General features: G+C 42.2%; 3 protein-coding genes across 5 annotated transcripts in view; 1 reads left to right on the top strand and 2 right to left on the bottom strand.

The window, feature by feature from the left end:
• Positions 1 to 19,130, bottom strand: part of zbtb44 (zinc finger and BTB domain containing 44) — a 20,613-nt gene extending 1,483 nt beyond the window's left edge. Inside the window, exons 1-6 of one of the 3 annotated variants that reach the window (XM_042297291.1) lie at positions 18,301 to 19,128; positions 15,137 to 16,188; positions 14,259 to 14,343; positions 9,058 to 9,209; positions 2,567 to 2,867; positions 1 to 1,595 (exon numbers count right to left, since the gene is read on the bottom strand). The exon at positions 1 to 1,595 is cut by the window's left edge and continues 1,483 nt beyond it. In XM_042297291.1, coding sequence (XP_042153225.1) covers positions 1,301 to 1,595; positions 2,567 to 2,867; positions 9,058 to 9,209; positions 14,259 to 14,343; positions 15,137 to 16,172 — 1,869 coding nt within the window. In that variant the 5' untranslated portion in view covers positions 16,173 to 16,188; positions 18,301 to 19,128 and the 3' untranslated portion in view covers positions 1 to 1,300. Of the gene's footprint in view, positions 1,596 to 2,566; positions 2,868 to 9,057; positions 9,210 to 14,258; positions 14,344 to 15,136; positions 16,189 to 18,300 lie in introns of all 3 variants that reach the window. The other 2 variants (XM_042297292.1, XM_042297293.1) reach the window with 2 other exon arrangements.
• A 9,805-nt stretch (positions 19,131 to 28,935) lies between these two features.
• Positions 28,936 to 37,734, bottom strand: LOC112266930 (A disintegrin and metalloproteinase with thrombospondin motifs 8). Its single transcript, XM_024444873.2, has 9 exons — positions 36,648 to 37,734; positions 35,822 to 36,061; positions 34,857 to 34,989; positions 34,330 to 34,497; positions 32,717 to 33,009; positions 32,032 to 32,215; positions 31,695 to 31,867; positions 31,389 to 31,564; positions 28,936 to 31,197 (listed from the first exon to the last, which is right to left on the bottom strand). The coding sequence occupies exons 1-9, from the start codon at positions 37,401 to 37,403 to the stop codon at positions 30,465 to 30,467; spliced, it is 2,856 nt and encodes a 951-aa protein (XP_024300641.1). The 5' UTR covers positions 37,404 to 37,734; the 3' UTR covers positions 28,936 to 30,464.
• Positions 37,735 to 39,137: 1,403 nt separating this feature from the next.
• LOC112266929 (A disintegrin and metalloproteinase with thrombospondin motifs 15) lies at positions 39,138 to 58,464 on the top strand. Its single transcript, XM_024444872.2, has 8 exons — positions 39,138 to 40,387; positions 42,089 to 42,221; positions 48,082 to 48,249; positions 48,701 to 48,984; positions 49,223 to 49,400; positions 49,888 to 50,063; positions 55,103 to 55,278; positions 55,558 to 58,464. The coding sequence occupies exons 1-8, from the start codon at positions 39,437 to 39,439 to the stop codon at positions 56,333 to 56,335; spliced, it is 2,844 nt and encodes a 947-aa protein (XP_024300640.1). The 5' UTR covers positions 39,138 to 39,436; the 3' UTR covers positions 56,336 to 58,464.
• Positions 58,465 to 72,089: the final 13,625 nt, after the last annotated feature.

Here is a 72,089-nt window from a genome sequence, read left to right as displayed (position 1 = left end):
CAACTGACTAGTGATAGCTCAATGTAACAGGTGTCCAAGCAATGTACAGTAACAGGTGTCCAAGCTAGGGCAAGATTTCTGTTGAAAATTTAACCTGTACTTGAAACTGGAAAATTGCAAGGTGAACCTAGAACACCATGAAGACTAAAATACCTATCGATCACACGTCATGATACAAAGCAATGTCATGTTTGCCATGTTATTGAAGACCTCTCCTGGCTCCATATACATTGAATTACACAACTCAACTCACAGTAAAAGCAAGGCACCCAGCTACAGATTCTAATGTGCTGACCACTTGATTAGTACAACGTTAGTCCGAAGAATGTCACCCACAGTCATGACACTAGCTTCTGAAATGTCATGTCCAAAGTAAACATTCAGTGTAAATTGACCAACACATTCTCCACCAAATGCAACATGGTCTCATTATATGTCAAAATAGTGACATTAAAGTATAGTCGTTATGTCACCAAAGTTGACATATTAGTAATACGCACTTATCGTGGTGATATATTACTTCTATGTCACGGTGGTGACAATTGTTTTTGACATTTAACAAATTGTTGTTATAGTGAGACTCGTTTTTTGTCACACAGCTGACATATTACAAATACCTCAGTATAGAAACTTCCACCACACAAGAAATGTTAGGGACAAGTATTAATGAAATAGGTCTGACAAATTTACTCCACTTCAACTTCACATTTGAACTTAGCCTAGCTGTTCCAGATATCGGAAAGGGCAGCCGCTGCAGTGCGTCTCTCTTGATGGTTTAACGACTGACTTCGCGTATGAAATAAAATGCTGCCATGCCTTTGAGGGTCTAAGCCACCAGTAGACACCTACATTAACACCCAATACAAGTCAAGTGTAGTAGCTACAGTTCATTTCATAACGAAAGTGAGAGACAAAGAGCTCTACGATGCAATTTCACGGTCAAACTTTTTGTGTGTGAAAAGGTTTCAAATGTACTGTGCTCCTCCTCACAAAGGAATGCATACACACCTCTGACATAGTTCACGACAAAATCCAATGTAGCATTCGATTATCAAACAATATTTAGTAACACTAAGTTTGCCCAAAGCGACGGCACTCAAGAAGTAAGACGGCGTCTATCATTTGAACTTCATTATGCAAAAACAATAATCCAATAAGGAAGGAAAGAAACTACTTGTCACTGTTAGCAAAGTTAAGACCTCCCATTCTAGAGGTGAATGTTAAGAAGGGCAATCTCAGGCACTTTCCAAAGTCAGGGCTTTGGATTGGAAGGGGGGCGAGGGGGACAATTAGGTGACGGTCACTCAATCGAAATGGAAGCCAGCTCTTTGATATGGGCGTTCTCCTCCTCAGAGCCATCCGGGGAGCTGCTACTGCCATTTGTCTTTGGCTCCTCCGACACCTTTTCGTCCTTCAAGGATAAGGGGTCCAGGGGGAAGGTGCTGCTCTCGCAATTCTGGGTGGAGGAGACCTGGGAGATGACCGCCATCTGGACAGACGAGTTGTTGCCTTCGAAGCCGTGCTCCACCAGCTCGTACTGCCCCAGAGTCTCCTCCTCCTGCACTTGGCTCAGGTAGTCGGGCATGAGGAAATCACTGGGACCACGTGGAGACATAACAGACGAGAAAAGGCTGTTGATAAAAGTGTCTCTAAACCTCCTATATAAAGTAGACTACACAGTAAATATGGTGTAAGTTTGAAAGCAATTTGAAAAACGGATGGAAATCGGCCCATTTTCTTGAAAAATAATACGGTGACAGATCTTTTATGTGAAGGCTGTGTGAGGCCTGTGATCTGTTTTTTGAGAATTAAACTGGATCGCCAAAGAATTTTCCATACAGTGTTATGATCTCAGGCATAGACATACTATACTATAACATTTTAAAAAGTCAGTGGCCCATTTGAGCCCTAAAAAACCTGTGAGGGCTTGAGTTGATTAAGAAGTGGAAAAGTCTAGAATATGTCTGCTTTATGTAGAAGTACTTTAAGTTCTATGAGCAATACATTTGAATGAAAGCCATTAAACGGAGTGAAATTCCTATATGGAAAAGCAAAATGCATTGACAGAAATAGGTTATGTAATGTATCCAAATTGTTGCAAGCAAAACGAAAGGATTTAAAGACCCTAGCACGCATCATTTGATACTGTATGTTTCTCAAAGGCTAGCAACTAAGATAAAAGCATTGGAATGGTTCAATTAAGAAATTTGGACAACAAAATACAAAATAGTAACTCATGTAATAGTCTATTCTACATTAAATATATATATATATATATATATATATATATATATATATATCCCACTATATAGGGATGAGGAACGTGGCCAAAGACTGCTTTGAACCACATATTCAGCATGACTGAGATGTGTTGTACTGTAAATTGTACAGTATGCTTAGTGTGCAACAGTTAGTTGGGAATGTGTAAAGAACCAATTCTGAAAAGCTTGAAATAGTATTTCTCCCTGAACACGGCCACTATGGGAGATTTATTTGTATTTTTTGCTTATTTCCTGTGTTACGTTAAGCTGAGTAAATGAAGGGACGACACCCCTGGACTCCTCACCTGCTCTGGAAGTAGTTTGCTAGTTCAGATGCCTCATGGTTCAGACTCCGCAGGTGTACAATTAAATTGCCAGAGTTGGTAAACATGGCGCCGCACGTTTTGCACTCGTAAATCCGTGGCTTGCGGATTATGTGGCGGGACACCCTCATGTGGTGCTTGTATTCGCCGAAGGACGTGAATGTTGCACTACAAATCTGGCACCGGAAACAGCGTTTACCTTCGTGCTTCAGCCGGTGCATCTTCAGGGAGTAGGCCCGTGTGAACTTTTTCCCACAGCGATCACACTGGAAGGGCTTAATGCCTGTTGAGAAAGGGATGAACAAAAGAGAAAGATTACTTCTGTTGCACATTAGAATCACTACAATAGATTAAATATGAATTCTGCATTATGACATTGATTTTTATCGAACTGTTAATGAAACATGGCTTAAGCCGGATGAATTTACTGTGTTAAATGAGGCCTCATCTCCTGGTTACACTAGTGACCATATCCCCCGTGCATCCCGCAAAGGCGGAGGTGTTGCAAACATTTCGTTAGCAAATTTAAATTTAAAAACAATCTTGTCTTTTGAGCTTCTAGTCATGAAATCTATGCAGCCTACTCAATCACTTTTTATAGCTACTGTTTACAGGCCTCCTGGGAAATATACAGCGTTCCTCACGGAGTTCCTATCGGACCTTGTAGTCATAGCAGATAATATTCTAATTTTTGGTGATTTTAATATTCACATGGAAAAGTCCACAGACCCACTCCAAAAGGCTTTCGGAACCATCATCGACTCATTGGGTTTTGTCCAAAATGTCTCTGGACCTACTCACTGTCACAGTCATACTCTGGACCTAGTTTTGTCCCATGGAATAAATGTTGTGGATCTTAATGTTTTTCCTCATAATCCTGGACTATCCGACCACCATTTTATTACGTTTGCAATCCCAACAAATTATCTGCTCAGACCCCAACCAAGGAGCATCAAAAGTCATGCTATAAATTCTCAGACAACCCAAAGATTCCTTGATGCCCTTCCAGACTACCTCTGCCTACCCAAGGACATCAGAGGACAAAAATCAGTTAACCACCTAAAGGAACTCAAATTTAACCTTGCGCAATACCCTAGATGCAGTTGCACCCCTAAAAACATTTGTCATAAGAAACTAGCTCTCTGGTATACAGAAAATACCCGAGCTCTGAAGCAAGCTTCCAGCAAATTGGAACGGAAATGGCGCCACACCAAACTAAGTCTTCCGACCAGCTTGGAAAGACAGTACCGTGCAGTATCGGAGAGCCCTTACTGCTGCTCGATCGTCCTATTTTTCCAACTTAATTGAGGAAAATAAGAACAAAACGAAATTTCTTTTTGATACTGTCGCAAAGCTAACTAAAAAGCAGCATTCCCCAAGAGAGGATGGCTTTCAATTCAGCAGTAATAAATTCATGAACTTCTTTGAGGAAAAGATCATTAGAAAGCAAATGACAGACTCCTCTTTAAATCTGCGTATTCTTCCAAAGCTCAGTTGTCCTGAGTCTGCACAACTCTGCCAGGACCTAGGATCAAGAGAGACACTCAAGTGTTTTAGTACTGTATCTCTTGACACAATGATGAAAATAATCATGGCCTCTAAACCTTCAAGCTGCATACTGGACCCTATTCCAACTAAACTACTGAAAGAGCTGCTTCCTGTGCTTGGCCCTCCTATGTTGAACATAATAAACGGCTCTCTATCCACCGGATGTGTTCCAGACTCACTAAAAGTGGCAGTAATAAAGCCTCTCTTGAAAAAGCCAAACCATGACCAAGAAAAAAAAAAACTAATCAGCATATATCGTAACTTCCATTCTTCTCAAAAATGTTAGAAAAAGCTGTTGCGCAGTAACTCACTGCCTTCCTGAAGACAAACAATGTATACGAAATTATTCAGTCTGGTTTTAGACAACAACATAGCACAGACTGTACTTGTGAAGGTGGTAAATGACATTTAATGGCATCAGACCGAGGCTCTGCATCTGTCCTTGTGCTCCTAGACCTTAAGCGCTGCTTTTGATAGCATCGATCACCATATTCTTTTGGAGAGATTGGAAATGCAAATTGGTCTACACGGACAAGTTCTGGCCTGGTTTAGATCTTATCTGTAGGAAAGATATCAGTTTGTCTCTGTGAATGGTTTGTCCTCTGACAAATCAACTGTAAATTTCGGTGTTCCTCCGATTGTTTTCACTATATATTTTACCTCTTGGGGATGTCATTCGAAAACATAATGTTAACTTTCGCTGCTATGCGGATGACACACCTCTGTACATTTCAATGAAACAAGGTGAAGCCCCAAAATTGCTCTCGCTAGAAGCCTGTGTTTCAGACATAAGGAAGTGGATAGGTGCAAACTTTCAACTTTTAAACTCGGACAGAACAGAGATGCTTGTTCTAGGTCCCAAGAAACAAAGAGATCGTCTGTTAAATCTGACAATTAATCTTGATGTTTGTCGTCATCTCAAATAAATCTGTGAAGGACCTCGCCGTTACTCTGGACCCTGATCTCTCCTTTGACGAACATATCAAGACTGTTTCAAGGACAGCTTTTTTCCATCTACGTAACATTGAAAAAAATCAGAAACTTTCTGTCAAAAAATGAAGCAGAAAAATTAATCCATGCTTTTGTTACTTGTAGGTTAGACTACTGCAATGCTCTACTTTCCGGCTACCTGGATAAAGCACTAAATAAACATCAGTTAGTGCTAAATATGGCCTCTAGAATCCTGACTAGAACCAACTAATTTGATCATATTACTCCAGTGCTAGCCTCTCTACACTGGCTTCCTGATAAGGCAAGGGCTGATTTCAAGGTTTTACTGCTAACCTACAAAGCATTACATGGGCTTGCACCAACCTATCTTTCCGATTTGGTCCTGCCGTACATACCAACACGTAAGCTACTGGCTTACTGGTGCTCTTCAATGCCATCCCTAGGCAGGGTGCGTCACTTGAGTGGGTTGAGTCCAATAAACATTTATTCTGTAACATGGAGTCTTGTGAGTGCAACCATATGAAGATCAAAAGGTAAGTGATTCATTTGATCGCCATTTCTGACTTTCGTGACTAATCTACTTGGCTGGAAAATGTTTGTCTGCTTTTGTAAGCGGGGCGCTGTCCTCAGATAATCGCATGGTATGCTTTCGCCGTAAAGGCTTTTTGAAATCTGACACGGCGGCTGGATTAACAAGAAGTTCATCTTTAAGCCGATGTATAACACTTGTATGTTTTATGAATGTTTATTATGAGTATTTCTGTATTTTGAATATTGCATTCCGTCCCACCTGCCCAAAAGAAGTTAAGTTTCCAAAGAAGGGCCAGAGGTATACAGAATGGTGTCGACTGCGTAGAGGTGGATCAGAGAATCACCAGCAGCAAGAGCGACATCATTGATATATTTTCAGAGAAAAGAGTTGGGCCGAGAATTGAACCCTGTGGCACACCCATAGAAACTGCCAGGGGTCCGGACAACAGGCCCTTCGATTTGACACAATGAACTCTGAGAAGAAGTTGGTGAACCAGGCGAGGCAGTCATTTGAGAAACCAAGGCTGTTGAGTCTGCTGCTAAGAATGCGGTGATTGACAGAGTCGAAAGCCTTGGCCAGGTCGATGAAGACGGCTGCACAGTACGGTCTTTTATCAATGGCGGTTATGATATCATTTAGGACCTTGAGTGTGGCTGAGGTGCACCCATGACCAGCTCGGAAACCAGATTGCATAGTGGAGAAGGAACGGTGGGATTTGAAATGGTCGGTGATCTGTTCGTTAACTTCTTATGGGCAGGTAGCGTCCCACCTGGCCAACATCCGGTGAAATTGCAGAGCGCGAAATTCAAACTACAGAATTATAAATATTTAACTTTCATAATATCACAAGTGTAATACATCAAAATAAAGCTTAACGTCTTGTTAATCCAGCCGCTGTGTCAGATTTCAAAAAGGCTTTACGGCGAAAGCACACCATTCGATTATCTGAGGACAACGCCCCGCATACAAAAGCATGAAAAACATATTTCAACCAGGCAGGTGCGCCACGAAAATCAGAAATAGCGATATAATAAATGCCTTACCTTTGATGATCTTCTTCTGTTTGCACTCCAAAAGATCCGAGATACATCACAAATGGTTCTTTTATTCGATAATGTCCTCCTTTATATCCATAAAAACTCAGTTTAGCTGGCGCACTTCAGTCAATAATCCACCCTGTTTCCCTCCATCAAAATGCATACAAAATGAATCCCAAACGGTACTAATAAACTTTTCCAAACAAGTCAAACAACATTTATAATCAAACCTTAGGTACCCGAATACGTAAATAAATTATCAAATTTAAGACGGAAAATCGTTATGGTCTTTACCGGAGAAAAATACCAAAGAACGTGCGCTCTTCCACGCGCTTGGAAACACTACAGCCAAAATGGGAGCCACTTAGAAAAACTACAATTTCTGGCTAATTTGTCCAAAAACCAGCCTGAAACTCTTTCTAAAGACTGTTGACATCTGGTGGAAGCCCTAGGAACTGCAATCTGAGAGGATTTCGCCTTATAAACAAAGTGACAGCCATTGAAAACAGTGGTAGGCTGAATTTGTTTATTTTTTTCGGGATGGTTTGTCCTAGGGGTTTCACCTGCCATATCAGTTATGTTATACTCACATACATAATTTTAACAGTTTAAGAAACTTTACAGTGTTTTCTATCAAATCTACCAATTATATGCATATCCTAGGTTCTGGGCCTGAATAACTGCCCCCTACCCAAGAGAGGTTAACTTGGCTTTCAAAGATTTTTTGAAAGGCAGGGCAGGATGGATATAGGTCCATAACAGATTGGGACTAGAGTGTCTCCCCCTTTGAAGAGGGAGGGATGACCGCGGCAGCTTTCCAATCTTTGGGGATCTCAGACGATACGAAAGAGAGGTTGTACAGGCTAGTAATAGGGATTGCAACAATTGACAGATAATTTTAGAAAGAGGGTCCAGATTGTCTAGCCCAGCTGATTTGTAGGAATCCAGATTGTGCAGCTCTTTCAGAACATCAGCTGTCTGTGTTCTGTGACAAAGGCATCCAGACTCCAATGTCACTCATGGTTCATTGACACACATGGGTCATAACAACCAGTTCTGTGCCGAACGGACCAGGGGAACAATATGAAGGGAGATTGGCACACGAGTCATTATTTCCATAGAACTCAGTGGCCATGGAATACAACAAAAAGAGCTTCCGTTGACTCAGTTATTTATGGCCCTCGTAAACATGCCACGACTAAGATTAAGCCTGACTTTTTTCAATGACAAATATAAAAATACATCAACGGCTCTTTTTTAGGGCATACGTTTACGAGAATTTACAATGAAGCCCATTGCGCAGAGCCAGAGAAGGATAATTTAAGCAGACGTGAACTGCATTACTTTTAACTGCATACAACACTATGGATCGAGCTTAAATGACCCTGAAGAAAAATACTTGAGCCCCATGAACTATTTTCAACCAGATAGTCAACCTCTACTCTACGGTATACTTGACTGGCCAGTTTAGAATAATAATACCACATAGGAGCTACAGTAGTGAAAAACCTCTGGACACAGCTACAGGGCAGAGAGCACCCCCCCTTCTTGCTTTGATGGAATACTCCACTATATATTTTATAATTGGGTCTAGTAGATGTGTGTGTTGGGTGGGGGATAGAACCCTGATGAATACCTTGGTGGTCTTCCTGATGAATGTGAGCAGTGTGTCTGATGTTTGGAGTACCAGAGACAATTATCCCATTATTTGTTGGGACACAATACGGAGTCCTTGCCTGCAGCCTATAGTTAGTTACTTTCCACATGCTGTAACTGTGCATGGCTGCACAAATGGGACTGTTCACATGCAAGCCTGATTACTTTTGGACAAATTCAAGCTTCAAGCTTAGAGAAGACGTTAAATAGGACATTATACTCCAAAAATCTAACTTGTTGTATCAAGGGCTGGAAACGTTGAAACAACAACACTTGATCTCATTGAATGTAGCACTGCTTGTTTGTGAAGGTTAAGAGTCAAGTTGAAATTAGTGTAGATATTTGGTTGACATTTCCTGTTATAATGTTCCACTGTCGTCAAGCATGAGTTTGGGTATGTGTGCGCTTGATGAGTGTGTTTTTCCGATGTCAACCGAGGCGGGAGACACCAAGCCTCAAGTGTTTCCAAAATCAATGTTCCCTGGAATGCCCTTCATTCTTCTCCACTGTGTGCCATGAGTCAAACCATTAAATAGCCATTCATACCATTGATCTCCGGCTCCTATCATCGGGTGGATAGAGGACGCATGGAACTACTGTAGGGGGCAATGTAAATACGGTACAAGTCACATGAGCTACTTTCCAGGTGGGTACCTATGACATAACAGATAGGACATAACAGGTCGCAGAGCAGTAGTTAGTCTACACAGACTTCTCCAACTGCTTAGTGGATGTGTGGAAAAACCTACCAGAGTGGATGAGCATATGTTGCTTCAAGTTCTGTATGCGGGTGAATCGGACGCCACACGTGGGGCACTGGAAAGGTCTGTCAGGCCCGTTAGTGCCAGGGCGGATGGAAGGGCTTATGTACAAGTGGTAAGGGTACTGGAGGCTTTCTAATCTGAAAATCAAGAAAGAGGATGTGGTGCTTCAGTGAGGTACGCACAAATTTGGTAAAGCGTGTGGTGCCAGATCAAAACCTTTGTTAAGCTTCATCATAAAAACATCAAGACCCAAGGATTCCATTCCAGCTTAAAGGCAAAATGGAACATATTACATAAATGCAAGATTAGATTTAACAAAATAAAATCTCAAGGGTATGAAACCTTCCAAACGAGTGGGGTTGAAAGCCAGGGAAGGGGGATCTTGATATATATATATATATATATACACACATACAGTGGGGCAAAAAAGTCTTTATTCAGCCACAAATTGTGCAAGTTCTCCCACTTAAAAAGATGAGAGAGGCCTGTAATTTTCATCATAGGTACACTATGACGGACAAAATGAGAAGAAGAAAACAATCCAGAAAATCACATTGTAGGATTTTTGTATTAATTTATTTGCAAATTATGGTGGAAAATAAGTATTTTGTCACCTACAAACAAGCAAGATTTCTGGCTCTCATAGACCTGTAACCTCTTCTTTAAGAGGCTCCTCTGTCCTCCACTCGTTACCTGTATTAATGGCAGCTGTTTGAACTTGTTATCAGTATAAAAGACACCTGTCCACAACCTCAAACAGTCACACTCCAAACTCCACTATGGCCAAGACCAAAGAGCTGTCAAAGGACACCAGAAACAAAATTGTAGACCTGCACCAGGCTGGGAAGACTGAATCTGCAATAGGTAAGCAGCTTGGTTTGAAGAAATCAACTGTGGGAGCAATTATTAGGAAATGGAAGACATACAAGACCACTGATAATCTCCCTCGATCTGGGGCTCCACGCAAGATCTCACCCCGTGTGGTCAAAATGATCACAAGAACGGTGAGCAAAAATCCCAGAACCACACGGGGGGACTTAGTGAATGACCTGCAGAGAGCTGGGACCAAAGTAACAAAGCCTACCTTCAGTAACACACTACGCCGCCAGGGACTCAAATCCTGCAGTGCCAGACATGTCCCCTTGCTTAAGCCAGTACATGTCCAGGCCCGTCTGAAGTTTGCTAGAGAGCATATGGATGATCCAGAATAAGATTGAGAGAATGTCATATGGTCAGATGAAACCAAAATATAACGTTTTGGTAAAAACTCGTCATGTTTGGAGGACAAAGAATGCTGAGTTGCATCCAAAGAACACCATACCTATTGTGAAGCATGGGGGTGGAAACATCATGCTTTGGGGGCAGTTTTTCTGCAAAGGGACCAGGACGACTGATCCGTGTAAAGGAAAGAATGAATTGGGCCATGTATCGTGAGATTGAGTGAAAACCTCCTTCCATCAGCAAGGGCATTGAAGATGAAACGTGGCTGGGTCTTTCAGCATGACAATAATTCCAAACACACCGCCCGGGCAACGAACGAGTGGCTTCGTAAGAAGCATTTCAAGGTCCTGGAGTGGCCTAGCCAGTCTCCAGATCTCAATCCCATAGAAAATCTTTGGAGGGAGTTGAAAGTCCGTGTTGCCCAGCAACAGCCCCAAAACATCACTGCTCTAGAGGAGATCTGCATGGAGGAATGGGCCAAAATACCAGCAACAGTGTGTGAAAACATCATGAAGACCTACAGAAAACGTTTGACCTCTGTCATTGCCAACAAGGGGTACATAACAAAGTATTGAGATAAACTTTTGTTATTGACCAAATACTTATTTTCCACCATAATTTGCAAATAAATTCATCAAAAATCCTACAATGTGATTTTCTGGATTTTTTTTCTCATTTTGTCTGCCATAGTTGAAGTGTACCTATGATGAAAATTACAGGCCTCTCATCAATCTTACACAATTGGTGGCTGACTAAATACTTTTTTGCCCAACTGTATATATACACACATACACACACAGTATCAGTCAAAAGTTTGGAAGAGCATATTCATTCAAGGTTTTTCACATTTTTTGTAACTTTTCTACATTGTAGAATAATAGCGAAGACACCAAAACAATGAAATAATGTAGTAACCAAAAACGTTACTTAAGAGTTAAATAAATCAAAACATGTTTTATATTCTTCAAAGTAGCCACCCTTTACCTTGATGTCAGCTTTGCACACACTTGGTATTCTCTCAACCAGCTTCACATGGAATGCTTTTCCAACAGTCTTGAATGAGTTCCCACATATGCTGAGCACTTGTTGGCTGCTTTTCCTTCACTCTGTGGTCCAACTGATCCCAAACCATCTCAATTGGGTTGAGGTCTGGTGATTGTGGAGGCCAAGTCATCTGATGCAGCATTCCATCACTCTCCTTCTTGGTAAAATAGCCCTTACACAGCCTGGAGGTTTGTTTTGGGTCATAGTCCCACTAAGCGCAAACCAGATGGGATGGCGTATTGCTGCAGCCATGCTGGTGAAGTGTGCCTTAAATTCTAAATAAACCGACAGTGTCACCAGCAAAACACTCCCACATCTCCTCCTCCATGCTTCACGGTGGGAACCACACATATAGAGATTATCCGTTTACCTACTCTGAGTCTGGAACCAAAAATCTCAAATTTGACTCATCAGACCAAAGGACAGATTTCCACTGTTCTACCATTGCTCAAGTTTCTTGGCCCAAGAAAGTCTCCTCTGTTATTGGTGTCCTTTAGTAGTGGTTTCTTTGCAGGCAATTCGATCAGGAAGGCCTGATTCACGCAGTCTCTGAACAGTTGATGTTGAGATGTGTCTGTTACTTGAACTCTGTGAAGCATTTATTGGGCTGCAATTTCTGAGGCTGGTAACTCCAATGAACTACCTCTCTGCATCAGAGGTAAATCTGGGTCTTCCTTTCCTGTGGCGGTCCTCATGAGAGCCAGTTTCATCATAGCGCTTGATGGTTTTTGCGACTGCACTTGAAGAAACTTTGAAAGTTCTTTATATTTTCCGTATTGATGGACCTTCATGTCTTAAAGTAATGATGGACTGTCATTTCTCTTTGCTTATTTGAGCTGTTCTTGCGATATGGACTTGGTCTTTCACCAAATAGGGCTATCTTCTGTATACCACCCCTATCTTGTCAAAACACAATGGATTGGCTCAAAACATTAAGGAAAGACATTTCAGAAATGTACTTTTAACAAGGCACACCTGTTAAGAAATGCATTCCATGTGACTACCTCATGAAGCTGGTTGAGAGAATGCCAAGAGTAAGTACTATGAAGAATCTCAAATAAAATATATTTTTATTTGTTTAACACTTTTTTGGTTACTTCATGACATATGTGTTATTTAATAGTTTGTCTTCACTATTATTCTACAATGTAGAAAAAAAATCAAAACAAAGAAAAACCCTGGAATAAGTAGGTGTGTCCAAACTTACGAGTGGTATTGTGTATACAGTTGAAGTCGGAAGTTTACATACACGTTAGCCAAAAACATTTAAACTCAGTTTTTCACAATTCCTGACATTTAATCCAAGTACAAATTCCCTGTATTAGGTCAGTTAGGATCACAATTTTTATTTTAAGAATGTGAAATGTCAGAATAATAGTTGAGTGATTTATTTCAGCTTTAATTTCATTCATCACATTCCCAGTGGGTCAGAAGTATACATACACTCAATTAGTATTTGGTAGCATTGCCTTTAAAATTGTTTAACTTGGATCAAACGTTTCAGGTAGCCTTCCACAAGCTCCCCACAATAAGTTGGGTGAATATTGGCCTATTCCTCCTGACAGAGCTGGTGTAACTGGGTCAGGTTTGTAGGCCTCCTTGCTCGCACACGCTTTTTCAGTTCTGCCCACAAATGTCCTATAGGATTGAGGTCAGGGCTTTGTGATGGCCACTCCAATACCTTGGCTTTGTTGTCCTTAAGCCATTTTGCCACAACTTTGGAAGTATGCTTGGGATCATTGTCCATTTGGAAGACCCATTTGCGACCAAGCTTGAACTTCCTGACTGATGTCTTGAGATGTTGCTTCAATATATCCACAAACTTTTCCTACCTCATGATGCCATCTATTTTGTGAAGAGCACCAGCCCCTTCTGCAGCAAAGCACCCCCACATGATGCTGCCACCCCTGTGCTTCACGGTTGGGAGGGTGTTCGTCGACTTGCAAGCATCCCCGTTTTTCCTCCAAACATAACGATGGTCATTATGGCCAAACAGTTCTATTTTGTTTCATCAGACCAGAGGACATTTCCCCAAAAAGTACAATCTTTGTCTCCATGTGCAGTTGCAAACCGTAGTCTGTTTTTTTTATGGTGGTTTTGGAGCAGTGTCTTCTTCCTTGCTGAGCGGCCTTTCAGGTTATGTTGATATAGGACTCGTTTTACTGTGGATATAGATACTTTTGTACCCGTTTCCTCAAGCATCTTCACATGGTCCTTTGCTGTTGTTCTTTGATTGATTAGCACTTTTTGCACCAAAGTACATTTATTTCTAGGAGACCGAACAGAACGCGTCTCCTTCCTGAGTGGTGTGACGGTTGCGTGGTCCCATGGCGTTTATACTTGCATACTATTGTTTGTACAGATGAATGTGTTACCTTCAAGCATTTGGAAATTGCTCCCAAGGATGAACCAGACTTGTGGAAGTCTACAATGTTTTTTCTGAGGTCTTGGCTGATTTCTTTTGATTTTTCCATGTCAAGCAAAGAGGCACGAAGTTTGAAGGTAGGCCTTGAAATACATCTACAGGTACACCTCCAATTGACTAAAATGATGTCAATTAGCATATCAGAAGATTCTAAAGCCAGGACATCATTCTCTGGAATTTTCCAAACTGTTTAAAAGGCAGTCAACTTAGTGTATGTACACTTCTGACCCCCTGGAATTGTGATACAGTGAATTATAAGTGAAATAATATGTCTGTCAACAATTGCTGGAACAATTACTTGTGTCATGCAAAAAGTAGATGTCCTAACCGACTTGCCAAAACTATAGTTTGTTAACAAGAAAATTGTGGAGTGGTTGAAAAACGAGTTAATGACTCCAACCTAAGTGTATGTAAACTTCCGACTTCAACTGTATATATCCATCTACTTTTTCCGTACCATCCGTTCTACTAAGGCTTCAACCAACCATATTGTTACCTTTCATCATCCTCAGCATGACCTCCAGCATTGGATGTACTTTGCATTGAGGGCAACCCTTCTGTGACTCCCTCATCTATCGAACCTATGCCAAAACAAAGATGAAATATAATTTCCCCCAGTTACTAGCTCTTTCTCAGTCTGATTTCCATAAGACATGGGTCGGGATCGAACCCATACACAGATGTAATGCAAAAAATGAATAACTTTAAAGTGGCAATCCGCAGCTGAAGCAATAAAGTGTCCTTCCCACCACTGTTTGGGAAAACAGTTGAGGAATGGGGCTGGCGAAATGCAGCCACTCAAATTCATAGACAGAGCTATCGATCCAAGGATTGACCATCCATGATATCAAAATTATAGTTTTGAGACTATACAGTGTCTGTTTATATTTAAGCCTACTTTGTTACTTTGAGTAAAACAAGATGATATTTTGGGTTCTGATTGGGTATGACAGTTGAACAAAGTTCATGAGGACTTTATAAGTTATATTCTTCAAGAATCAATGGGTAGGCCTAAATATAATGAATTTCTAAAACAAAACAAAGTATGTAGCAACTGCAAATTGGCCCTTTAAATTGAGGGAAATTACACTCCCAAAAAGTGTAAAGAGGAAAAAAAGTTGGTGGTCTTGTATAGAGAAGTCCACATCCTAGGTCCTCCATTATGTAGACCCAGCTACATGCCGCAATTCAAAACGAATGGAAAAGATATGCACACCAGACTATGTGGTTAGGCCTAGCCCTTCCATTAATTTTGGGACGAAGCATTTAACTAAAAACACACAACCATAGGCGTGGGATGTGATCTCACCTTGACATAAGACTACTGTTGAGGTCTGAAAACATCTGAGTGTTGTCAGTTTGAGAGACCCATACCTATGGAGGAGGACTGTGGGCTGATGAGGAGGTCCTCCTGGACCTGTTCACTGCAGGGTACCGTCTGCTGGTCACTCAGGGAACTCTGGGAAGCGCTGACGGGCTGCGACGACGTCTCCTGGACCTCCTCGTCACTCAGCCTCTCCACCTTCACACGCACGTCCTCCTCAGGGCCCGCCAGCGACAGCGGTGCCTTAATGGAGCTTTCACAGGCCAGGAAGTCACTCAGCCGGCGGCTCACCTCCGAGGGCCCTGCCTGGTCCAGACGGCGTGGGCTCTCGGGAAGCTTGGGCTGCTTATCTGGGTGGAACCTCCGGTCGATACCGAACGGGAAGGTCCACGGGAAGGCCAGGGAAGAGTCCACTGGCTGGGTGGTGGTCTCCGAAAAGGAGGAGGGCGATGGGTTGGGCATCTGCGGCGAGGTGATCTGCGAGGTGCATTTCAGTGGGCTCTCTGGGGACATCATGATAAAGCTCTTACGTTTGCGGCGCGACTCGCGACACACAGGGATGTTCCTCTCCATCACGCTGCAGTCAGACGATACAGGTGACAGGCTGCTGTCCAATGGGGTCAAGTTGCAGTGGGAGGAAGCACTCTCGCCGAGAGCCGACTCCTGCGGTTTCTCCTGCCCCATGCTCCCAGCACTCCAGAGGATGCTGGACTTCATGAATTCTGAGCATGTGCTCGCCACGGCGAACATCTGCATGTAACTGGCGGCGGCTAAAACGTCGATGATGTTCTCCGTGCTGATGGAGAGGGTGGAGGTGTAGGCGTACTCCAGCAGAGGGGTGAAGCCGCTCACCGTGACGTGGTGCAAGTCCAACACAAACTTGTCCTCCTCCTCAGGCCTGCCCACTAGTTTGGAGCGGAAGAACTCGCTGCAGCAGGCCAGCACCACCTTGTGCGCCAGAAACAACTTGTCCTGCACACGGATGGTGACGTCGCAGAGGTGGCCCTCGTTGCGCAAGGCGTTTAGTTTTTCCAGCATCTCTTGACTGTGCGTGGGGGAACTGTGGATAAAGGTTTTGACCCCCATCTTTGTCTTAGTGTACCTACAGGAAGAATGGAAAATTATCCTACAATGTTGGCCTACATTGGGCCTTTGCTATAAAGTCAATGTAATGTTTGTATTTCATTCTTTTGATGGATGTTAAACAATGGCTATAGCAAACAAACAAAAACAACCTAAATATAAACCCAGTCATGGTATTAAAAAGGAAAATACCACATACTATAGTAAATCTACTCTGTCAGATGATGGGATTAGAGGAGCTCAGTTAAGCCTACGTAACCACACAGAATGACAATTTAACAAATTAAGTGTTAACAGAGAACAGTCTATTGTCTGGGGTGAATTTAATTTGGCCTCACGACATGGTCTTAACAGGGTGGCGGAAGAAATGCAGAAACAAATGGCAATGAAGGAGTGCAGAGCCAAGAGAAACATCCCTCTTGACATTTGTTTACGCACTGAAACTCAGATTGATTTAATCTCCCAAAAATCTAACGTAGAAATGTGCTACTAGCAGAAAATAAATGTGGATGTTCAAAGCCAGAGACAATGTATTTACAGCTCTTGCAATGGTTTAGAAAGAAGATAAACAAATCTCAAAACAAACTTAACCTAACACCAAACAATCTGCATTTTATTTCTGCTACAAGTTTTTGTATTGTTGATGGTTGAGGACAACTGAAGATCTGCTTACATTATCCTACAATCCAATGAAACCATACAGCCAAATTGTTCAAACAAATGATGTAATTGTGTAAAAGCCTATCAAATTAACCTAAAAGGTCCTGCTTGGTTTCTTCCAATAAGTTACTATGAAAGAGAGAGGGCAGTGAGGGTGAAAGAGAGCAGGGCAGTGAGAGGGTGGAAGAGAGCAGGGCAGTGAGAGGGTGGAAGAGAGCAGGGCAGTGAGAGGGTGAAAGAGAGCAGGGCAGTGAGAGGGTGGAAGAGAGCAGGGCAGTGAGAGGGTGGAAGAGAGCAGGGCAGTGAGAGGGTGGAAGAGAGCAGGGCAGTGAGAGGGTGAAAGAGAGCAGGGCAGTGAGAGGGTGGAAGAGAGCAGGGCAGTGAGAGGGTGGAAGTGAGAGGTAGACAGCAAGTTATGTAACAACAATCAAAGCAGATGCATCATGGTGAAATCCAAATTCATGTCAAGTCCACACTACAAGTGCAGCTGCCCCTCTCAGACATGTGGCTGCTCTGAGGCATGAGATTTTCCATCAAACAAAACTCTCCTGAAGGGGCTCTCTTTGGGAGAGCTTGTCTGTTCTCACTAAGAAAAAAAGGGAAAATACTCCCAGGCTGTTGGCCCAATAGAGGCATCGCAAATTAGGTTTATGCCACTGATTTTAGCTGCAGTGGAGGAGTGTGGGTTGTTGTCTACCTTTCAATATCATATTCTCTTAATTCAAAATTTTGGCTAACCTAATCCAAAACCCGACTCAAGCATTGCCAGGCTTGAACTTTCAAGAACTGGCATTAAGTTTTTATAGGTGAAGGGTCCATAAATAGGCCTAGATAATTCACTGTAGAAACATAACAAATCAAAGTCTCAAGCTAAAAACCTATTGGCGAGTAACTAGGCCTAATAGCCTGCATTATGAAATAAAACATTTCTAGAAGGTTATCCCTTCTTGAACAGCCTCCACTAACGTTCTTGGGATTTCATCATCATACTGACGAAAATAGCTTACTAAGTTACGTTAGCTGCTGCAATGAAGTTGTTAGTTCTTACTAATCAAATCAGGTGCGACACAAATAGCCAATGGATCTCCTCCAAAATTGGGACAGGCATTATGTTTACAGACGAAGGGGGCGTAGGCTCAACTGAACCTAGCTAGCATTTTCACTTGTAAACATTAACAGTGCTTTGCATACCGCAAGCAACAACAAGTTGCAATCTAGCTAGTTGGCTAGCTAACTACAAGGTAGTTAGCGAACAAAAGAAAGCTTGGTAAAAAGTTTTTTTTTAAATAGCTAGTTAGCTGGTTATAAACAGTTACAGAGCCTTGTACAAGCCACCAGCTAGCTAGCTAGTTATCTGATGTAACGTTTATTTGACTGGCAAGTAAACTACAAATACACACCAAGCATCCACACCTTATAGCTAGCTAGCAGTGTTCCGGGATCTAGTTACTGACTAGGCAACAAAATATACCTTCAGTCGATAGAACAGTGTGTGATTCCGTCTGTTCGACTTGATTGGCCTCGGGTTGTGGAGTCAAATGAGGCCGATGTAAACACACCACAGCTGGGCGTGCAGCAGCCTAACTTGCAAACTGTCTGGTTGTTATCCTTGCCTATTTAGCCCGTTCTTTGGAATTCCTTGGGAAGCATTCGTTGGCCAAAGACGGATACATTTGAGATTTTCATTAATACTTGGAGCTGTCGATAGCACAAATTGTTTTTAAAGGTTTACAAAATGATTTTTTTTTAGCGTTTCGTTGAGATAATTTTAGCTAGCCTCTCTGTGCAAATCCTTTTTGCACTTTATTCGTGTCCCATAATGCAACGCGCAACTCCAATTACAGTAGGCAACATCTGATTTGGTAAAGATCATGTTTGACGGCTCTCGAAAGCAATTTATGTAGCTAAATATGGTTGTTGTAATCACAGGGTGGAAAATTGGCAGGTTATTTTCGAGCTTGGTTGAGCAGGCAGTGTGAAGTACCGACAAAGCACAGGCAATTTACCAACATTTAATAAATATAAGGCATGGTTAAATTCAATTCAGAATGCACTTTTCCTCATTTCAGTAGCGCTCATGAACACGTTTGAAACCAATACAAGTAAAACATGTATCAATAGACCAAAAATGAGACACAGGACGTGATGCACCCTAGAAGGCAAGTGTCCATTTTCTTTAAACAGTTCTTCTCACAAGCCTCAGTAGCCATGTGGTTTCACCAAATGTTGTTCCATGCACTCGACGACCAGTGCTCCACCATGCCAGTCTAGACTGCTTCACTTCTTCTTCGGTGGGGTTTATCGGCGGTTGGCATCCAACGTTATGGTGCATGACCGCCACCTACTGTACTGGAGTGTGGGCCAGAGACAGAAACTAAATCCTACCTTCCAGCCCCGTTTATCTTTAAAAATATATTTGAGACTATATCTAATGACGTTCTACTCAAAATACTATTTAAACTAATTTCCTGTAGCCCCTTCTCCCTCATACTAAATCTCAACATCTCTTTCCCTCTGATACTGCCCACGCTGTAGCAATATATGCTCCGCAGTCCCTGTTTCCTGGCAATAATCACACTTTCCTGTTGGATGCTTTCCTATCACATTTAAGGACGCATTCAACTGGCTGTGTCACACCCTTAATATTGTACAAAATAGTCTTCTCTCCTCCCCGACTTTCCTCTGTACCTCTGCTCCCCAACATTTTTTTATATTTTACCTTTATTTAACTAGGCAAGTCAGTTATTCTTATTTTCAATGACGCCTAGGAACAGTGGGTTAACTGCCTGTTCAGGGGCAGAACGACAGATTGTACCTTGTCAGCTTGGGGGTTTGAACTTGCAACCTTCCGGTTTCTAGTCCAATGCTCTAACCACTAGGCTACCCTGCCACCCCACATGGCCTGAGAGCCAACTAAATCTTAACTGTATACCCATCTCTCTAATCCTGCCATGGGTTTGTAGCACCGCATAAAGCAGGTCTTGTCTGCTACGTGAACCTAAAGGACTGGAGACTCATTAACACTGCACATGAATCAGAGAAAATAACTACTCTGTCTGGCTTGACTTTCACCCACTGCAAGGCCAACAGTATGGCCATCAGCTCTTCCGTTTATACAGCCAGATGATCTGTAATATGTTTCCTGACTTCCACCCCACATTCCTGAACTACAAATGCTGACCCAGTACATCCTGTCCTTGGATCTTTTGAACCATCTGTGTAAATGGCCACAAAATCCTGTTAAACAGTGTTCAGACGTCTATTAAACAAATCAGATGGATCAACAGCCTCCCCTTCTTTCTGTAATCTCTCCAGCGCTTCTAGATGAACTACTGGAGGCGGGAGTAGCCACGGTGGATTTACAGGAATAGCTACCTTTGGACCAAACTCCCTTCCATACAGTCCCATCACCTTCGCCTGGGTATTACACACTCACCCAAAGCTTGTGTTCTGTCTTCACTCATGTTCCCAGCATGCCTGTAAAATCCCTTTTGCAGGATGAGACACCCCATGTCCCTGTAGGTTGACCCAATAATTCATTGCCAGCTGCTGTCTCCTAATCTGCAATGGCATATATTCTCCATCTCCACCTGTAATGCAGCCTCTGGGAGATATCCGAAAGGCCCCACTACATATTCTGAGTCCTTGTCCCTGTATGGCATCTAGCCTTTCCAATGATGTCCGGGCTGCCAAACCATACACTATACTGCCATAGTCTACTACAGATCGAATCAATACAACATACATGGTCCTCAATGAGGAATGCCCAGCCCCCCACTCCTTCCCACATCACATTTAGCTTCTTACACTTTCCCACCACTCTCTCTATGTGTTCTGCCCAAGTTAGTCTAGTGTCAAAGTATACCCCAAGAAACCTGAAAGGTCCCTACCCTCTCTAAGTTTCTCCCATATAACCTCAAGCATACCTCATCTCCCACCTTCCACCTGGTAAAGAACACTGTCTGAGTTCTCTACAGAGAACCTGAATCCCCACATTAATGCCCACCACTCTACCTCATCAATTGCTTCCTGTACCTTCCTGGCTATGTATGGCACATTGCTTCCTGTACCTTCCTGACTATGTATGGCACATTGCTTCCTGTACCTTCCTGGCTATGTATGGCACATTGCTTCCTGTACCTTCCTGGCTATGTATGGCACATTGCTTCCTGTACCTTCCTGGCTATGTATGGCACATTGCTTCCTGTACCTTCCTGGCTATGTATGGCACATTGCTTCCTGTACCTTCCTGGCTATGTATGGCACATTGCTTCCTGTACCTTCCTGGCTATGTATGGCACATTGCTTCCCCTCTTCCATAAGGCCCCATCATCTGCAAATAAAGACTTCCCAATAACCGGCTGTACCGGAGAGTAAACATCATTGATCAACAGAGGACGAATCACTCTCCCCTGTAATGTACTACTGCTTCACTTCCTGTGTGCTGCCTCCTGAAATACATTCTTATTCTTCAATGATGTTTAGCAGCGGTCGGCATCCGATAAATGTTGCATTACCGTCACCTGCTGGACTGGAGTACAACTCCCTTTTACTTTGCTTGAAAAAATATATATATATATTTTTAAATAAACATATACCCTACCATCTAACACTACAATCACAAAAAAAGTAACAATAAAAAATAACACCACCCTAACCCACTATTTAAATCTATTTAGTACTACCTCAGGCCAACAACCTGAAAGAGTGGGACACCACCACTTAACATGCCCTGTAACTCTTCTGATGTCAAGTCTCGCACACCCAAATACCTCTCTGCTGCCACCACAACCTCAATTTTCTGCGACTTACGTTCCATCTCTGCAGTACAGTTGATAACCATAAATGCTATAAAGTTCAATCTTACTGAAACATATATCACTTGTTTGCCTATCGCTCTGTACTAGTACATATCTACTACTCACAACACTCCTCTCAGGATCCCTCCCCCCTGACCCATCTTCCTCTACTTTCTTCACTGCCTCAGCATTTGACAACTTCTGCACTACTCTAACCCTGGAAATCTCAACCTGCCTCTCTGCACAGGACATTTCTGATCCTCAACCCCATGGGCACCCCTGCAATTAACACATACTACTACTTTCCCCAATGCTACACATTCCTTTGTCTCATGCCCTTCTGCATACTTCCCACACCTAGCAACCTCCCTCCTACACACTGCTGCCACATGCCCATAATATTGACACCTGTACTTTAAGTAGTAATGAGTGACACATTGGGACATTTCACTACTGGTGAACACTACATATTTCCCACTCAAATCACTACATAATTCTTCCTTAATGACCACTGTGTAACCCACATTCTCTATTGAATTACTACACAATGCCTACACATTACTGCTGTATGCCTACTCAATCCCGATTTAATTACTATTGCTATCTGTGTGTGCAGTCTTGTGCCACTGCTGATCACTACCGAATTGCTTCGGATCCTTTTTCATTTTCTACATACAGTGCATTTGGAAAGTATTCAGACCCCTTGACTTTTTCCACATTTTGTTACGTTAGAGCCTTATTCTAAGGACATGATTTGGAAAGGCACACACCTGTCTATATAAGGTCCCACAGTTTACAGTGCATGTCAGAGCAAAACAATTCCTCAGTCTTGAAGGTCCCCAAGAACAGTAGCCTCCATCACTCTTAAATGGATGAAGTTTGGAACTACCAAGACTCTTTCTAGAGCTGGCCGCCCGGGCCAAACTGAGCTATCGAGGGAGAAGGACCTTGGTCAGGGAGGTGACCAAGAACCCGATGGTCACTCTGACAGAGCTCCAGAGTTCCTCTGTGGAGATGGGAGAACCTTCCAGAAGGACAACCATCTCTGCAGCACTCCACCAATCAGGCCGTTATGGTACAGAGGCCAGGCGGAAGCCACTCCTCAGTAAAAGGCACAGTCCACTTGGAGTTTGTCAAAAGGCACCTAAAGGACTCTCAGACTACGAGAAACAAGATTCCCTGGTCTAATGAAACCAAGATTAAACTATTTGGCCTGAACGCTGAGCGTCACATCTGGAGGAAACCAGGCACCATCCCTACGGTGAAGCATGGTGGTGGCAGCATCATGATGTGGGAATGTTTTTCAGCGGCAGGGACTCGGAGGCTACTCAGGATCGAGACAAAGATGAACGGAGAAAAAGAGAGATCCTTGATGAAAACCTGCTCCAGAGCGCTCAGGACCTCAGACTGGGGTGAAGGTTCACCTTCCAACAGGACAAGGACCTTAAGCACACAGCCAAAACAATAAAATAGTGGCTTCAGGACAAGTCTCTGAATGTCCTTGAGTAGCCCAGCCAGAGCACTGACTTGAACCCGATCGAACATCTCTGGAGAGACCTGAAATAGCTGTCCAGCAACGCTTCCCATCTAGCCTGACAGAGCTTGAGAGGATCTACAGAGAAGAATGGGAGAAACTTCCCAAATACAGGTGTGCCAAACTTGTAGCATCATACCCAAGAAGACCGGAGGCTATAAACACTGCCAAAGATGCTTCAACAAAGTACTGAGTGAAGGGTCTGAATACTTACGTAAATGTGATATGTCAGTTTGTTTTTCTTTATTCATTTGCTCAGTTTTCTAAAAACCTGTTTTTGCTATGTCATTATGGGGTATTGTGTGTAGATTGATGGGAGGAAAAAATATTTTATCAATTTTAGAGTAAAGCTGTTAAGGAACAAAATGTGAAAAAGTTAAGGGATCTGAATACTTTCCGAATGCGCTGTAAACCCTTTTGTATTAATATTGAAAATGACACATTTATTACCTTTTGCCTAATAAAAATGTACTATTGACATCTTGTGTCACTACAAGACTAGTGCACATGTTATTTCCTCAAGTTTCTAACTGTAGTTATATAATTAAACCATAAATAATAATCTTATAAACTTAATTTAAATGTTTATATTTTATCAAATGAATTACATATTTATACATTTTTATTAATCCCTTTGTATTTGTATTCATTATGGATCTCCATTAGCTGCTGCCAAGGTAGCAGCTACTCTTCCTGTGATCCATTAAAACTAAAGCAGTTTGTACAATTACAAAAAATATTACCTTGCAAAATTATTCCCCCCCTTGGCATTTTTCCTACTTTGTTGCATTACAACCTGTAATTTAAATAGAGCAAATTGAGATGACTAAACTACTTGCAGTAACCATGGATTGTGGAGTGGCCTAGCCAGTCTCCAGGTCTCAACCCCATAGAAAATCTTTGGAGGGAGTTGAAAGTCCGTGTTGCCCAGCAACAGCCCCAAAAACATCACTGCTCTAGAGGAGATCTGCATGGAGGAATGGGCCAAAATACCAGCAACAGTGTGAAGACTTACAGTAAACGTTTGACCTCTGTCATTGCCAACAAAGGGTATTGAGATAAAGTATTGAGATAAACTTTTGTTATTGACCAAATACTTATTTTCCACCATAATTTGCAAATAAATTCATTAGAAATCCTACAATGTGATTTTCTGGATTTTTTTTCTCATTTTGTCTCTCATAGTTGAAGTGTACCTATGATGAAAATTACAGGCCTCTCTCATCTTTTTAAGTGGGAGAACTTGCACAATTGGTGGCTGACTAAATATTTTTTTGCCCCACTGTATACATCTGTTCTGAAAGGCCCCCAAGTCTGCAACCCCACTAAGCAAGGGGCACAACCAAGCAAGTGGCACCATGAAGACCAAGGAGCTCTCCAAACAGGTCAGGGACAACGTTGTGGAGAAGTACAGATCAGGGTTGGGTTATAAAAATAAAAATACATTTAAATGAACATCCCACAGAGCACCATTAAATCCATTATTTAAAAAATTGAAAGAATATGGCACCACAACAAACCTGCAAAGAGAGGGCCACCCACCAAATCTCACAGACCAGGCAAGGAGGGTATTAGTCAGAGAGGCAACAAAGAGACCAAAGATAATCCTGAAGGAGCTGCAAAGCTCCACAGCTGTAACGGTCGTCGTCTGATGAGGAAGAATCGGACCAAAGCACAGCGTGGTAAGTGTTCATGATTTTATTAAACTGAACACTAGAACAAAATAACAAAGTGAATAAACGAAACCGAAACAGTCCTGGCAGGTGCAGAACACTAAACAGAAAACAACTACCCACAAAACATAGGTGGGAAAAAGCTACCTAAGTATGGTTCCCAATCAGAGACTACGATAGACAGCTGTCCCTTATTGAGAACCATACCCGGCCAAAATAAAGAAATACAAAACATAGAAAAAAGAACATAGAATGCCCACCCCAAATCATACCCTGACCAAACCAAAATAGAGACATAAAAAGCTCTCTAAGGTCAGGGCGTGACAACAGCAGAAATTGGAGTATCTGTCCATAGGACCACTTTAAGCCGTACACTCCACAGAGCTGGGCTTTACAGAAGAGTGGCCAGAAAAAAGCCATTGCTTAAAGAAAAAAATAAGCAAACACGTATGGTGTCTGCCAAAAGGCATGTGGGAGACTCCCCAAACATATGGAAGAAGGTTCTCTGGTTAGATGAGACTAAAATTGAGCTTTTTGTCTGGCGCAAACCCAACACCTCGCATCACACCGAGAATATCATCCCGCCTCCCGGGTGGCGCAGTGGTTAAGGGCACTGTACTGCAGCACCAGCTGTGCCATCAGAGTCCCTGGGTTCGCGCCCAGGCTCTGTCGTAACTGTCCGCGACCGGGAGGTCTGTGGGGCGACGCACAATTGGCCTAGCGTTGTCCGGTTTAGGGAGGGCTTGGTCGGTAGGGATGTCCTTGTCTCATCGTGCACCAGCGACTCCTGTGGCGGGCCGGGCGCAGTGCGTGCTAACCAAGTTTGCCAGGAGCACGGTGTACCCTCTGACACATTGGTGCAGCTGGCTTCTGGGTTGGATGCGCGCTGTGTTAAGAAGCAGTACGGCTGGCTGGGTTGTGTATCGGAGGATGCATGACTTTCAACCTTCGTCTCTCCCGAGCCCGTACGGGAGTTGTAGCGATGAGACAAGATAGTAGCTACTACAACAATTGGATACCATGAAATTGGGGAGAAAAAGGGGTAAAAAAAAAAAAGAGAATATCATCCCCACAGTGAAGCATGGTGGTGGCAGCATCATGCTGGGGGGATGTTTTTCATCGGCAGGTACTGGGAAACTGGTCAGAATTTAAGGAATGATGGATGGTACAATACAGGGAAATTCTTGAGGGAAACCTGTTTTCAGTCTTGAGACTGGGATGGAGATTCACCTTCCAGCAGGACAATGACCTACTGCATACTGCTAAAGCAACACTCAAGTGATTTAAGGGGAAACATTTAAATGTCCTGGAATGGCCTAGTCAAAGCCTAGACCTCAATCAATTGAAAATATGTGGTATGACATAAATATTGCTATACCAGAACCCATCCAACTTGAAGGAGCTGGAGCAGTTTTGCCTTGAAGAATGGGCAAAAATCCCAGTGGCTAGATGTGCCAAGCTTATAGAGACATACCCCAAGAGACTTGCAGCTGTAATTGCTGCAAAAGGTGGCCCTACAAAGTATTGACTTTGGGGGTGAATAGTTTGGCACGCTCAAGTTTTTTTTTTGTCTCATTTCTTGTTTGTTCAAAATGGTAGGCATGTTGTGTAAATTCAATGATACAAACCCCCCAAAAATCTATTTGAATTCCAAGTTGTAAGGCAACAAAATAGGAAAAATGCCATGGGGGTGAATACTTTCGCAAGCCACTGTACAATACATTCACAATCCCCTACTTCACCACCACCACATATCTACAGTACAAAATCCATGTATACGTGTGTATATTGCGTATGTTATCGTGTGTGTGTATGTATGCATGTGTCTGTGCCTATGTTTGTGTTGCTTCACAGTCCCTGCTGTTCCACAAGGTGTTTTTTAAATGTTTTTTAAATCTGATTTTACTGCTTGCATGAGTTACTTGATGTGGAATAGAGTTCCATGTAGTCATGGCTCTATGTAGTACTGTGCGCCTTCCATTGTCTGTTCTGGACTTGGGGACTGTGAAGAGACCTCTTGTGGCATGTCTTGTGGGGCAGTCATGGGTGTCCGAGCTGTGCACCAGTAGTGCAAACAGACAGCTCGGGGTATTCAACATGTCTCAACACCTCTCATAAATACAAGCAGTGATGAAGTCAATCTCTCCTCCACTTTGAGCCAGGAGAGATTGACATGCATATTATTAATATTAGCTCTCTGTGTACATCCAGGGGCCAGCCGTGCGCTGCCCTGTTCTGAACCAATTGCAATTTTCCTAAGTCCTTTTTTGTGCCACCTGACCACACGACTGAACAGTAGTCCAGGTACGAGAAAACTAGGGCTTGTAGGACCTGCATTGTTGACAGTGCTGTCAAGAAGATAGAGCTTTGCCTTATCATGGACATACTTCTCCCCATCTTAGCTACTATTGTATCAATATGTTTTGACCATGACAGTTTACAATCCAGGGTTACTCCAAGCAGTTTAGTCATCTCAATTTGCTCAATTTCCACATTATTTATTACAAGATTTATTTGAGGTTTAAGGTTTAGTGAATGATTTGTCCCCAATTGTATTGTCCCATTTGTATACAAGCACATACTTATTAGCTAGCATGACAAAAACAGAGGCTACATAGCTACATTTCAATGGTGCTAAAAAACAGCTAGGATAATACTTTACATTTACATTTCTATTAAAACGGATAACGGCTAAGACCGTTTTGGCCAACAATCTTTTTGATGTAGCAAAAAGTGATATAAACAGCTAAATAACAGCATAAAAAGTGTTCATAAAACATAAAGGATAGTTAAACATACAGCACAAGGGCCATGAAAGACTGCATGGTGAAGGATGGAAGATGATTACATTCGGGATTGTCAAATGTTATCAAGGTAACAACAACCAACTACTTCTGGTTTTGTCTTCTTCTGTGGTCTTGAGCATAGAAATCCACGAACTGCCAAACTTTCAAATGAAATAAAAATACAATTATACCTGCACACTGAATCCCTGGTGAAGTGAAAATAAATATAAAATAATTGAATAATGAAGTAAGCTTTATGCAACATATTCTTGAGTGAGAACCCAATACACCTCTTTGTTTGGGTCATTTTTCTCCGCCACACACATTTTAATTTGCTTCTCGCCGCCCGTGTTGCCGCCAGAGTGTAAGATTTTTCATAAACTGTAGGGGGCTTCGCCAGGTTTTGCAGCTCCCTGCGTGTAAGGCCCTTAACACATAGTCCAACTGGGACTTGAACACGGATCTCTGTCAGTCTAACACCTTAACCGTAACACCAAGAGGTCCAAACCCGTTGTCAAGGTTGCTTTGTAGTCTACTAGGCCACTAGTAACACTAGTTTTCTTAGCCTATCATATTATGTAGCCAACCCACTGGGCACAAACGTCAATTCAACGTCTATTTCACATTGGTTCAACGTAATTTCATTGAAATGACGTGGAAACAACATTGATTCAACCAGTGTGCCCAGCGGGAAGCCTACTGGCATCGAGTTGAATTGCCCTAAAAATGCATGAGCAGAATCCATGAGCTGTGCCCCAAAAGATGTTGTTTGGAAATGACAATGGAAAAAAAATATGAATTTGATTTCTCATGTATCCAAAGAAATTAGCTATAATTTCTGCAGGCACAGCTGCAGGTTCATCTCTGAATATTTTATTGTTATACTGTAGTCAAGAGTCTGCACACACTGTTCTGGACCATTCTACTGGATGATACTGGAGATAGCCTCTGAATGATTTTGTTTGGATGAAGATCATGCTGTCAAAAAGCTCCTTTCATATAGGCTACGGTACCTCTGAAAGCTAGCTGATCAACTATTTGCATGTAATACAATAAGCCCATAAATGCTAGCCAGAAGAACACAAATGATGGGCAAAGGATCATCTAAAACACACTTTCATTGTCTGATGTGTATGTCCATCTAATAGGAAGATTGAACAATGTGTGTAGTAGTGTGCATATATTTGTATTTGAATTCTCTGTGTTTAAACCAGAAGACTGCAGTGGAAGGAGAAGCAGACCCGTTGTAGGTCAAACATAGCTAAAGTGGGTCTTTAACTTTCCAAAACGGGTCACAAAAGAGACAACTCAATGTTTACTGCATATAGTAAAATGTGATGTATTTGACCATTTTATTGTAGACATAAATCTCAAAGACAGCAGCATTTGAAAATGTTATAATTTCAGGTCCAAGGTAAAAACTTAGAAATAAATAGCTTTAAAAGGAAGCTACAATAATAATAATATAGTATGGTCCTTCACTGAAGGTATATCATATTTTGCCTTTTTTTGTTTTATGACATACAAACTGGAATGAGAAATCAAACATATACAGACATCTGACAAACAGAGCATTCTTCCCATTATGAATAATATATATTTTTTAAATCAACTATGAAATTATTACAAACAAAAGACTTGTTCTTTATGCAAATTACTTTTGATGCACCATAATATACCATTTTACACATGTGTTTATATTGAATTTGGTTGTACTTATAATTCCTTTAAAAACACTACATAAAAAGTACAAAACAGAGAAAAAAAATCCCTGTTACACTGATTTGCCTCAGATCAGATTCCTGACCATGGTCTGCTAAACTAAATTTTACACAAAGAGTGTGTACACTCATTTTAGGAACACTAAAATGTCTGTTTCATTCTTACTACTAATTAATGCTGGTTGCTTTTTTGTTACAAAGTATATTATTTGATTTAATGTCTGTCAATGTCTAATCTCGAAAACCCGAAACTAAAATGTTGCTTAATTGCATCAGATTGTTACGTTGTCTGCCCACCAGAGATTAGTCAATGGCAGACCTAATCACCTGTACCATTTGAATGATTATGGGTGAACTTACATTTTCATCTTTAGGCATATCAGTTCCACAAATCATTAATCAGCAATAAGATAGCAGATAGATTCTTTGACACATTTTTTTACAGGCAGTTAACACAATCTCACATTTAGAAAAATACTTATTTTTCCCAAGGAAATTAAACAAAAGAGCAAACCACAAGCATGGTATCCACAAGCAAGGTATCCACAAGCAAGGTATTCACAAGCAAGGTATTCACAAGCAAGGTATTTTACAAAGTTTTCCATCTTGTCCACCTAATCAAATGTTTTACACAAACCCTTTTTACTCAAAAATAATACGCACTGTAAGTCATTGTCTTGCAATGATAATGTCACATGTTATGGTAGGAATAGTATGCCTTTAGACTAACTTTATTAGCCCAGTTAATTTATTGGCTCTGAGTCTGACTGTATAGTTCTGGGTTATATGCTGGAAAATTGAGGTATATTTAACAGCAATAGTGTTTGTCAGTAGGTTTTATGCCAAGTAATTGCTTTTAGGAGAGAATAATATTTTGCACACAGTACCTTTGTCTATTTTAACAAAACAACACATGTACATCCTGAGGTAGCTAGATCTCTATTGGTTCAAACTTCTCTAGTGGTTGTCCTATTGTCCTATGTCCTATGACTTGTCTGGGTTAGTTAGTGCACTCTTAATTTCCAAACTAGGGTTTCCCTGCTTTTCTCTAAAGCACGGTCGTGTCGGTTAAGAATCCACTACACTACCCCTCCCAAAGTTCTCTGTCTTCATGTCTCCTCGCTAGCACTCTTGGTAAACACACTCTCCCGACACTGGCGCAGGTTGCTTGTTAGCGTCACACTTCTCCGACTCGACAGTCTTGCCGGTGTAGTCTATACAGACAACACTGCGTCGGCGTTCCCCCTGGCCACAAGTTCGTGAGCAGGATGACCAAGGCCCCATTTGCCAGATGGGGCATGGCAGATCAGCACAGGGTCTGATATCTGTGGGTTTCAGGTCCTTATCGCAGGTATTGGAATGGAAACCAGCGTTGTCTCTGCATTCAACGTTCCTTCGGGACCACCCGGAGCTGCAACTCTTGGAGCACTCTGACCATTTGCCCAAATGCCACTGGGGCACACCGAAAGCTTGGATCATATGCAACGAAGCCTTTTTATCTTTGGATTTAGTGAAAGACACATCTTTGGGGATAAAGAATGTGTATTTGACCTTGGGTGGAAATGCCTCCCCAGCAGTGGCCAGCAACTGGATGGTGATGGCCTCCCTCAGTTGTCTGAAGCTCTGGATTCTCTCCAAGGTGGTGGACGAGCCACTGTACTTCAGCACAGCCCCGAGAACAGGGATATCCTGCTCCACCGTGGACACAGAGAAGTTACCATTCAGTATGTAGCCACCGCTCTCACGCTTGACCGCCAGGTAGTTTCCATCGTGTGTGATGTTTCTATGGCTACGCTGTTTGATGTCAATATTGGTAGCCCCGACAGGAATGGTCACAATGTCGCTGTATCCGGAACTGAAAGAAAGAAGCTAAATGTCTCATTACAGCTGTAGTCACATCAGCAGCACAAAAGACAATCAACCAATAATGCTTTCTAAACATGACTGTTATTTATTCTGGCTCATTATAGGACGATAATGGCTAAGACATTAGGGTCATAAATGATTGTTACCATAATTGCAATTGGAATATTTAGGTGTACTCACGTGGCTTTGTTGTATGAACCAGTGATCTTCCTGCAACCGAGGCCATCCCCACCACACAAGCCACACTTGTCAAGCCTCTTGTTTGAGCCGATCTCTTGGTCACAGCCCGCCTTGACACATTGGCCTTGTACACAGAGAGACGTAGTGTCAGGACCACATGTCGTGCCGTCGATAACCTATGGACCACAAATGCAAACTTAAGGTCTCAATTTACTTAACACTGTGATTCACCAAACAGTGAAGGCAAGCTGCAAAATATTTATTTACAGTGGCCAACAATCTACAGATGATTTTTAGTGAACGTACCTTTGCTTCAAAGACTTTGAATTCACTGCTGCCTTTGGCCCGGCAGAAGAGTTTACACCTGTCCCGGGGCGACACACCAGCGTACTTTGGAATCCATTGCTTCATGTTCCCAAGAATGTCCAGATAGTTGAAGCTGTTGTACTTCTCACACTGCTCCTCTCTAAAACTCTTCCCTAAGGTTGGAGAAATGACAAAGGGGGAAAAAATAATCCATCAAACTAATATCAAAGCAGAGAAATTTATTGAAAAATCTAGGTTAAAAACACCACTATAGCTCACCACTATATAAATGAAAGGAAATTCTGTAGTGCAAGTGCCTAGACAAAATATGGCTCACCATTTTCCTCACACGTCTGGGGGTTGCAGGACTGGTACTGGACTCTCTGGCCCTCGCAGTACTTGCCGCCGTTCTGGGGCACGGGATCTGTGCACTCCCTGTAGGAGAACTCCACACCCCCTCCACATGTCCTGGAGCACTGTTGCCATGGTCCCCAAGCACCCCAGCCGCCATCCACAACTACCTGTGGTAAAGCCAAAACGAAACAGAGTGAGTACTGAGTGCCATGATAACATCAGCCGTCCAACTCAACCACAGTCTAGGCTGAGGCGTCTCTTGGCACGCCATGACTTGGGTAAATCTGTCCGTCAGTGTGGCACGCTTCTGCTGTCTCCCACATTCCTGTTCTATGTGTCACCACTTGCAGAACCCGTGGCGCACTTGGCAAGACTAAAGTGTGTGTGTGTGTGTTTTCACAAGCTTTTACTAGTGGGTGAGCAAAAAGTATATTAACTGCCAGCATGTCAATTTATAAATCAAGTTTATTGACACATGCTACAGAGCTTGTACTCTCAGAAGTACGGTCTTCCTTACAAAGCAGGAAGGAAATACTCTGTCACAGAGAAATTAATCCACATATAGTAACTAACAAGGCATTCTGAGACAGAGTTTGTCAAAATGCAATACTACAAGACCAAATATAGATATTTTTTTCTCCCCTTTTCTGAGAAAAACTAGGGCTTACCTTTGGCTGCATGACCTCGTGGGCTGCCATGCATGCACCGTGCAGACAGCTCCTGTTGGTGGCGCACATGGTGCCATCCGCCCAGTGAAGGCTGCCATTATTGGTGGTGCAGTGGGGCTTGCCCTCCTCCCTGCACCACAGCTGGCTGCAGACATCACTGTCAGAGGTGTTGGGGCAGTGCACAAACTCCTCCCCAAACATCTGCTGACACTGGCGGTCGAGGCTGTATGTGGTGCCTGGGAGTTCACTGGGTAACGGTAAGATGCTCTCCGGTGGATCCAGGAGGCAGTCGCCTGTGATTGAACACAGGAGAGTTCTGTTTTTTAAAATGTTTAAATCAACAGGTTGTATAATGTGGAGACTTGACAGTGACAGAAGCTGACTTTGTTGGAGTCTTCACACAATCACATTTTGGACAGTTGGTGAAGCTTCTCAGACCCATGATCTCTTATTTGGATAGATATTCAATGAGCTTTAGTGTGATGTTGTTCTTGACCCGGTGATCAGACCACTTTCTTAGCCACATACACTCTCTTTGGAATCACTGACTAACTGATAAAGAACATATTATTTGCTCACACCAGCTGTTACTTTTGGCTTGTGAAAACCGAAACCTTCTCTGTATGTATGACTCAGAGGAACGGAAGGTCTTGATTAAATGTTACAAAATAATATGAATCTCTTCAAATAACAAACAGTGCCATTCACGCCCAATTTCAGATATAAGTAGTAACCACAAACAATTTGTCAGCCAATCTCTAAATTCCTTAGGATGTCTCCAATTTATCTCCATTTTGAGATTTATTAGTGCATATTTTAGTGACTCTTTTGCATATAAGCAAACCTGCGGTGAGAAACTACAGGTGGAGTTAACATTGTGAACACGTGTGAAGCCTGCAGGTATAATGCTTTGTAACTTGTTATAAGCATTATGAGCCTTTGGAAAGGCTTACATTAAGTAACTTCTACTGGAAGTATTCATTGTCGTTGTCAGAGGCCATCATTTCTTTAAGCGGGTAGATGTTATCAAAGAAAATACAGAAGTGAAAACTGGGCCCTTGTTTTTATTTTACCTTTATTTAACCAGGCAAGTCAGTTATGAACAAATTCTTATTTTCAATGACAGCCTAGGAACAGTGGGTTAACTGCCTGTTCAGGGGCAGAATGACAGATTTGTACCTTGTCAACTCAGGGGTTTGAACTTGCAACCTTCTGGTTACTAGTCACACACACTAGGCTACCCTGCCACCCCATTACAGAGTGGTTTGAACTAGAAGGCTCTAGTAAAAACAGACCTAGAAGGCTTTTGTAAAAATGGATCTACCAGCAACTGCTGAGTTTTAAGAACAATGTAAGTGATTTCATTCAGGTCCAGCCTACTGACCTCAACACACAGTGTTCATATGTTGTGATATACATGCAGTAGAATTTAAAATTTAAAATTTTAAAAATTATTTAAAAAAAAATGATAAAAAAAATGACTGTAATATCAAATCATTTAAAAGCTTTTAATAAAAATAAACACTTTAACACTTTCCTCATAGAAAGTGCTACCAAATATGTTTCCTTTGCCTACATCAGAGTTGTCAGTGTTGTTTATCAGCATGACATACCGTGTCCGTTGTCAAAGAACTCTGTGATGTAGAGAGCGCTGCAAGGGGACCAGGGGAAAGTTTTGTTGAGGTGAATGAACAGAGGGGCCATCATGTGATGGCCGCCCAGATTCCCAAACATCCTCTCGCAATTCTTGGAGTCGTCGTGTGGCATACTCAGCACGTGGCCTAAAGCAGAACAATACCATTCAAATTAAATGAATACTATTTAAGGTATGCTATGGAAGTAACGTTGCTAATAGTTTACATCTACTTTAGGTTTGGGGGTCGACTGTATGGGTCACATCAAGTTCGTATCTCATTAAACCACACAATTATTAGTTGTAGGCTAACCCACTTTTGCATAAGCTTTCGGCTCATGGGTGTGCCCCTTTCTGTACAAATGAAGTTATTTGTGGACAATATTTCTGTACATTTAGCAGACCCTTTTCGACAAGAGGCAAAATGTATGTAGACCTATAGTAGCTTTATATATGGTCAATATAGAAGTTTGGGAAAGTTCAAATTGTTTAATGCACAAGTCATACCAAGTTCATGGGCAGCAGTGAAGGCTGCTTGAAGTCCATTGTCCTCAATGACAGAGCAACTCCTTTTTGGATCGCACGCAGTTCCCACATCAGCAACCCCTAGGGTGTCACAACTCTGATGTCCACAAATATCCTGGAAGACAGACAGCAGCGGTTTCAAACAGTGAATCTTTAGACAGCATTTCTATTTGTCCCTGGTTGTTTTTTCTCTCTTTTCACTTGAGAGCTAATGCCAAAAAAACGTGTTTGTCAATGTTTCCATCATAAAATGAAGCAAATAAATATTCCTGGCAGACAGAAGCAGATCTATGATGTGGGGAAATGAATGGTGTGGTATTAGATATATATTTCAACGACATGCCTCAACATTTTCCCTTCACATGTCAGGCTCACTCTCTGCGACTGAGATAAATGTTTCCTGGGGCCTATGACCCAAACCACAAGACATAACCGTACATGATTCAAAGGACATCTGGACTCAGAGTGACATGCTGAATTCAACTCAGCACGTGTACACCTTGTTTTGCAGAAGCATAGCTCACTGGAGACCGCGTGTGCAAACTACTTCCAATTTAAGTCTCAAGTTTTGGGGTTTCTCTTATGGCGATGCATGTGGCACACATTCTTTGGCAGGTCAAATTCAGGGCAGCAACATTACACCCATACTCTGGCCATTTTAAGGGATGTCATCATCACTCAAGGCTGATTTGTAGCAATTCTAAAAAAAAATACCTCATAGGAGACCATTCAGCCCTATACTGTACGTTTAGAAAGCTCATCCAATCTGATTCAGCCAATTGTAATTTCATTAGAGGATATATAATCAAATATATCACTGTTTGCTTACATTATTTCATTAACTCTCCAAACCATATGGTAACATCATTATGGAATAAGGGGTTAGGGAGATCCTGTGACATTGGTGTAATGTGTGACAGTATACATATGGGGCAGGCAGTGCTCACCTCTCGGGTGAAAAGTAGAGCAGTGTCGTAGTGCTCAGGATGCCTCTGGCTGGCCGGGTTGAACTGTTGTTGCCAGGCACAGAAATTGCGCAGAGCGACTCCCCCGTTATTGGAGAGTGACGGTCCAACCTCCTCGTCTTCCACCACCACCATCTTCACCACCACCATGTGGACAGAGTTCTTGATACTGGGATGTTTGTAAAGCTGGGCAGCCATTGAGACCAAGGTCAGGATATAGTGCTGGAGCAAGGGAGGACAACCGGCATTAAGGAGGCTTACAAGGCAACACTGGTGGTGCTGATTTAGGCTAAAATTGGAGGGGAAAAACTGAGTGAAATAACGAAGTAAACACACGTTTTTCCCCCGTAAAAAAAAAGGAAGTATCTTTAAAAATGTCTAATGCTCATGCTCTTTATCACTTGCATGACCCCAACATTGTTTAATGGTGATGATTTAGAAGCTAAGTCATAATGAATGCGGAACGAAATTACTGCCAAAGCATAATTTTCCTGCCTGACCTTATCAGAGGTTTCCCAGTCCCATCATTACTCTCTACGCACTCTTCCATTTAAAATGATCTCATTACTTCAACTTAGTTACCGCCATGCATATCAGCTAATCAGCAAGTGTGGAGTCTTGCATGACAGAGCAGATCAGAAACATTGTTTCTGCACCCAAAATATAGGCTATAATTATGTTCAATTGAAACAGAAACTAGTTTTTCCATAAAACATTTTGGCTGTGGGTGTTTTCGCATTGGGGGTTGGATTAAATGCAATAAAATAAATTAGTCAACATAGCGCTATATTAATCGAATATATCCTACCTTTATCTCATCTCCATAGAAATGTGTCATGGACGAGTCTGCAACCACCAGCGTCTCAATAAATCGTGGTGCTGATACAAAGCGTTTCCCTCGTAATTGTCTCTCCGGATCTTTTTCATCGTGAATAAAACTGTCCATGTCAGCTTTTACACGACTCTCCTCACTCAGTTGATCAAATACAGTTTGAGTGTCATGTGGTGCTTCTGTGGGTGTTGTCCTTTTGATAAAATGTAACTGTTCAGTCGACCTCTCCCTTCTCCCTGAGCCGAGCACTTTGGGCTCAATTAAATACTCATCCCCGTCTGTAACAAACGATCCAAGGATGCCATAACAGAGACTGACCGCAACAACAGAATCTTGGTTGGAGTCCACAGTCCCCGAGTAAAAACAGCTTCTCAAATGTCTTTCCATCTCTTCAGTCTTGTTTATCAAGTTGTGAAAGTCCGTTTCAGTCTCAGAAGTTTGTCTGCCATGGGCACCTGAGGCGCTGCGTAAAGTGTGGAGATCGTTTGCTTTGATGCGTTGAATTGTCAGTGTAGTAGATAAGAAACTGTTATCCGGACTTAAATTCAAAGTGAAATCTCGGCCAAAGGCACTGAGTCTAAATCTCGGCTGTTCTTCACTTCGTTTCCAAAAACGACCACTGCTTCTTCCATTTAACCTGACAGGTACAATTTCCTCGGAATCAAACAATTTAGAAAGTGATTTGTCGATTACGCACAGGACTAGTAAAACGAAACACCTATTTGAACACATATTCTGCAATGGAAATTGCACTAAAAAAAAAATTAAAACAAAAACAACTTTTCAACCGAAATTCCGGACCAAAAGCCCTTACGCAGCTGTACTCGTCAATATATAGTGTCTGTAGTCGGTAGAAAAACTCGAGTCACTAAACTATTTTTAGTCTTAGGGACCTCACAACTAAAATATTTTTTTCATCAGTATAATGTGATAAAAACCCACTGCTGTATAGTCAGTCTGTGTCGAGAATGTTTGATATTTTTAGTTTAATTGTGTGATCTTCATGCTATTATAGCGGAGCTAAAATACTGTTCTACCACTCGGCAGCACCACTGAATACTAGAAGTAGCGGAGGTATTTATACTTTCTTGTATACCACTCGTTGCCTCAAATTCTCCTCCCACTCGTACCTCATGAGAAACTCTTGGATAAAACGGATCCAATGGGAAGTAAGCGACACTCCCCCCTTCTGAAATAGCTGCAGTTTGACAACCCTGCAACTAACATGAACTCGGCATAGGCCTACAGCACAGGACGCTGCAACATGGATACCCATATTATAATTTAAGGGCTCGGTCAGTTATTTTAAACTTTGAGTGACTGCCCCCCAAGCGAATCCCATAAGTAGGCTATAGCATACCCACCACGGCCATGGTCCTCATCAGTAGAATAAATCAATGATAAAGAGATGTCATGGAATACATTAGAGAATTGTGTTAAAGAGATAAGACTCTTATCTTGCGCATCACTGGTCATTCCCGCGCGTAAAGGGAATCTCATTATTTTGTAATCCAATACTACCACCTTGTGGTTGAAAAGCTTCCATAGAACCTTATCTAAACTTTTTTTGTTTTACCTTCATTAAACTAGGCAAGTCAGTTAAGAACAAATTCTTATTTTCAATGACGGCCTAGGAACAGTGGGGTAATTGCCTTGTTCAGTGGAAGAACGACATATTTTTACCTTGTCAGCTCGGGGTTCCGTACTTGTAACTATTTCCTTTACTAGTCCAACGCTCTAACCACTATGCTACCCTTACCTAAAATAACCTACTTTTTATAAAGCGCTAACACGTGTCCCTTTTGCCCTTCATCATAAGAGAGCAAACAATGTCATATAATGTAACCAATGAACGCTGATATTACTTTGGGCTCTTATTAGCTTCGAAGTGGCATTGGCAAAAGGACACATGTTAGCGCTATATAAAGGTAAGGTTCTGAGTAAACATTTCAACCGCAAGGTGGTAGTATTGGACCACAAAATAATTAGATGCCCTTTACGCGCGGGAATGACCAGAGATGCGCACTCTACTGCAGGCGCAACAGGTGTCGTTCTTTTTTAAACTATAGCCTAGAGCAGGCTAGACATGGTTGGAAATATTATTTGGCTATTTCTCAATATTTCTTGGGTGTATTTGCATTACGCATGGAGTTTGAACTGTTAGGTCATTAAGCCTAGTTATCTTGTACGATAATTAGTTTGTATAAGATTATAGTTTAATCAATCGATTAGTTATGCCGGATTAAGTCATATTAGTTTCACCTGAATCTATAACTCACACTGTACAATTGGCACTGTACCAAAAGTGTTACTTTAGTAGGCTACTTTGTGGTTGGCGATGAGTGTTCAACCCATTGCGTCAGAGACGCACTTTTGGTTCCGATAGTGGGAGGAGACAGTTCAGCTTGTGCCACATGTGATAATAATATTTAGAGCGCTACAAGTGGCTGCGGTTCAAAGCATAAACCAAGGGGTTTAGACCATGTCCAATGAGCTTTTCCAAGGACCTCCCCACATTTCCGTTGACAGTTCCCGATGTTTATAAACATGACTCTAGACTGAGAGTCAAACTCACCAAGTCCAAAGAGCAGGCTGGCCTCAATAGTCTGGTTCAAGATGGGAATCGATCACATCTTTTGGTCTTTCATCCTTTGAGGACGCTCAACAGCGGCTCTGTGACACAGCGCACTGGATCACATGCAGACTTGGTACCACCAAGGACAGTGGCGGATTAATCGATAAGTAATAGTTTTTGCATTGCAAATATGACTACGTTTATTGGCTCTCTGTTTATTTTTATGGATGTCCTATTATATGCAAAATTGAACTATTGCATCGAAATAGATTTTTGCGTACCTGTTCGATTAGACCGTAAACATTTAGAAAGACATACTATTCGACAGACGGAGGAGAGAAAGAATGACCAACTAGTTGTTTTTAAAATAACGGCTTTCAGTCAAGAATTTTATCTCAACCTTTTACCGGATTCTACATTTATTGCGCCCAACATCCCTCCTCACAGCGGCTCCTTAGCATCAAATTCCTCTGCAGCCACAGACCTGAGCCACTGCTTCTACTCTGGCGATGTCAATGCAGACCAGGAATCGTATGCTGCGCTGAGCCTCTGCAAAGGCTTACAAGGCGCCTTTTCTTACCAGGGCATGGAATATTTCATCAATCAGCTTTCGAACGAGAGGGCGAGAAGAACCCACGTCATACGCCGCCGGGGACGCGACCGGGACTCCAGCGGCAATTCCACCACGAACAGGTGTGGAGTAGGACCTGGTTTGACCCAAAGCATTTCAGGGTCTTTTGAGAAATATAAACACATGAAAGGACTGGAGATGGACAGCCTGACTGAAACTGTATTGAAGAGCTTGGGTAGATCCAAAAGGTTTGCCTCCATCCCTAGGTTTGTGGAGGTTCTTGTCGTGGCTGATGAGTCTATGGCCAAATTTCACGGGGATGACTTGAAACATTACCTGTTGACCCTGATGTCTGTTGCTGCGAAGCTGTACAAGCACCCCAGCATCATGAACTACATAAACATAGTGGTAGTGGGCTTCATGGTGATCAACGAAGCAGAGAAAGGACCCAAGGTTTCCACCAATGCTGCCCTCACTCTACGCAGTTTCTGTTCTTGGCAGAAACATTTAAACAAATACAATGACAAGCACCCTGAATATTGGGACACTGCAATCCTATTCACCAAACAGGTAAGGGGTGGTAACACGGTGACAACTCTTTTTGATGTTTGCTTGCAGATTAGCTTCCATGCAATCATCAATTATTTCCATTTGAAATAATTATCTCATTATGTAACCCAATACATTATCTGCAAATACAATACTAAGTGTTCTTTTATAGACACATCGCTGTGTGTTTACATGCAGCCTGATAATGCTGAGACAATGTGGGTTTGGGTGTCAATTCCTCTTCTATTAAGGAAATCAAATAAAATACCACTTCCAAATTCAAATTTTTACTCAATGCAAAAAAATGAAAACATTGCTTGCAATTGCACAGCTAACAAGCATCACATCTGTCTTGACATCTTAAAAGTCCCCCTCCTTTTTCCTATCATGAATCACGTTGCAGAAGATTTAGCATAACGGTCCACACTATTAGGATCACTGAGCCAAAAAAACATGCTCATGGAACAAGATTGAACCGTATGAACAAATATTGTTTCACATCTTTCCGGAAAGTGGGTATAGCCGGTCACCTATTTTTCCATCCCGACCATAGAGATAGATAGAGGACTCGTCTTTATATCTGTGCCATTATAGCATCTGTGAAAGCATGGGCAGCACCATTGAGGCTACAACGCATAGGAATCCCCACTCACTACTTCGACTACTTTAAATTGGCGGAAGCATGGTAGAAGCCCTCAATGGCGCTGCCCATGCTAAAACTGCCTTTTGGTCATTAGAGGCCTCTATCATCCTCTATGATCCCAACCTGAGTTGAGAAATGCCACAGGTAGAACAGGCCAGGCAGGGTTTTCACTAGCTCTCGTACAGGGCTTTAGTGCAGCTTGCTAACAGAAGGCTCAGTATTAGCACTAACGCCCTGGACCAGAGCTAGGATTTTACACACTCATATGGTGGAATGGGAAGTATCCATTTCTCTGTGATGATCCACACACTTCCAGCTGTGAGCCTTTAGTCCTGCCTCTCACCCTGGACTCAGCCAGCCTGTCTGTTTTCCATTAAGCCTAGCTTGGCTGGAAGCAATCTGATGCACTGGTTCTCTTTGAGTGCATAGCAAAATGCATAACATTTCATTCTGAGACTGATTCTGTCCAACTGTGATCAAAGTGGTGTAAAATGATCCCACTTACATAGCGAAGATGCCTTGACCTATACAGTTACCCTGTGGGGATAAAGAGTGTTTATTGACTTTATTGGGGAGGGGGTTATTGAATTGAATATTGTAGGCTAGAGGCATGGTGTTATTGTACTTGTATGAACAATGCAGTTGTATCGGATAAGAATTCTCACACTCAAATCAAATAAACTTGTATTTGAAAGTGTTGTACAATGGTCAAGTACAATACATTTTTATCAGTTCCATTGTCAGACAGACCCCTTGGCACGTGGCAGTGGAATTGTTCTTCTCTGACAGCTATAACATTCCCTAAGCATCTTGCGGATTAAAGGGTTAGCTCACTGGGCCAGATTGTTTGCACATCAGAGAGAGAGACAGGGAGAGAGAGAGATAAAGAAATGGGCTCAACCAGAACAATGGACCAGATTGTAAGTGTTTTCTGCTTTAATATCTACCAAAAGATGGTGGATATGCAATGAAATAACAACACACTTATACGCGTAAGACAAATTACATTACACACCTACACATCACCCCATCTCATCACATTGTCCAGATGATCACATTTCATTTGTCTTCTGCAACAGGACTTGTGTGGAGCCACAACCTGTGACACCTTAGGCATGGCAGATGTGGGAACTATGTGTGATCCCAAGAGAAGCTGCTCTGTCATCGAGGATGACGGTCTCCCCTCGGCCTTCACCACTGCTCATGAACTGGGTGAGTGAAGATCACTCTTACTGTGTATTATCGGTATCATTCAGATCAGATCTACCAGAAGACTAAGAAAAAAGGTTCCAAAAGGGTTCTCCAGCTGTCCCCATAGGATAGCCCTTTTGGTTCCAGGTAGAACCCTTTGGGGTTCCATGTAGAACCCTCTATGGAAAGGGTTCTACATGGATCCCAAAAGTGTTCTACCTAGAACCAAAAGTTTTTTTTACCTTGAACAAAAAATGGTTCTTCTAAGGGTTCTCCTATACACCAAATCAGAATGTTTATAAACAATGTTCTGATTTGGTGTATAGGAGAACCCTTAGAGGAACCATTATTTTATTTAAATCATGTAGAGGAAAAGGGTTACAGAAGGATTTTTATGCCTTGAGACCACTGAGTCATGGATTGTGTATGGGTGCCATTCAGAAGGGGAATGTGCAAGACACATAATTTAAGTGACATTGAATGGGGTATAGTAGTATATGCTAGTTGCACCGGTTTGAGTCAAGAACTGCAACGATGCTGGGTTTCTCATGCTCAACAGTTTCCCGTGTGTATCAAGAATGGTCCACTACCCAAAAAACATCCAGCCAATTTAACACAATTGTGGCACGTATTGGAGTCAACATGGGCCAGCATCCCTGTGGAATGTTTTCAACACCTTGTAAAGTCCGTGCCTCGATGAATTGTGGCTGTTCGGAGGGCAAAAGGGGCTGCAACTCAATATTAGGAAGGTGTGTATACACATCTAAACTATTAAATAACACACATGGAATCATGTAGTAACCAAAAAAAGTGAAAAAACAAATCTAAATATATTTTGAATTTGAGATTCTTCAGTAGCCATCCTTTGCCTTGATGACAACGTTGCAAACTCTTGGCATTCTCTCAACCAGCTTCATGAGATGGTCACCTGGAATGCATTTCAATTAGCAGGTATGCCTTGTTTAAAGTTAATTTGTGGAATTTCTTTCCTTAATGCATTTGAGCCAATCAGTTGTGTTGTGACAAGGTAGGGGTGGTATACAGAAGATAGCCCAATTTGGTAAAAGACCAAGTCCATATTATGGCAAGAACAGCTCAAATAAGCAAAGAGAAATGACAGCCCATCATTACTTTAAGACATGAAGGTCAGTCAATGTGGAAAATTTCAAGAACTTTAGAAAGTTTCTTCAAGTGCAGTCGCAAAAACCATTAAGCGTTATGATGAAACTGGCTCTCATGAGGACCTCCACAAGAAAGGAAGACCCAGAGTTACCTCTGCTGCAGAGGATTAAGTTCATTAGAGTTACCAGCCTCAGAAATTGCAGCCCAAATAAATGCTTGACAGAGTTCAAGTAACAGACACATCTCAACATCAACTGTTCAGAGGAGACTGCGTGAATCAGGTCTTCATGTTCGAATTGCTGCAAAGAAACCATTACTAAAGGACACCAATAATGAGAAGAGACTTGCTTGGGCCAAGAAACACGAGCAATGGAGATTAGACTGTTGGAAATCTGTCCTTTGGTCTGATGAGTCCAAATTGAGAATTTTGCTGTGTCTTTGTGAGATGCAGAGTAGGTGAACGGATGATCTCTGCATGTCTGGTTCCCACCGTGAAGCATGGAGGAGGTGTGATGGTGTGGGAGTGCTTTGCTGGTGACACTGTTTCTGATTTATATAGAACTCAAGGCACACTTAACCAGTATGGCTACCACAGCATTCTGCAGCGATACGCCATCCAATCTGGTTTGTGTTTAGTGGGACTATCATTTGTTTTCAACAGGACAATGACCCAACACATCTACAGCTTGTGTAAGGGCTATTTGACCAAAAAGGAGAGTGATGGAGGGCTGCTTCAGATGACCTGGCCTCCACAATCACCCAACCTCAACCCAATTGAGATGGTTTGGGATGAGTTGGACTGCAGAGTGAAGGAAAAGCAGCCAACAAGTGCTCAGCATATGTGGGAACTCCTTCAAGACTGTTGGAAAAGCATTCCAGGTGAAGCTGGTTGAGAGGATGCCAAGAGTGTGCAAAGCTGTCATCAAGGCAATGGGTAGCTACTTTGAAGAATCTCAAATATAAAATATATTTTGATTTGTTTAACATTTGTTTGGTTACTACATGATTCCATATGTGTTATTTCATAGTTTTGATGTCTTCACTATTATTCTTCAATGTAGAAAATACAAAAAATAAAGAAAAACCATAGAATGAATAGGTGTGTCCAAACATTTGACCGGTACTGTATATAAACAATATCTAAAGAAATCCACACACTCTCACACACATTCCTAGAGTAGATTATACAGTATAAGCAAATCCAATGTAAGACAATGGAGAGTGAGGTATGTTACAGCATTCTTTCTCTCCCTCTCTCACATGTACACACATACCAGTCTCCCATCCGCACGACACAGGGATTCTTTAGCTAAATAGCCCAGTACTGTACTGCCGACCGTCACATTGTACAGCGCCATATTTTCCATTTCAACATACCCAGAGGGTTTTTCCTTTTTTCATGGAATAGAAACACCATAATATTAATCAAATTAATTAAGCAAGTACCAATCAAAAGTTTGGACACACCTACTCATTCCAGGATTTTTCTTTATTTTTACTATTTTTTACATATTTACAAGGACAGCCTACTCTTTCCTCCCCGTCCGGGAATTGAACCCCGGTCTCCCGCGTGCCCTCCCCGTCTCTGGTAATGCCAATATGGAAGACGATCGAATGCTTCTCAAAGATGCCCTCTGGAGGTCAAATTAGCTTGCATTAACAGAAAAAATGCCTGACAATTAAATGACATGCCACAGAATGCTGCAGCAGCACGCAACGTGTGCCTCAGTATGACACAACTTTTAAAGGAGGAACCACTGTACAGTAGACACACACACACACACACACACACATCACATGGTGGGTAAGCCCAACCCTTCTGAATTGATATCCAAATACAGGCCGTTGAAGCTAATTATGTTTAGTCTGATGTCCTAACTGGTTTCTTTGATTGGTGAGAACTGTAGAATTGTTATTTTTGACCTTTTGCTGTGGAATAAGTGTGGGTCATTCATATTATGAATTTAATCACTTTTTGACTGCACTCTTTTTGATTTGAATGACATCTTCAATACATGTTTGCCCATTGTAGAAGTGGTCAGAAAGTGCACAAAGATAAGTCATGTTGCATAACCCACCCTACCTTGAGACATCCATACTCATCCGTGTGTGTATGTATGTCTGTGGTATGTGTGTATACAAGTGTGCTTGTGAGAGAGGGAGAGAAAGAGGGATAATTCTGTAGCAGGCCTCCCTCTCCATTGACTTACACTGTATAAAATACTCTAGGAGTGTGTGAGAGAGAGTGTGTGGATTTCTTTTATATTGTTTTTATTTCACATCCAGACCAGCTATATACCAACAATTATTAAGATCAGAACATGTTTAAAATCTCAGAAAGAAGTAAAACAGTGTAAAAAAAGACGTATAATCCTGCATATACTCAAATAGGGGTGCTTATATTTGTCCTGTTTCACTGCATGTACAAGAGGGTAACTTGTACAAGTGTGTTTCTTGTACATTCCAACTCCCCCTGAGACACTCTCAGCGAGCGGGGTCATGGTCAGGGATCAGCCATTATTGACGGCGGTTAAGTGCCTTGTTCAAGGGCAGATCAACAGATTTTTCACCTTGCCGGCTTGGGGATTCAAACAAGCAAACCTTTGGTTACTGGCCCAACACTCTAAGCGCTAGGCTACCTGCCCCCCTGTTTTCAAATAGATATATTGGTCCAGGCAATTTAATACCAAAAAGTACTGTCATCTACATTATACGATAGTTATTTGTAAATACAGACCAGAGCCATGCAGAGAACCAACCATACACAGAACTCTGCATTTACAAACCAGAATAAAATGTGCTTGCTATTGTGACATCGTGGTGATTTGATCTATGGGGACAGCTGAAGAACCCTTATAGGTTCTAGATAGCATGTGAAGACTAAATAATAATTAATAATAATTTATTTTATATAGTGCTTTTCAGTACAGGTAGAATGAAAGTCACTATTAAAAATCAAAATAATAATTTAAAAAATGCTTACAAAACAAAATGCAGGGATCTGGCAGTACTTGGGTGATGGTCTTCCACAGTTTTAGATGACAGGAGGTTCATAAAGTTGTATCTTGAAAGGAGGGATGGAACAGCCAGGCAGGGAGGTATAAACATCTGACAAACAGGCCACAGAGCTCTTCATTAGGCATCTTGTTGTTTTCGATGTTCACAGCTAATTAATAATATGTCGATGCCCAAGTAGACTTGTATGTTATTTATATTATTGCCAGAGTGAACATGTAAGCATTATGCACGTCTTGCACAAAAGATGATAGGTGTTGATGATGTCATATGGTGTTAACTAATTCAATTGTAGTCTGTTGTTGCGGATGTACTGCACAGTTCATCAATCTCCATAGAAATGAGATGTTGTAAATTGGACCAAAGAGCATACATAATCCCTCAATGTGTGAACTGCCCAAGGGGGTCCTTGACTCCCCACGTGCACGTGCAAAATTTCATTACCAATTGTAATCTGTCAGACATTGGTGGGGGAAAAAAAACATGGCCCCATTGAAAACTCTTGAACTTTTCTCACCTTCTTCCTTTGATCAAATGAAATGGGTGTCATTCTGTCCAACAGTCTCATTACCACTGAAGCCATTTTTGTCAAGGCTGGTATTATTAATGAGACAACAAGTGACAGTTGCATCAAGTGTTTTCAATCATCCATGTGGAGCTGTGAAGGAAGTAAAGCCTGAAAACAGATGGGGAAGTACTAGCAGATGTGAGGCCCCATTGAGAGGCACTGGTTTAAGGTGCACACTTCTATGAACTAATTATAGAATTTCCTTCAAAAAGGACTGTCATATTTGAGATCCATTTGTGAAGTCGTCATTTCCGTGTGGGATGAGATGACTTGCCTTGTTGTTGGAAACAAAGTCCTCAGTTCCATCTTACAGTTTTCCTTCCACTGCCTGTGACTATTAAACTTCATATGACAGCATTGTGAAAAGTGGTTGGTTTATTATTTGGAGTGGGATAGAGTTCAAGTGAACAACATTTCACAACATAGTGTATAAAATACATACTAGCCCTACAACATATAGTATAATTGTATGCTATATGATTTAGAAGAGAAGTATGGCGATCCAACTTCAGTCCTGCTGTGAACAGATGCATTGAAGAAGACTAGTAAATCACCCTGACTCTCATTGTCCTCGTCCCAATGAATCTGTGATTATGTTCCACTGTCAGTGGTCTTCACTACAAACATAAGCAGCTGGTACCAGGCCGGGCTAACGCCGTGAGCTACTGCAGGCTGAGCAAAACAAATGGACATTGCAAACTTAATAAAAGGGGGAAATATCTGCAACCAAACCACCACTCGACAATAGCAAGGTCTCAATGGCTTGTTGAGCAGAGAATGGGATTTTTCCTCTTTTTAAATCATCCTCTAATTAGTACATGGGTGTCAAACTCATTCCATGGAGGGCCTAGTGTCTGCAGGTTTTTGTTTTATCCTTTCAATTAAGACCTAGACAACCAGGTGAGGGGAGTTCCTTTGTAATTAGTGACCTTAATTTCTCAATTAAATACAAAGGAGGTGCTAAAAGGCGCAGACACTCGGCCCTCCATGGAATGAGCTTGACACGTGAATTAGAACATTATTGGAATTTGTTGATGATGATTGACATTGATTAAAATGACGATGATGAGATGATGATGAAATAACCTGGTATTCTCAAACCAATGTTCTGTATTTTCAGATTTTCTAGTCATTCTGGTCATATTTCCTCCCTGTACTATTTCTTCTGTCCTTCAGGCCATGTCTTCAACATGCCCCATGACAATGTGAACGCCTGCAAGGAGGTGTTTGGGAAGCTCAAGGACAACCACATGATGTCCCCCACGCTCATCCAGATTGACCGTGCCAACCCCTGGTCTGTGTGCAGTGCAGCCATCATTACAGACTTCCTGGACAGAGGCCACGGTCAGTCAGCCACTCAGCTCGGTCTCTGTAAATTGGAGCTGTCATACAATGTGCATGCATGTGCGTGTGAGTTCTGCTTGTGTAAATTATAGCTGTCATACAAATGTATATATGCCCCCCCTCCTTTGAAAAACATCAGACTTTGTTCTCACTCTTGCAGCAAATCTAAACAGTTCTTACTATTGGAGTTCTTGAATGGGGCAATGCAATTAGAAGCAATAGCATTGGAGTTCATGGGCCTCTCATGTCAAATACTGTTCCTGTTCAACATCTGCATTAGCTGACTGTGACATATAATGAGCTTCAACGCTTGTTTAATGTTTAAAAAAATACTCTGTTTTTTTGCACAGGTATTTGCACTTATTTGGGCTGGAAAATATGACTATGTAATGGTTTACAAAAAGCTTTGCACAGCTGATATCTTGACTCTGTGGTTGTTTTTCTTCGAAAGGGGACTGTCTTCTGGATCAGCCCCAAAAACTGCTGGCTCTGCCTGAGAGCCTCCCAGGCACCAACTACAGCCTCCACCGCCAGTGTGAGCTGGCCTTCGGTACGGACTCCAAGCCCTGTCCCTACATGCAGCACTGCTCCAAGCTGTGGTGCACGGGCAAGGCCAGAGGCCAGCTGGTCTGCCAGACACGTCATTTCCCCTGGGCCGATGGCACCAGCTGTGGCAACAGTAAGCTCTGCTTCCGAGGGGTGTGCACCGACAAGAACAATACCAATAAGACCAAGGTGAGCACACTCACTGTCAGTGTTCTGATCTGCTTAGTTATTACTATTGATATAGATGTTGATAGAGACTGATCTCACAATGAATACAATGATTTCACAATCTAACAACAATGAAACATCTATATCTTTGTAATAATATGTACTGTAAACTATATTTCTGAATGTACACTAAAATGTTACTATTGGTTCTACGTGTAATTTAGAGTACAGGTTCTAAATGTGTGTAGTTCTCCTACAGGTGGACGGTGGATGGGGGACGTGGGGTGTGTATGGGTCATGTTCCAGAACCTGTGGGGGAGGAGTTCAGCTGGCCAAAAGAGACTGTAACAACCCTGTTCCAGATTATGGGGGTAAATACTGCCAAGGACTCCGTGTGAAGCATCGCTCCTGCAATTTGGACACCTGCCCAGAACCAGGTAGAACTCATTGTGAAGTTTTAAGTAATCCTTAATTACATTATTTCAAAAAATGCATTTTGCTTCCTTACCACAAGAAATAAGATTTGCTGACATGCTAATATGTAGAAATACGTGTGAAACAACAGTCCCACTTTAAAATTACATTTTAAAATGTTAAAGAAAGCCATTAGTCCATGGCAAAGCTTATACAGAAGCTTCAGAAATCATTCATAAGCAAACGTCATTTTATATGAACAGTGGCAAAAGGTAATGTCACATTTGGCAATGCACCAGATGTAATCAACACGTTGCACTGCACCTTTCCAACCATATTTTATTTATTAAATATTTTAAAAAATTATCAAGCATGTATGTAGTGCTCATGAAGACTTTTTGAATGTCCTAAAGCCTTTATAAGTTGCTTCATTAAAGGATGACCCACATGTTTTTTTTACAGATGTGTACTCGTATGGATCAATGTTACTAATAAGCATACAATCCATAGGAAAAAGCTTCCGTGAGGAGCAGTGTGAGGCGTTCAACGGATTCAGCCTCAACACCAACAGGCTCTCAGCGTCTGTGGTCTGGGTCCCGAAATATTCTGGAGTGTCACCCAAGGACAAGTGCAAGCTCATCTGCAGAGCCAATGGAACAGGCTACTTCTATGTCCTTGCTCCAAAGGTGAGTACCGCACTAACACAAGCGGGCTAATCGAACTTAAATAACGTGGCAAGTGCCTAGGAGCCTTACTCTGGGCGCACACCGATCAGGAGGAGACATAGAATCGCACGTCCCTCACTAAGGTGGGCCACCAGTACTTCCCCCTAAGACCTCGCACTGTCCTCGAAATACCCGGGTGACCTGACGAGGGTAGACTATGATCCCACCGAATCAATTGATCACGAACAGCGAGCGGCACGTACCTACGACCCTACGGGCACCGTGGAGGCACAGGTTCCTCCCTTAGCGCCCGCTCGATGTCCGCGTCCACCTCCCATACTACCGGTGCTACCAGCCTAGCCGCCGGAATGATGGGAGTAGGATCGATGGACCAGTCCTCAGTGTCGTAGAGGCAGGACAGCGCGTCGGCCTTAGTGTTGAGGGCACCTGGTCGATACGAGATCGTAAATCGAAATCTGGTGAAATACATGGCCCACCTTGCCTGACGAGGATTCAGTCTCCTAGCTGCTCGGATATACTCCAGGTTATGGTGGTCAGTCCTGATGAGGAAAGGGTGCTTAGCCCCCTCAAGCCAGTGTCTCCACACCTTCAGGGCCTTAACACAGCCAACAACTCCCTGTCCCCCACATCATAGTTTTGCTCCGCCCGCCCGAGCTTCTTCGAAAAAAGCACAGGGGCGGAGCTTCGGTGGCGTAACCGAGCGCTGTGAGAGCACGGCTCCAACCCTAGCCTCGGATGCGTCCACCTCTACTATGAACGCCAAAGAAGGGTCTGGATGCGCCAACACTGGCGCGTCGGTGAACAGCGCCTTCAAACAACGGAAAGCTCCGCTCGCCTCTGCTGACCACTGCAAACGCACTCAGCAGTGAAGTAATAGGAGCCGCTACCTGGCCAAAACCCAGGATAAACCTCAGGTAGTAATTGGCAAACCCTAAGAACCGCTGCACCTCTTTTACCGTGGTCGGAGTCGGCAAATTACGCACAGCCTTGACGCGGTCACACTCCATCACCACCCCCGAGGTGGAAATGCGATAACCCAGGAAGGAAACGGCTCGTTTGGAAAACTCACATTTCTTCGCCTTCACGTACACGTCATGCTCCAGCAGTCGTCCAAGAACCTTGCGCACCAGAGACACATGCGCGGCGCCTTCCGACGGAGTAGATCAAGATATCGTCAATATACACCACACCCTGTCCATACTGGTCTCTGAGAATCTCGTCAACGAACGATTGAAAGATGGCTGGAGCATTCTTTAACCCGTACAGCATGACGAGGTACTCATAATGGCCAGATGTGGTACTAAACGTGGTTTTCCACTCATCTCCCTCCCAAATACACACCATATTATACGCGCTCCTGAGGTCCAGTTTCGTGAAGAACCGCGCCGCGTGAAATGATTCCACCGCGATAGCGATGAGAGGTAGTGGGTAACTAAAACCCACCATGATGGAATTGAGACCTCGATAATCAATGCACGGACACAAACCACCCTCCCTTTTCTTCACAAAAAATGAAACCCGAGGAGACGGGTGACATGGAGGGCCGAATGTACCCCTGTCCCAGAGCTTCCGTGACATATGTCTCCATAGCCAACGTCTCCTCCTGGGACAAAGGATACACGTGACTCCTGGGCAGTGCAACGTTTACCTGGAGGTTTATCACGCAATCCCCTGTCAATGGGGTGGTAATTGGGTCGCCTTCTTTTTACTGAAGGCGATAGCCAAATCGGCATACTCAGCGGGAATGCGCACTGTGGAACTCTGGTCTGGACTCTCCACCGTTATCACACCGATGGAAACTCCTACACATCTGCCTGAACACTCATCAGACCACCCCTGGAGAGCTCCCTGTCTCCACAAAATCTTAGGATTGTGAATAGCCAGCCAGGCAATCCCCAGCACCACCGGAAACGCAGGTGAATCGATAAGGAACAGACTAATCTGCTCCTTATGATCCCCCCGCGTAATCATCTCCAGAGGAATCGTGGCCTCCCTGACCAGCCCTGACCCTAACGGTCGACTATCTAAGGAGTGCACGGGGAAGGGGGGGTCTACCTTTACTAACGGAATCCTCAACCTCTGGGCGAGTCCGCGATCTATAAAGTTCCCAGCTGCGCCTGAATCGACTAGTGCCTTATGCTGGAGAGAAGGAGAAAACTTAAGGAAACAAATTAATAAAAACATGTGACCAACAGGAAGCTCTGGGTGAGTGTGGTCCTGTTGTTCCAACCCGCTCCAGTGGCCAAGGTCCGGAATTCCAGCACGAAGTCCTGCGCGCTCCTCGTCCCCTGCCTGAGATGGAACAATCTCTCACCTGCCGCTCGGCCCTCCGGAGGGTGATCGAACACGGCCCAGAAACGGCGGGAGAACTCCGGGTAGTGGCCCCTCGCCGAGTCGGGCACGTTCCAGACGGCATTGGCCCACTCCAGGGCTCTACCTGTCAGGCAAAAGACGAGGACACACACGCTCTCCTCATACGAGGGAGCCGGCCGAACGGTGGCCAGGTAGAGCTCTAGTTGAAGCAGGAATCCCTGGCACCCCTCAGCCGCTCCATCGTACTCCTTCGGAGGCGTAATACGCAGAGCGCTGGCACTGGATCCCGCTGGAGGAGATGGTAGCGTTGCCGGTCCTGTGGAGTCAGGTGCAGAGAGCAGAAGATTAGAGGAAAAAACACTTTAATGTCCAACAACCAGGAACACGTACAAATGGGTGAAGCCAAAACACAGGTGTAAAACACAACCCAAGGACCACTGGTAATACCCGGACAGCAAAGACCCAACAATAAACAATACACCTCTTACATACACAGCAACAAGCCCGCACAAACACAAGTGGGCTAATCAAACTTAAATAACCCCAACCCCAAAACCCCAACAAGGAACAGGTGAAAACAATTAGACAAAACCAAACGAAAAGGGAAAAAGGGATCGGTGGCAGCTAGTAGACCGGCGACGACGACGGAAGGGGAGCCACCTTCGGTGATATTCGTGACAATAGCCTTGCTATTGAGAAAGGCCGCCGTAGGCAGACCTGGCTCTCAAAAGAAAACTGCCCACAAAATGAGGTGGAACCTGAGTTGCACTTCCTAACCTCCTGCCAAATGTACAGTATGACCATATTAGAAACACATATTTCCCTCAGTTTACACAGACCCACAAAGAATTCCAAAACAAATTTGGATAAAATCTCATTTATATTGGGTGAAATACCACGGTGTGCCATCAAGATTTATCGCAGTGTGCAATCAAGCAGCAAAATTTGTGATCTGCTGCCACAAGAAAAGGACAACCAGTGAAGAACAAACACCATTGTAAATACAACCCATATTTATCTTTATTTATTTTCCCTTTTGTACTTTAACTATTTGCACATAATTTTAACACTGTACATAGCCATAATATGACATTTGAAATTTGTCTATTCCTTTGAAACTTGTGACTTAATGTTTCTGTTAATTTTTGATTGATTATTTCACTTTTGTTTATTATATATTTCACTTGCTTTGGCCATGTAAACATATGTTTCCCATGCCAATAAAGCCGTTTGAATTGAACTGAATTGAATTGAGAGAGAGAGAGAGACAGCAGGCATGGACTGTGTTGTTTACAGCTGTTGTATCTCGGCAAGTATTTACATAACCAACCAACCAAGCACTGAAACAAGCTTTTATATCAATACATACCAGACCTCTCTTTCCCTTTGAGCACTCTGATATTTAGACTTGCTTGTTTGCTGTTCTGTCTTTAGATGGTCCAGATAGTTGCTGGATAGAAAAGTGTGGATCCATTTGGGGTCTTTTAGAATGAAATCTCTCGATCAATTACAATATATAACAATTACTCCAATCAGAATTGGATCAGAATTGGATAATTGTCCTCTGGATGCAAAGTATTGCTGTTCTCCCAAAATCTGACACCATTGGAAAGCTGGGATTCCCCTCTATTCAACACTGGCCATGTCATTCTGACAATTTTAAAATATATTCTTAGAATGAACAAATATCTCCCATGCAGTCAATGGATAGCCCCTGAAACCTGAATATTTTGCCTTAGGTTATAGATAAACATGTCTCAGTTAGTTGCCTTGCTTTGAAGCAGCCTAATTTAGCCATTTTCCACCTGATTCATTGAATGAGGAAATTATTTTATAAAGACATAAAAAGTATTTGGTTGTAAATGTAGGCCTAGTGTTGCAATCATCCTCAAGGAGAGACGTAAAGGCCGAGTGCAGTCGAAATTCATTTTTTTCTGTGTTTTATATCATATTGTAGAACTGCGGATGAAACTAACACTGTAAAAGTGTGAAAAAATTGATCAGTATTATTTCCTGATAGTTGCTGGTTGAAAATACACTCAACACAGGACATTCTAATCAGCAGGTTTGCTTTGGTGGGAGTACCGGCTTTCCCTGATGACATCACCATGCGATTCATTGGTTAATAGAACAATAACAAAAATAGTTCCAAACCTCTCTGCCAATAACAGCTAGTTTTCAGTTTTCCCATCCCCATTTAGAGCACTCCCAGATAGTCCTAGCAAAATTCTTGCTTGAAATATTGTTTATTGCTAAAAAAGCAGCTTTTGCCAATTTTTATGGAAATCTATTACAGTAACGTCCATAATTGTTACGCAGAAATGATTTGATATTGATATAAAATGGCTGCATTGGGCCTTTAAAGGGGCAATGCTGTATTTTGAGACAGTCTTGAATCTGCAAAGATACCAATAGGCAGAGGGTAGCCTAAATTGTTGTCTGATTTTCTGTATGCTAATAGGCATAGTAATGATAATAATACATTTAATTTTGTAAAGGGGTTCCTTGCATCATACAACACTATTTCCAGTTACCTTTTTGGCGCATTGTGTTACAGACCAAGTGACTTGAGCTTTCGGACAAGTAAAAAATCACTTCTACTTTAGTGTCAAGCTCACACACACACACACACACACACACACACACACACACACACACACACAAGCACTCTTTCTCTCGCTTCCTTTCTCTCTCTCACTAATATATTCCCCTATTCAAACCCACAGGTTGTTGATGGAACACCCTGTTCTCCTGACACCTCTGCAGTGTGTGTCCAAGGGAAATGTATCAAGGCGGGCTGTGACGGCAAGCTCAGCTCCAATAAGAGGTATGACAAGTGTGGTGTGTGTGGAGGGGACAACCAAAGATGCAAGAAAGTGTCCGGATTGTTCACCAAACCCATGTAAGTGACCGGCACACAGTATGCTGTTCCTAGTGCATGCAAGAATCTGCTACTTTTTTGTACCATACTTTATGTCATCATACTTTATGTCATCATACTTTATGTCACCATACTTTATGTCACCATACTTTGTCATCATACTTTTTCATCATACTTTGTCACCATACTTTATGTCATCATACTTTGTCATCATACTTTATGTCACCATACTTTATGTCACCATACTTTATGTCACCATACATTATGTCACCATACTTTATGTCACCATACTTTTTTCAGACATGGCTACAACTTTGTGGTGATGTTGCCTGTGGGAGCGTCCAACATCGACATCCGGCAGCGTGGCTACAGAGGCTTGGTTAACGACGACAACTACCTAGCGGTGAAGAACCGACATGGCAAATACCTTCTGAACGGGAACTACGTGGTGTCAGCGGTGGAGCGGGACATCATTGTGAAGGGCAGCCTGCTGCGCTACAGCGGCACCACTAGTGCTGTGGAGATCCTCCAGGCCACCAGGCCTCTCCAGGAAGCACTGACCGTAGAGGTCCTCTCGGTGGGGAAGATGACCCCTCCCCGGGTCCGCTATTCATTCTTCCTGGCCCGGGAGCACCATAAGGAGGAGAACATCCTGAAGAAAATGGAGAGGAGCCACTCGCAGAACAGCGTCCTGATGGACCGCAACAAGGTGAAGCTAAAGGAGTCGTCGCACAAGTCCATGCCCCCGAACATGTGGTCGACGGGGGCATGGGAAGAGTGCACCGTGACCTGTGGGAACGGGCTCCAGAGTAGACTGGTTCAGTGTACGGACCCAGAGGGCAAAACAGCCACGGACTGTGACAGCTTACAGAGGCCGGCTGCCACCAGGGTATGTGGGGACCCCTGTCCCATGTGGGACATAGGCCAGTGGTCTTTGTGCTCCAAGACATGTGGGAGGGGCTTCAAGCGGCGGCCGCTGCGTTGCACCACTCAGACTGGCATGCACCTACCCAGAGAGCACTGCTCTGGCATGAAGAAGCCACAGGAACTAGATTTCTGCACAGCGCAGCTGTGTTAGAGAAGTTCTATGTCTGCTGAATCTTTGTGTTGTTCCAGTGATGCTCTTGAAAAGAAAACCCATTAGCTGTCGTATTGGGCTCTGACAAACTCCCGTAGTGCATGGCATTGTTGGTATTTGAAACAGCTAAGGGAAAGAAAGTGGTAGAGGTACAAAATGTGGGACCATTTCAGTTGAGTTGGAGTTACTGGCAGTGCCCGAATACTCGTACTTGTGTCCTAAGTAGTAGGGTTTTTGAGTATGCGAAAAATATGTTTTATTGTATGGGAAATGTCTAATATTGAGTGTTTTTCATGCCAGGACTTCTTTTGGCTTTTAAACTAATATGAATTCGCTGTACACTATTGAGGAAGATGATCGTGTTTATTAGATCCACGTGAGTTTGACAGCAGCTGATAAACAGAAAAGGGGAGGGGCTGTACCAAAATGAACTAAAGGCAGGGAACAACCCGCCTACTCATTAGATGATACCCTCTCAGTATGGATGAGCCTAGTATGTTGATATCTGTTGCTTACTGCAAATATTTTTAACAAACAGTGTGTTCTAAACCATATGTGGTAAGGTTAATACATTGTTTATTCTTTTAGTTCTTTTAGTAGGCAAGAACGATGTTGGACACAGCCACAGCCATTCTACCTCTAGTGAGACCAATAGTAAAACACAAATGCACACACAGCACTGGTCTAGGTACAGTCTATATACAGGAGGTCTATAGACTTGCTGTATTTGACACCAGACACTCAATCACCTTCAAATCAGCAACTGGATTATGGAGCAGTATGTTAGCTATCTTTGATTTATCTGAAACAGTGAACATCTTTCATCTGTGATTCACCATCCCCATCTTTTCCTGTAATAATCTTAATGAAATGTGAAATGCAGTACTGTATCTGCAAAATATAAGACCTGTTTGGTCCATGCACTAGTTTCAAATGATATTTTTGTATTTACAATGGAATTTGATTAACATTGTTAATTGTTAATCTATTAGGTACATTGACATAAATTAAATATCATTTAAAAAAATTAAATAATACAATTGTAATCTGAACTATTTGCTAAAGTCTTGTTAAAACCCTACAATATACCTTTATCAGTTTCCATGATTAAACAGTTGATAGTAATATTTCTCATATGATAATTAAACATTGTTAATGAAATATCCTATACACTTGAAAAGATTATCAGCAAATGGCAATTATAAAAGCAATTATGAATCGGATTTTAATCAATCCAGTGATGCAATAAAGCAGTGCAAATTTGGCCAAACAATTCAATATTTTAAGAGAAAGAAACAATATGTGTATATATAGACAGAGAATCAAACGCACTGTATGTACTATATAACTAATGATTCATTTCAAGAAATAATGTACTTGTATTGTGCAATGCATCATTTTCCTCTTAACGTTGTGTCTTGAACAGTGCACATTTCACAACGCTCAGATTGCAGTCATGTTTCGCCAAAGAAATGAGGATACTGAATATGAGGAAAGCCTTTGTACTGCATGAGACACATCTCAGATTCACTACGTGAACTTGACATAGCATAGCTTTCTTACCTCTTGCAGTAGAGTGGATGCTGATATTCTTCCTTGTCCCCTTTTGCATGATGGTCATTTGAGAATTTGAGTTTCAACTAAATACTATTAGTTACAGTGTGTTCAGTTCAGCTCTTTCAATGCAATGCTGGTAAATTATCATAGGAACTTTACAAGACCATGTCACATCATCAGCAATGCAATTTCTGAAACTTTGTCCTCTCTACTGACTTTTCTAATAAAGCCTGTGTTACATTATTATGTAATAATAATTGTTTTATTACAATGCATAGGAAAGTGACAAAAGGCTTTTTGTTTTGCTCTACATTCCATTTAGACCCACTGTCAATGAAAAGGTACTTTCCTAGCACAGAATCCACTCCCATGATACCATTCAGTTGTTTATTTTGTCTTGGTTCGGAGGAAGCACATCTTCCATCTAAAAGATAGTTCCTGTATTCTTTGGAATTGGAATTGTTTCATTTTCTTTTGCATTATGTACAGCAAAAGACTTGTTCTTTCATCCGCTGCATTTGTATACTATGTATACATTCATCTGTGCACAAATAAATAACACGTGAATATTGTGTTCTTTGTGTTCTCATCACGTGTGTTTAATGTCAGGGATGTGGAGACAAGTAGCCAGATGATTTCCCTTTCCGGGAATTACATACAGTAGGGAGCAGTAGCAACCAATGACCCGTTTTCATGCAGCGCAACACAAAAATTGTCCAAGGGTTATTAAAAAGTAGCAATGGCATGTTGAGGCCCACAACTTTGAGTCAACATTGAACAATGTTGTGTGGTAGTGATGTGTTTACTGGCTAGCTACTGTATGTAGGCCTGCAACCTTTCTTAGATTTGCCAAAAAGTTGACAGATGCATGGAAGTTGTTGGCTCTTTAACTGTAATAACACTGTGACCACTATCTTAAAGGGATAGTTCAGTAATCTTAAAGGGATAGTTCAGTAATTTTACACATTTAGATATTTGTTTCCCTACCTTGAAAGCAGTCACATCTAAATATGTAAAATCCCTGAGCTATCACTTTAACTTAACTGTTTAGAATGCCAAAGATAAACATGATGAGGCGCAAACTGCTGTGCTTTTCAGTCTAGATCCCCAACTGATGATGCAGTCAAAGAGGCTCACGACCACAGCCTATCTCCAACACATCCACCTCATTCAGTCACTGTGGAATTTGCTGATTCAAGTGTTCTGGCTTCCCTGAAATAACAGTCACAGACCCACTACATCATGCTGCGTAATCCACGCCTATTGTTGGAGAGAGCTAGGCAGTCTCCCACATTAATTTTGTCTCACTGAGCATCGGGGCAGCTGGGTATTTTGAGAACACTTCCTACGACAGGTCCTGACCACTGTCGTTACCCAAAACCACTGACCGAGTAACTTTCACAAATGTTATCATATGTATTTGGTTGTCATTATCAACCGGCTAGTTTGGGTCCTGGATGATGATTGGCTAAAACATCATTTAGCCGTGTGTATGTGAGAATGTATACCATGACTATGGCGTTCAGGCTTTTCACCTTGATATCACTGCACCTTTTCACCTCAATAAAATGTCTACATCAACAATAATTTGACATGTCGATGTAGAAAAGAAGCGTTTAGATGAACTTGCGAGAAATCAAAAAGAAAAGAACATTGTGAAACAAACAAGGTGGGCACGTACCTGCTTCACGGACTGGTGTGCAGAAAAAGGGACACATTGTGAGTTTGGGTATACAACAAAAACGGAGCTGAACACCATTCTACGGGACTTTTATTGTTCAGTGAGAAACATGAATGACGAAGAATATGGGATTAGCAGCTACGCTGGAGCTGGTTTGAACCGACATATCAACGACCCCCCTCTCAGTCTGACATGGACACTGAATTTGCAACGAGCAACAAAGTGTCTGTTGGTGTAATTAAAAAGTTGAGGAAAGAGGGGCGTGACAAAGCTGCCCAACAGTGAATGGATGAGGTTACATATGGCATGTCACGTAAACTCGTACATCGCCTTGGTCCGTACAATTGCCCTTATTTTAGCACCCCAAAAACGTAATACTTCCAGATCAAATGTAATGTCAATACCATTGTAAAGCACAATTTCTCCCCTTCCAACAAAAATCAATTACATGACCTAAACAAGCAGGCAATGAGCCCCGTCGGGTCTTTAAAAAAAATGGAGGTTGGGGAATCGAAACTAATGCGTGGTTGTGAGAAGGACAGATGTCGTGTGGGAAAATGGCTTTTTTCACTTGATCTGTCCAACTTATCACCTTGTTGCCTCTAAAATGTAAATAAAACACTATAAAGAGTTTATATAATGTGTCATTACATACCTATTTGAAGGTTTGTGTCGAATTTGAAGTTTTTAGGGCAGTGCTAAAGTGATCATAGAAGTAAACAGCGGCTTTGAGAATGATGATCGCATGCAATGATGACGAAAAAATGACTCGGTATTCCCCCTTACTCCCGTCACTGTCCATTTCTCGTTTTTAAACGATGAGAGATGTTCTACACCTGGTGGAGAGAGATTGTAAGACAGAAATAGTTGCTTTATGCGTGCTGTACGTTACGACATGACACATCAAGATGTAAAGGAGGGTCCGTTTTTTCAACTTTTCTCCAATACTATAGAGCCATTACCATGTCGATCAAGGCTTGAATAGAAGCCTAGTTCACACCCCCGATTTTGAAGTCAACTCAGTCGCTACAGTCCCATTAATCTTCTTTGTAGCCTCGTTTGAATGTCGCGGTTACGCACATTTGTACGGAATGGGGTGAGTTTACGTTAACTGTTAGCTAGCTAGTTAAATCTTTCTAATGTACCCTGACAATATAACCAGTAGTGTTGTAGGCCAAACTATTAGTTAACTTTATTTTTTCTTATATGTTTCGGAAGAGCCGATGGGTGTGACCACACTCGCAACAATGTTGCCCAAGGTTAAGTCCTGCAAAATAGCTGGCCTGTCCCAGATGTATACAATCCACTGCCTCCGGACCACCATGATCCAGAAACTGTCGAATGCTGGACTAGAGGCGAGAAATACTGTCTGTCACAGGACACAGATTCAAAACCTCTCTTCAAAGTTATTGGAGGCCAAATCTGGAAGCGGTGGAGCACTGTTCTCTGACAACACAGCAGCTCCCCAAGCTAAAAGAACGGCATGCATTTCCAGCAGCATGGAACCAACAAACGACAACATGGCCTGGGCAAGCCAACAACAAACGACAACATGGCATGGGCAAGCCAACAACAAACGACAACATGGCATGGGCAAGCCAACAACAAACGACAACATGGCCTGGGCAAGCCAACAACAAACGACAACATGGCCTGGGCAAGCCAACAACAAACGACAACATGGCATGGGCAAGCCAACAACAAATGACAAAATGGCCTGGGCAAGCCAACAACAAACGACAACATGGCCTGGGCAAGCCAACAACAAACGACAACATGGCATGGGCAAGCCAACAACAAATGACAAAATGGCCTGGGCAAGCCAACAACAAACAACAACATGGCATGGGCAAGCCAACAACAAACAACAACATGGCATGGGCAAGCCAACAACAAATGACAAAATGGCCTGGGCAAGCCAACAACAAACAACAACATGGCATGGGCAAGCCAACAACAAATGACAAAATGGCCTGGGCAAGCCAACAACAAACGACAACATGGCATGGGCAAGCCAACAACAAATGACAAAATGGCCTGGGCAAGCCAACAACAAACAACAACATGGCATGGGCAAGCCAACAACAAACAACAACATGGCATGGGCAAGCCAACAACAAATGACAAAATGGCCTGGGCAAGCCAACAACAAACAACAACATGGCATGGGCAAGCCAACAACAAATGACAACATGGCCTGGGCAAGCCAACAACAAATGACAACATGGCCTGGGCAAGCCAACAACAAATGACAACATGGCCTGGGAAAGCCAACAACAAACGACAACATGGCATGGGCAAGCCAACAACAAACGACAACATGGCATGGGCAAGCCAACAACAAACGACAACATGGCCTGGGCAAGCCAACAACAAACGACAACATGGCCTGGGCAAGCCAACAACAAACGACAACATGGCATGGGCAAGCCAACAACAAAAACGACAACATGGCATGGGCAAGCCAACAACAAATGACAAAATGGCCTGGGCAAGCCAACAACAAACGACAACATGGCATGGGCAAGCCAACAACAAACGACAACATGGCATGGGCAAGCCAACAACAAACGACAACATGGCCTGGGCAAGCCAACAACAAACGACAACATGGCCTGGGCAAGCCAACAACAAACGACAACATGGCATGGGCAAGCCAACAACAAACGACAACATGGCATGGGCAAGCCAACAACAAACGACAACATGGCCTGGGCAAGCCAACAACAAACGACAACATGGCATGGGCAAGCCAACAACAAACGACAACATGGCCTGGGCAAGCCAACAACAAATGATAACATGGAGAGAAAAAAATCATTTGTGCACAATAAATGGTAACATTCAGATCAACATTAATAAATAATTTGAATGTGTTAGTCACACTAGAAGTGTCTCTAATGTATTGTTTTTGCATACATTAAATGTAAGCTTGCTAGATAGCCTGTGGTTGTTCCATAGCAACCATTCAAGCAATGAGACTTTTGTCCGGACTACTTTTTCTGTCAGAATGTAATTATTCTGAATTTATTTATTAAAGCAACATTTTCTATTTAGATGTGTAGCTCGTTGCCTTACTGTGTTGGCAACCGGTTTATAAAAGCAATAAGGCACCTCGGGGGTTAGTTGTATATGGCCTATATACCACGGCTAAGGGCTGTATCCAGGCACTCCGTGATGTGTCATGCGTAAGAACAACCCTTAGCCATGGTATATACTGTAGGCCATATATCACACCGCCTCGGGCCTTATTGCTTAATTATACAACGTATAGTCCTGGTCCCGGCTAACATATCAACCCTTACGACTCCCCCGAGTCTTGGCAATGCAGAAACCCTAAACACGACCTCTCAGACATTACTTGATTGTCATTTTTGTTTTAATGATTTTATTTAACAGTTAAAAATACACATACACACAGTACATACATTTTAAAAATGTGACAGTGATGTCACAAGAAAGTCAGAGATGTATTTATTGTTTAAAAAAAAAATGTCTATCACGTTTTAGGGAAGACCCAAATGCAGACAGTGTCGAAGTAACAAAAGTTTATTACTAGAACAGGGGGCAGGCAAAACAACAGGTGAAGGGCAGGCAGAGGTCATTAATCCATATCAGAGTCCAAAAGGTATAGAACGGCAGGCAGTCTCAGGGTCAGGGCAGGCAGAGGTCAATAATCCTGTGTTGCGTGACACAGTACAGAACGGCAGGCAGGCTCAGGGTCAGGGCAGGCAGAGGTCAATAATCCTGTGTTGCGTGACACAGTACAGAACGGCAGGCAGGCAGGCTCAGGGTCAGGGCAAGCAGAATGGTCAAAACCGGGAAAACTAGAAACTAGAAACAGACAGGAGCAAGGGGAAAACGCTGGTAGGCTTGACGAACAAAACAAACTGGCAACAGGCGACACCTGGAAGGGGGTGGAGACAAGCACAAAGACAGGTGAAACAGATCAGGGTGTGACAATGGCAATAGAAAAGTATTTGATGGAGATGGTAGTTGGTTCCGTTCGATGGAAAGGGAGTTGAGGCAGTGGGCTAGAAAGGCAGTATACAGTACCTTGAGTGGAGGGGGTAGTGATGGTACAGCCAGGGAGAAACAAAGAGTCTGACAAACAGGCCTGGAGCGCGTCTTCAGTGCACCACACCTCCTTCTCTGACATTCAAATGTTAAAATGTAATGTTATACTTACTCTACCTTACTTCTAAAGTCATAGTTAAGCGATTTGACATATTTAGACATTTGTTTCTTTACATTGAATGCAGTCTATGGACAAGGAGCGACTGCAATCCATATTGGAATATGTAAAATCGCTGTACTATCCCTTTAATTATTACTACCACATCACAGTTTGTTTCTGAAAAATTGATAAAAAGGCCGGTTGTAGAATTGCAAAAGGTCTTCTCTTCCGTACATGTGAAAAATACACAAATATATGGTATAGTTTGCATGTATTTCCATTCCTAATGCATTTCCCTCTCGTTTTCATCACCCAAACTGGCCAGCTCTGTGATGCTTGACTTTGTGGAATACTAAAACTGAGCCTGTAAGAAGAATATATATACACATACTCTATATAACGGCATATACTAAATAAACTGGTCTCAGATCTCTCCTGGCTCTTGTCCATTTTGCTACTTCATGTGTGTTTAAATATCAAGGTTGAGCCACGGTGGTCGGCTAATTGTTTCCATTTCAATAAAGGTTTTAACTAAAAAAAATTCCCCTACCCAGAATTACATGGTGAGTAGCAACCCACAGTCACCGAACTCTGTTAAAACTGTCTCTTTGCTTTTAAATCAAAACAAAGCAAGTGGATCTCAAAGTAATGACATTTTCCATCCTCAGAATCCATCCACGGAAACCTGTTGAAGTAAGTTTGATGTATTGGGATGTGTTGTTGGTGCTTGCTGCACAAAGGAAGTTTAGTTTTGGATTTATTATTTATTTTCTGGCTTTGAGTTCAGCTGAAAGAGTATTACCCCCAGTACTACCGCACAACGTGTGAGGATAATTCCTGTCCGGAAATCCCGTTATGCGCTTGGCATAGCGGTGCAACGGATGACACATGGACACAGCAAGTTGCAGAAAAGACTTCCCCTACTCATTTCCCCCTTTTCTCTAAGTGGATGGCTGTGTGCCCCTTCACTCTCTTCTCATGGGGCAAACAACCTCAAAGGGTTAATATTTTCCAGTCCTTTGGAACCATTGAGCCCTTACTAAGTTGGCCTTTGCAACGCCTGGGCCACTTAGGTAACCTTGAAATTCAATATGACCAGCGTTGCAGAGTTAAATGCATTTAGAAGGCCATGTACAACAGACAGATTAGCAAATCTAAGAATGTATCACGTTTCAAGTGAGGTCATTTCAGCTCATAGATGTAGGAAAAACGGTTTTGATATATTTTAGGTAACACTTTACATTGTTGCTCCTATTACTATGTAACTACACAGGTGTTACTATGTAATTACATAGTAATAAGGTTGTAGTTGTTGCACAATTGGAACAAGGAATGTGTAATTACACATCCAATGCTGAAGGTTATTCCACATGTGTAATTACTGATGTTATTACACATGTTCTTGTTCCACTATGTAACTGATGTTTTGTAATAACATGTTTCAAGGTCACCTGTGAATTACCATGTTAATAACTCTAACCAATATATGACCTTGTTACACAAGGTGCCATTCCCATCGAATCCAGGTGTAATACCAGCCTTGATAAGTAGGCTAGGACCTGGTAAGAACAATTGCAACAAGGCACACCCTGTCATTAACTACCGGTCATTTTCAATTTGTTTATTTCTATGTTCTGACCTGGCTCAAATGCTATACCGAATCAAGTGTAATGTAAGGACAATGTAGTTGCATAGGATATACTTGTAGTTATCATGTACCTACCCAGGAGAAAGCAACTTAATGTGAAGTGAAACCCAGTAGGGTATAACCTTTATAATTACTATGTAGTTACAATGTAACAACCTTTGCAGATATCAGGCTGACCAGGAGAAATAAGGAGACAGGATAATATTTTTCAGTATGACATCCCTTTAATGGATTTGACAAAGGTTCATATTAACTGATAGGGCTACAACCTTGTTACCATGTAATTACGTAGTAACACCTATGCAACTACTATGTCGCTACTACAGTTATTAATGTGTAGTTGCATAGTAACTGGGTGAACTTGTCCTTGCACTAGGCCTCACTACTGAAAACCTGTTCTACAGGCTGAATCAAGTCATACTATAGCCACCAACCTAAGCCTTCAGGCCAACCCACCAGTCCACCAGAAACCAATTGACTCATTGTTACCCAGAAGTGTTTTGTAGGGAGGGACCACTGTGCTGTTCAAAAGTAGAGCATGAAAAACAGTCCAATAGAAAGGGTCTGTCTGAAAAATGGCTGTGTGCATTCTGTGTACACATGTATCTTCTGTTGGCGCTACTTTGTTTGGAAGTGTCTGTAGTGCCTCGATCACGGACATGTGGAACTCAAACTGGTCATTCTGTTTGGGTAAGGAGACTAGCGAGGGCAATAAGCTACAAATACAGCGGTTGAAATCCCAGGCTAAAATAAACACTAAAAACTCTGGTCTGAAGAATGGCCTCTTAACAGTGTGATATGTTTCCCGTAGTCGGCCCCCGTTATTGGAGGCTTTAGCTTTGAAAAGGTCAGGGGCACCAGAAAAGTTGTTACTCTTGACAAATGGATGTTGGAATGGACCATTTGCCACAATCGTGATAAAATACTACATGGACTCAATTGGAGAGAAACATTAGAGAGATAGAGAGAGGTGGAAACTGAGCTGCACTTCCTAACCTCCTGCCAAATGTATGACCATACTAGACACATATTTCCCTCAGATTACACAGACCCACAAAGTATTCGAAAACAAATCCCATATCTATTTGGTGAAATACCAGTGTGACATCACATCAGCAAGATTTGTGACCTGTTGCCACAAGAAAAGGGCAACCAGTGAAGAGCAAATACCATTCTAAATACAACCCATATTTATGTTTATTTATTTTCCATTTTGTACTTTAACTATTTGCACATCGTTGCAGCACTGTATATAGACATAATATGACATTTGAAATTGCTTGGAACTTTTGTGAGTGTAATGTTTACTGTTCTTTTTTTCCTGTTTATTTCACTTTTGTTTATTATCTATTTGTCACGTTCTGACCTTAGTTCTTTTGTTATGTCTTTGTTTTAGTATGGTCAGGGCGTGAGTTGGGTGGGTTGTCTATGTACCTTTTTCTATGATTTGGGATTTCTGTGTTTGGCCTGGTATGCTTCTCAATCAGAGGCAGCTGTCAATCATTGTTCCTGATTGAGAACCATACTTAGGTAGCCTGGTTTCACTTTTGAGTTGTTGCTGATTGTGTATTCCATGTTAGTGCCACACGGGACTGTTTCGTTTGTTTCGTTCTTTCACTTTGTTATTTTGTAGTTTAGTGTTCTTGCAAATAAAGTAACGTTATGGACACTTACCACGCTGCAAATTGGTCTGATCTCTCTTACTCCTCGTCAGAAGAAGAGGACGAGCGTTACACTATTTCACTTGCTTTGGCAATGAAAACATTGTTTCCCAGAGACCTATTTATTTGTTTACTTTAATATCATAAGCCCCTGGGCCAGATACAGAATGTGCCGTGTTCAAAGAGGTCATTAACAACTGCAGTTCATCTCACTGGCGCCTGTGTCATCAGCTCCACATCTTGACTTGGGTCAATGTTGTGCCAAAATGGAGGACCACTTTGGTTGAATCAAAGACTTTGTGGTTAAAACATTCAGCGAATCAATAACTAATTGGATGACACACTTGAGTGTGTAGTACTGTGTGCTGCCTCACCCGGCAGTGATCTTGCTTTGAAGTTCATTACCTAACAGATGGTGTACCACTAGAAACAACTGCATTCTGCCATTCCGAACATTACCTGCAACATCATATTCCATTTTGTACGTTTTTTCTCGGTGTAGCCCGCTCATACGCACACGGAAAAGTATCCTGGGCTTACACAGAGACGTATCACTAGAGTCCCACAAAATGGAATATAGTGTTGCGAATAAAGTTTGGAATGACACAATTTCATGTGTATAACATCTAAAGACCTGTATCACTATACTGAGAGCGTTGCTGTTTCCAAAAGGACATATTGTGTTTTTGGAGCCTATGTTCATGTTTCATCTCTGCCCCTTTAACTGCTAAAAGAGCACGAGGAAGTCTATCATTGGTGGGATAAGTTTCTCAAAAACAAGTGAGATCTTTAAAAAAAGTGTCTGAACACTTCTATAATATGCCACTTACATAAAAAAATGGACATTAGGTTCAAATAAAGTGAACTTCTCCTTTAATGTAATTGCACATAATGCCAATTAATAACGTACGCTACGCTACCCATGCAAACCAAAGCCTGACATTTGATTTGATAAGCTCAATGACAGAAACAGGAAACACAACTGGCAGGCATATTGCTGTGTTCATCAAATGTCCTGACAGGGTCTGTAAGCAACACCCAGCTGGGCTAAATTAGGTCCTCAGAAATCTCGAGACTCTCCCAAAAAATAGGAAAATCGTGCAGCACAGCTAAAGCAGCTTTGCTCTCGTAATTGTGGCACTACAGTCAAAATGACAGCCCTCATTTACCATTGTCTCTGGTTAAATACACGCCACGTCACCGAAAAGCCTGTCCTGAGTTGAACTGAGCTGAACATTTCTGCATTGTATGTTGAGGCAGCATCGGAGGGCATGTATCCAAAAGAAAAGCTGCCGGACCTTTGAAGTTTAGAGATTAGCTGTTATTCTGAAAATGTATTGTCTAAAATAAATTCCACAACTTTTCTGCTTAAAACGGCATTGTTCGCTTGGTACATCCATTTTTGGACTATTAAATGAATGATATGCAGTATAGCCAATCATCAGCTGTTTACCAAAACAAGTGGTGGCGCAGCTGGTTTGTTGTTTTTCCAATCGCAGGAATGAGGAACCAGTTTAACTCTTTCACACTCACCCCCTCCACACACACACTTACACCCCCGCTCTAAAAAGCAACTGTTCAACTCCACTATTTAGATATGCACATTCACAAGTACAATACTCTTCTACTACTGTGAGTTTCCCTTGAGTAGTTTCAATACCACAGAGGAGACCTACAGCTCAGCATTAGGGAGAAGGAACAGTCTCACGTTGCCTTCTTATTCCTCTGGAGAAAAAAAAAACTGTTAATGAGGACATCATTAGGGAATTTCCAATGTTAAAGTAGATTTAGGTTGCTATGGTGAAAATGTATGGTGCCCATCAAAATAAGGGCTAAACTGCAGCGTTGTGGGAACCCTAGAAGGCAAAGCAGCACCAGGGTGTAATGAAAAGCAGTGGGCTACAAGTGGTGAGGTCACTGGCTCTCTCACATCTCCATGGTGACCTTGTCATCTGAAATAATCCGACTGTTCCCTGAGGTAACATAAAAAATGATTATGTAACGTAAAACCAATGTCAATTTTTGGTTGATATTTAATGGAGTTGAAATGTTAGTTCAACATGTTTTTTCCCAGTGACTATCTATCTGAAGGATCTCTTATGCTCCTACTCTGATTGGTTGAAAGGTGACAGCTACTTTCATAAAGTCCACCAGCATGTGTATAATACCTTAGAAGTCTAAACCAATAGTCATTGAGTAGTAAATCAAATCAAATCAAATGTTATTTGTCACGTGCTTCATAAACAACAGTTGTAGGCTAACAGTGAAATGCTTACTTACAGGCCCTTCCAAACAATGCAGAGAAAAAATTATAACAGGTGGAATAAATACACAATGAGTAACGATAACTTGCCTATATACATACTATTGTTAGAAAATAAATGTTTGCGATTGCATGAAGGCTGAATACCTACCGAGGAACATATGTTGATGGTAGTGCTTTGGCAAGGATTTTCACATACTACACTCACACGACCCTACAAGTGACATGACAAATAGATTTTCGGTTGGCATTCTTTCCAAATGGGTAACAATAAAGTCAAGACGAATTGTAACAGAGCCATTGTGTGTGAAAGTGACTTATTTCCCCGGTTTCCACTGTCCGCCTCCAAACCAACTAGAATGAGAAGAAGAAACAAGACGTCTATGTTTTCACCTGGGTTTCCAGTGAGTGTCTGTGGTTATGTTGTGCAATATTTCCCCTTAATTGTTCCAGCCAATCTGTCAGTAGAAGGGGTACTTGCTGATGATTCCCATGACATGTATCTATCCATTCAATTCTACCACATCAAGGAAACAACAAAACAGAAGAAAAACATTGATATGCCAAAATTGTTGAAACGGATATGATTTAAACCAGACGGAACATTACGATTTTATAAAAGAGGGATCAGACAGCAATGTACACAACTACATCACTGAGCACACATAGGCCTATACAAACAGAAAAAAAAGCTCATTCCAATTTTCATTCAACAGACTTTACCGTATTCTTACGCAAGTTTGAACCGGTCACCACTGCTATGGACCTTTCCACTCCTTAGTTCAGAGAAAATATCATGTACGAAGACACACACCATTAACGTATTATAAGGTGACTTATAAGTGTCGTCTCACGTCTCCGAGGCTTCCTATGCCTTTCGTTTAGCTCTGAAATAAACATGATTTGTACATGAACCTTAGAAAGACATTGGTTACATCCCAAATAGCACCCTGTTCCCTATACAGTAAAGTGCCCTACTTTTTTACTTACCAGGGCCCTATGGTAAAAAAGAAGAAGGGGGGAAAGTAGTGCACTAGATAGGGAATAGGGTGCCATTTGGGATTCATGTTGAGGATGGTCTTGATATAGTCTTGATATAGATTAGTGTATTCTGATAAAATGAACTGGCAGTTATAGGAGTTGGCTTCAAAGGTTCCGTGTGTCCACAGTCACGTGAGTACTGCCATTTGATGTGGCCATGCTGAAGACATGAACAATGAGAGTTTCACTTGCCTGCGAGACTTTGCCCAATTTCAACGCTTGCTTGCCCTCACATAACAAAGCTTGCCTTTGTTATCTTAAGGGGATAGAATCAATGGATGGCAGGAATCCACCAGCCGTGCCAAAGGACTTTGATCATTTCAAATGCCCTCTGTGATGCTTGGCTGTAGCATGTCCTCGTTTAAAAACAAAATACGCTCCACTCACAGACACACACACACACATCCAATTTTCAATAATGAGTACACACAAGGTATCTCAAACTTACTCCAGTTGCTGGAGGGGGAGAGAGAGAGAGAAAGATGTTTCAGCCCTATAAAGGCCTGTTGATCTGCTCAGTTATTATCGGTGAATCACAGCAGAGGGAGACAGCATGGGTTTAATCTTAATTTGCTGTGTTTGCTTAACGAGTTTACAGTAGAGTGATTTCTCTCCCCTCCTCCGCATTCACTGAGCCACTCAGAGGGAAGCTCTGTTCGGGGGAGGATAGTTTTACCGACAGTCAGCCAGGCAGAATGGAAGCAATTTGGAAGGACATCTACTCTGTTGTGCTAGGATGAAAGTAATGACATCTTCAATGCTGTTTTCACCCTCGGAGTGATTTTAACAATGTATCTGCCTGTGGGGGCTTAATGAAGTAGGCTGAGGGATGTGCAGTGAACTGTCTCTGCCCACTGGTTCACCCCATTCTCTCTGTCCACTGAATCACACTGGACGCATATGGTGTTCTGCAGACCTGGGTCCAAATAGTGTTTGAAATATTTCATATACTTTAGTTGTGCTTGATTCAGCTTGCCTGGTGCGATGGTCCTAAAAGTGCAAACGCCACCCACCCGGTGCTCCAGGTAGGCTCAGTAAAAAATACTAAGTGTCTGAATGAATATACCTTTTAAAACTGAGTTCTGTGGTGTAATGGTGAAGGGATAATGCTGCATTTGATCACTGTATGCAAAAACAAAATATAAACTTCTGATTAAGGAATTACAGGGATTTTTACTACATTTTATACTTTTTTACGGTACAAGGTTATGGTAATGCACCATGTACATAATAGTACTGCGCTGCACATTGAACGTATTCTTAAATATTTCAAAATTGTTTTCATTGGAGAAAATATGTGGTCAATCATATTCCCAAGGGGCAGTAAAACGGTTTTATATAACGGCTGTTCTCATGCTATTCATCTGTTTGTTTTCAAAGTGACGACATTGGATAAAAGACTGAGTTCAAAATATATAAAACACTATACAGCCATACCGGTGACCTGATCTTAGGTTTGACAAGGTATTGGATTTCACATGATGAGAGAACGATGATGTTATATAACAGTGGACCTCGAATACAGCCAACACACCCCATCCATCATTGTCAGTCTTTAAAGTATCCACATGCCACACACTGTACCATTTTTTGATGCCCTGAGGGTTCGTAAAGAACTGCTCCAAAGAAAGATCATAACAAAATGATGACTATTAGGATAGATTTGAATTCATGCATTAATTAGCTATCTATTATTTTCCATGTCATATATAGGTTTTGAGGATGG

This window comes from Oncorhynchus tshawytscha, linkage group LG14 (genome assembly GCF_018296145.1).
Source record: "Oncorhynchus tshawytscha isolate Ot180627B linkage group LG14, Otsh_v2.0, whole genome shotgun sequence".
In the NCBI taxonomy this organism is placed as follows: Eukaryota; Metazoa; Chordata; class Actinopteri; order Salmoniformes; family Salmonidae; genus Oncorhynchus; species Oncorhynchus tshawytscha.
Note: the sequence above shows the minus strand (reverse complement) of the source record. Positions and strands in the feature narration are given on the sequence as shown.

Bases quoted from the DNA above. Each gene is read 5' to 3' on its own strand.
- LOC112266930 (XM_024444873.2), bottom strand. From the start codon at position 37,403: ATGTGTTCAAATAGGTGTTTCGTTTTACTAGTCCTGTGCGTAATCGAC. The intron at 36,062-36,647 runs GTAGGATATATT...CCCTTGCTCCAG, and splicing joins TCTATGGAGATGAGATAAAG to CACTATATCCTGACCTTGGT. The intron at 34,990-35,821 runs GTGAGCACTGCC...TCTGTCTTCCAG, and splicing joins CTCTACTTTTCACCCGAGAG to GATATTTGTGGACATCAGAG.
- LOC112266929 (XM_024444872.2), top strand. From the start codon at position 39,437: ATGACTACGTTTATTGGCTCTCTGTTTATTTTTATGGATGTCCTATTA. The intron at 49,401-49,887 runs GTAGAACTCATT...TACAATCCATAG, and splicing joins GGACACCTGCCCAGAACCAG to GAAAAAGCTTCCGTGAGGAG. The intron at 50,064-55,102 runs GTGAGTACCGCA...TCAAACCCACAG, and splicing joins TCTATGTCCTTGCTCCAAAG to GTTGTTGATGGAACACCCTG.